Source organism: Vicia villosa, linkage group LG5 (assembly GCF_029867415.1).
Source record: "Vicia villosa cultivar HV-30 ecotype Madison, WI linkage group LG5, Vvil1.0, whole genome shotgun sequence".
NCBI classification, from domain to species: Eukaryota; Viridiplantae; Streptophyta; class Magnoliopsida; order Fabales; family Fabaceae; genus Vicia; species Vicia villosa.
Window position 1 is genome coordinate 93,397,414 of NC_081184.1, and position 72,089 is coordinate 93,469,502.

The 72,089-nt window shown below is 36.9% G+C and overlaps 4 protein-coding genes across 4 annotated transcripts; 1 reads left to right on the top strand and 3 right to left on the bottom strand.

Annotated features, from left to right (window-relative positions):
• Positions 1-23,298: 23,298 nt before the first annotated feature.
• Positions 23,299-25,164, bottom strand: LOC131605016 (uncharacterized). The gene is made up of 2 exons (XM_058877421.1): positions 24,532-25,164; positions 23,299-24,348 (listed from the first exon to the last, which is right to left on the bottom strand). Exons 1-2 carry the CDS (start codon positions 25,162-25,164, stop codon positions 23,299-23,301), a joined length of 1,683 nt encoding a protein of 560 aa, XP_058733404.1.
• Positions 25,165-39,047: 13,883 nt separating this feature from the next.
• LOC131605017 (uncharacterized) lies at positions 39,048-41,163 on the bottom strand. The gene is made up of 3 exons (XM_058877422.1): positions 40,842-41,163; positions 40,444-40,635; positions 39,048-40,324 (listed from the first exon to the last, which is right to left on the bottom strand). Exons 1-3 carry the CDS (start codon positions 41,161-41,163, stop codon positions 39,048-39,050), a joined length of 1,791 nt encoding a protein of 596 aa, XP_058733405.1.
• Positions 41,164-44,498: 3,335 nt separating this feature from the next.
• On the bottom strand, positions 44,499-56,975 carry LOC131601856 (nucleobase-ascorbate transporter 12-like). Its single transcript, XM_058873763.1, has 10 exons — positions 56,185-56,975; positions 55,985-56,082; positions 55,709-55,879; positions 55,465-55,565; positions 54,117-54,252; positions 53,814-53,864; positions 53,428-53,715; positions 52,291-52,525; positions 45,748-46,034; positions 44,499-45,135 (listed from the first exon to the last, which is right to left on the bottom strand). The coding sequence occupies exons 1-10, from the start codon at positions 56,684-56,686 to the stop codon at positions 44,914-44,916; spliced, it is 2,091 nt and encodes a 696-aa protein (XP_058729746.1). The 5' UTR covers positions 56,687-56,975; the 3' UTR covers positions 44,499-44,913.
• A 10,823-nt stretch (positions 56,976-67,798) lies between these two features.
• LOC131606876 (probable ribosome biogenesis protein RLP24) lies at positions 67,799-69,837 on the top strand. The gene is made up of 5 exons (XM_058878971.1): positions 67,799-67,910; positions 68,106-68,215; positions 69,028-69,141; positions 69,247-69,383; positions 69,481-69,837. The coding sequence occupies exons 2-5, from the start codon at positions 68,135-68,137 to the stop codon at positions 69,641-69,643; spliced, it is 495 nt and encodes a 164-aa protein (XP_058734954.1). The 5' UTR covers positions 67,799-67,910; positions 68,106-68,134; the 3' UTR covers positions 69,644-69,837.
• The last annotated feature ends 2,252 nt before the right edge of the window (positions 69,838-72,089 follow it).

The window sequence follows — 72,089 nt, forward strand, 5'->3', positions numbered from 1 at the left end:
AACTGACTTTATCGAAATGTCGCGGTAAGCAAGAGTCGCCACCGACTTTTATTTTATCCAAATATTAGAAAGGCTAAAAGAACAGGAAAAACCTTTTAAATAAAAAACAGGGTTCGGGGGGTAATTATGCAAATGGAAGGTGTAAGGCACCCTTTGCATCCATGGTTTTCCATGGGCTCTTAATTGCTTTGCTCTTTTTCGTTCAGAAATGTAGAAGAAGTGAATATGGACTTTAGCTCGTAAATGAGCGTAGCCATTTTGAAGGTTTATGAGAAAGAATATGAAAAAAAAGTTTTTAGCCAGAGCAAGGCAATTAGGGGTAATTACCTTAATAATGTAGAAAGTAGTTCTTTTAGCCTTTCAGGGTGAAAGGGTTTATCCACGCCATAAGAGGGCAGGAAGCCTTTCATTTGAGGTTGAAGGGTCATCGAGAGTTCGTTCGCCATAAGACTGTCCCATGCCATAGAGAGGCAGGTAGTCTAAGGGAAGAACCAGAATAGCCTTTCGTAGGCAGCCAGAGGATACCACAGCCTTTTCGTAGGCAACTTCCGAGGGTCGAGGTCATATTAATGTATCGAAGGCAGAATCATTAGGGTCTTATGACCTTTTCATTTATCGAGGCAACATGGCTGAGGTATCCTCGTATTTGAGGGACATGGATATTCTGCAAAAAAACACAAGGCAACAGGCCACAGGCAACAAGGCAACAAGAGGGGTTACCACAAAAGTGTGCGTGTGTGCAACAATCACGTGATTAGTTCAGAATATATTATCTTATAATAATTAAGTGATTCTAATTTAATTCAGGGTTGCACTCCCTAAAATTACTAACCACATCAATCAATAAACAAATATAATTAAAGCAATACGGGGAAGGGGAAAAAGAAACCAGCGGAGGAAAGGGGAGATGAAACCAGCGGGTAATAATAAATAAATAAATAAAAGCAGAAGAATAAAGGAGATTAACATTTAGGGTTACCGACTATTCGAGCTTTGACGGTTGGCAAACCCTGAAAAGGTGGGAAAAATAGCAAGCAAAAATAGGGTGAGTGCATTATCAGTTCAGAGGCAGACATAGCTAACCCTAATCAAAAATAAAAGGATAAAAGAAATTAAAATAAATAGATAAACACTTAGCTTTAAATTTGATCTGGTATGGTTCGTAGTCGGAGTGTATTGGAAGAGCAACCCTGAAAAAGGCACAGAAAAACAAATATTTCAGTGTATGGAATGATCTTTGTAAACCCTAATTAGGGTACGAATTGAATAAAATAACATAGACGATTTAATTAATTATTGGTCTCGCGACCTAATTAATTAAATCGAGAAGAGAAAATAAAATCAGACACAAAGGTATTTTTTATGATTTTTTATGGATTAAAATAAAGTGAATATGATTTTCATAAAGATATATAAATAAAACATCTAAAAATAAATAAATATAAAATATTTTAAATAAAATAAATATATTAAAATGAATAAAAGAAAAAAAGATAAATATTAAATATTAATAAATAAGTGTATAATATAAAATAAATAAAATAAGAAAAAGATAAATAGTAAATATGTTAATACATTAGAAGAAAATAATTAAAATAAAATAATTATTATTATATATAAAGAAAAAGTTTTTTAGAAAAAAGGTTTGTGAAAAGAAATTGTTATTTAAACATATAAACACAACCAGATAATCATGAATATGCAAACAAAAAATGTTTATATGGCGTGAATCAGCGGGATCAAAGAAATTTAAAAATCCTTGCCCTTGGACTTGTTGTGTACTTATATGGATGGATTAGGGTTGATAATTTTGGATCAAATCTCTTTGAATCTTAAGATTGAATTTTAAGAAATTTGATTGAAATATGCATCCAAATCTTTCTAAAATTTGATTTTCTTGGGCTCCAAGCATCATGAACGAAATTGGCATTATTTGTGGGTGAGATCTGATATATTTCTTGGCTTAAAATTGAAGCACAATCAAATCTTGCATTATTTTTATATATTATATATTTTATGTAATTAAATCATGATTTAAATGAATTAAAACCATAAAATAATTAATAAAATTGTAAAAATAAAAAGCCTTTGTCTTCAACACGTGGATGGGCATATAATAAGGGTAGAACAAAAAAAATGCAAGCCCATTTAGAAATATTTTGAGTTTTAGGCTTTTTTCCTCTTGTACACCCTTAAAAATAGGTGAACTTGTACACCATGCCATTTCTTCATATCTCAATATTTTTTCAAGCTTGTGGACTTTTTAGAAACCTTAGAGAGTTCTTTAACCAGTGTCTTTGGTCTCATATCAAAATGTTTTTCCATGCTCCTTATACATCCTTTTGAAAAAAGTGACTTTTTCTTGACTTTTGAAAAGGACCTATAATGTTTTGGTCCATTTCTCCCAAATGAAGCATTTTTAGACTTGGCGTGTGAGATACAAAGTTGTAGAGAATCAAATTTCCTTCAAAATAAGCTTTGGATGGAAATTTTCTGATGTTCCATGTGAGAGTTATGGCTAGTCAAAGTTCAGTTGACTTTCTCATACACAAACCCTAATTTAGAAACATTTTAAATTGTTGATTTTTTATCTTTCCTTGATGAACCATAATCAATTCTTCATCAAATGGTGAATGATACTTCAATGGAAGGATGTTGACAAAAAATCAGGAGTTTTGACTTTACTTTGACCACAGTTGACTTTTAGGTTAACCCAGTCGACTGTTGACCTTTTGAATAATTGAGTGACCAATCCTTTAAGCTGAGGCTTGATACTTGTCATGGGGGGTAATGTGAGATATCATAGACCATATGGAATTCCTTAGAGCTATTGATTCATTGATTTTCCTTCAGAACAACAAAAAAACCCTAATTCTCTGATCTTTGCTTAGGAGGGTATGTTTTAGAGCTTTGCATCTTGATTTGACTTTTGAATAGGAGAAATAGTATGGGCAAATTTTGGGGTATGACAGCTGCCCCTGTTCAATTGTCTTAAACCTGAAGACGTAGAGTGGTTTGTACGTCAGTCGGTATCTTAAGGTGGAAGATGATTGAACACTAGAATACCAAGAAATTTGCCTTTGTCGAAGATGGGCTTGAAGATGCCATCCAGGTGTTTGGAGAAGATGTATGATTGAGATGGGCTCGAAGATGCCATCCAACTTGATAGACTTGAGAGTCAGAATACGTCGTATGTTAGATCATTTATGGAGAATAGATTGAATCATGTGTTTGACTGAGTTTAGTTCACATCGTTAGGCTGGGGGATATGTCGTACGTTAGATCAAATCCAATTTGCATCCTTAGATGTCTGGAAGACCGTGCGTTAGGTCGAAGAATAAGTCATGCGTTAGACTAACTTCAATTGCATCCTCAGATGTCTGGAAAACCGTGCGTTAGGTTGAAGAATAAGTCGTGCGTTAGACTAATCTCAATTGCATCCTCAGATGTCTGGAAAACCGTGCGTTAGGTTGAAGAATAAGTCGTGCATTAGACTAATCTCAATTGCATCCTCAGATGTCTGGAAAACCGTGCGTTAGGTTGAAGAATAAGTCGTGCGTTAGACTAATCTCAATTGCATCCTCAGATGTCTGGAAAACCGTGCGTTAGGTTGAAGAATAAGTCGTGCGTTAGACTAATCTTGATTGCATCCTCAGATGTCTGGACTGCCATGCGTTAGGCGTTGCTTTGAATAGGATTCGAATCTTCGTAATGTACCTGTCCAATATTGTCAGTATCTATGCAATGTTATGATGTATGAGCTACGTGTCTCTCAAAATAAATGAGGAACGTGCATGTGATTATGTATGCGATGTATGATTATGTTCATGATTTATGATGTATGACTATGATTGTGCTTCTTTGATTATCTTGATTGGGAGGATAGATCTTTCTGTTGTTGATCTTATCTTAGAAGCACCTGACTGGGGATTTATGATTTTTGCTTGGGGATGATCAGTAACTTGATGTGCCCTGATTGAGGATGAGAGATGTCGGAGAGACTCTGTTGGGGAACCATGTCCTTTGTTGAGAGTATTTGAAGGTGTCTTCTTAATGAGTACTCTGTGGGGATTCCTTCAGATTGTTGACCTTGAAGGAGGGCTTCTGGATTACTTTAGACATTGTCTCTTCGCCTTTCCTATCTAATGAACTAATAGATATTTTTACGAAAGAAAAGATAAATGATAATCATGTTCATATGCATATGTTCATTCAAAATTATCATTGGACGTTTGCGTAAAATGAAAACTTGAAAGAGAGAAGATAACTTGTATTAAGAAAGCCATGAATAGGCAAAAATAAAGCACATATTGTGTGTTTTTGAAAAAAAGGTACAGAATAAAACAAAAGAAAAGAAAAATAGCTATGTGGAAACAATCCTATTGAGTTTCCATTCTGCTATTGCTATTATGTCTTCGAGCATCTCATCCCTTGCTTGTTGGAGAAAGATGATTGAATCGATCTGAGCCCTTTGAACTTGATGTTGTAGATATATCTGATTGATGAGTTACTTAAACGAGACATAGTCGTACGCTTTATCCCTAACTTTTGCCTAGGCCGCCCTTTCAGGTTTTCAGCCTAACAGGATACCCTTTTTTGCCCAAGTCGCCCTTTCGGGTTTTCAACTTGCCGGGTGTACATTTTTTTATATATATCCCTAATTTTTGCCCAAACCCTTTTGGTTTGCCGGGATGCCCTTACTTTTGCCTAGGTACGTCGACCTAGCGGGTCGTATTTATGCGTAGTATTTTTTGACTATGTCTGCGTTCATAGGCTGTGGAAAGTCTTCTCCGTCCATAGTAGTGAGTATCATTGCTCCTCCAGAGAAAATTTTCTTGATTACAAATGGTCCCTCATAGGTGGGAGTCCACTTGCCCCTAGGATCACCTTGTGGTAGAATAATCCTCTTTATGACCAAGTCCCCAGTCTGATAAACTTGTTGTTTGACTCTTTTGTTGAACGCTTTGATCATACGCTTCTGATACAATTGTCCATGACAAACAACCGCAAGCCTCTTTTCGTCAATCAAATTTATCTGGTCTAGCCGAGTCTGAATCCATTCGTCTTCATCTAACTCTGCCTCTTTCATGATCCTCAAGGATGGAATCTGGACTTCGATTGGTAACACAGCTTCCATACCATAGACTAGTGAGAACGGGGTTGCCCCAGTTGATGTACGTGCGGAAGTACGATAACCATGAAGAGCAAACGGTAACATCTCATGCCAATCCTTATAAGTCACAGTCATCTTCTGTACAATCTTCTTTATGTTCTTGTTGGCGGCTTCCACAGCGCCATTCATCTTTGGTCTATATGGAGAAGAGTTGTGGTGCTTGATGTTGAACTATGTGTAGAGCTCAGTAATCATCTTGTTATTCAAATTAGTGCCATTGTCTGTGATAATCCTTTCGGGGATGCCATACCGACAAATGAGGTTATGCTTAATGAATCGAGCCACCACGTTCTTGGTAACGGAGGCAAATGAAGCAGCTTCTACCCATTTGGTGAAGTAATCAATAGCCACCAGGATGAAGCGGTGTCCATTGGAAGCGGTCGGTTTGATCTCTCCGATCATATCAATGCCCCACATTGCAAAAGGCCAAGGAGCAGTCAGAACATTTAGAGGAACGGGAGGCACGTGTACTTTATCGGCGTATATTTGGCATTTGTGACATGTTCTAGAATGTTGGTGACAGTCGGTTTCCATAGTGGACCAGTAGTAACCCGCTCTCAGGATCTTTTTAGCCATAGTATGTCCACTAGAATGGGTTCCAAAAGTGCCATCGTGCATGTCTTCCATGATCTCTTCAGCTTCCTTCTTGTTCACACAACGAAGCAAGGTCGAGTCATGATTACGTTTGTATAAGGTTCCATTGCTCAGAAAGAACTTGGATGCGAACCTTCTTAAGAATTTCTTGTCATTGACGGATGCCCCTTCAGGGTACTCTTGGGTCTCGAGGTATCTTTTTACTTCGTGAAACCATGGTTTTTCTTCAACCTCGTCAGTAACTATCTCGTAACAGTATGCTGGTTCGTCATATCTTTCAATAATAACTATAGGAGCCTCGTTGTCCCATCTGACCTTGAACATGGATAACATGGTAGCTAACGCGTCTGCCAGTTGATTCTCTTCTCGGGGAATATGTTCAAAAGTAATCTCTTCGAAATGTGGAATTAAAGATATCACCAAATCTTTATAAGCCATGAGATTAGGATGCTTCGTGTCCCATTCTCCTTTGATCTGACTGATTACTAGGGCTGAATCCCCGTATACTTCCAAGAACTTGATTCTTAAGTCGATAGCAGCTCTGAGTCCCAAGATACATGCTTCATACTCAGCCATATTGTTGGTGTAGTCGAAACATAGTCTTGCTGTGAACGGGGTGTGTCCACCTGCGGGAGAGATAATTATAGCGCCAATACCATTACCAAGTGCATTCGAAGCTCCATCAAAAACCATAGTCCATCGGGATCCTGGTTCAGGTCCTTCATCCGGGCCAGGTTGTTCATAATCAGTAACAAGCATAACATCTTCATCTGGGAATTCAAAACTCATAGATTGATAGTCGTCCACAGCTTGTTGAGCCAAATGATCTGCCACTACACTTCCTTTGATTGCTTTCTGTGTTGTGTATTGGATGTCATATTCTGTTAATATCATTTGCCATCTTGCTATTCGTCCAGAGAGAGCGGGTTTTTCGAACACGTACTTGATAGGATCCATTCTAGAAATCAACAAAGTGGTATGGTTCAACATATACTGTCTCAGTCGGTGAGCAGCCCATGCCAAAGCACAGCAAGTTTTCTCGAGCAGTGAGTATCTTGTTTCACAGTCGGTAAACTTTTTGCTAAGGTAGTATATTGCATGCTCTTTTCGACCAGACTCGTCATGTTGCCCCAGTACGCACCCCATTGAATTCTCTAGTATAGTTAAATACATGATTAGAGGTCTTCCTTCAACAGGTGGTATCATGATCGGAGGTTCTTGCAGGTACTCCTTTATTTTGTCAAAGACTTCTTGACATTGGTCGTTCCATTTTACTACTTGATCTTTCCTCAGCAACTTGAAGATTGGCTCACAAGTAGCGGTCAGATGGGAGATAAATCTAGAAATGTAGTTCAGACGTCCCAAGAATCCTCTAACTTCTTTCTCGTTTCGTGGAGCCGGCATCTCTTGTATAGCTTTTACCTTTGCAGGATCGACTTCAATACCTTTACTACTAACAACAAAACCCAGCAGCTTGCCAGACCTTACGCCAAAGGTACACTTGTTCGGATTCAGTCTCAGCTTGTATTTCTTCAACCTATCAAACAACTTCTGCAAATGGACCAGATGTTCTTCTTCAGTGTTGGACTTTGCAATCATATCGTCAATGTAGACCTCTATTTCTTTATGAATCATGTCATGGAACAGAGCCACCATCGTACGCTGATACGTTGCCCCTGCATTCTTCAACCCAAACGGCATGACCTTGTGACAGAAGGTGCCCCAAGGTGTAGTAAAGGTTGTCTTCTCCATGTCTTCGGGTGCCATCTTGATCTGATTATATCCTGAGAAACCATCCATGAAAGAAAACACCTTGCATTGCGCAGTACTATCAACTAGAATGTCAATATGCGGTAATGGAAAATCATCTTTAGGGCTTGCTCGATTCAAATCTCTATAGTCTACACACATTCTAACTTTTCCATCCTTCTTAGGCACGGGCACTATATTGGCGATCCATGATGGATAGCTCACCACTTTTAGGAAACCGGCATTGAATTGCTTTTCAACTTCTTCTTTGATCTTTTGAGCCATGTCAGGTCTGCTTCTTTGTAACTTCTGTTTAACCGGAGGACTGTTTTCTTTGATAGGTAGACGATGAACCACAATATCAGTATCGAGCCCAGGCATATCTTCGTAGGACCAGGCAAAGATCTCGACATTGTCTCGTAACATCTGGATCAATCTCTGTTTGACAGCATCCTCTAATTCAGCCCCTATCTTGATCTCTTTCTTTTCTTCGTCAGTACCTATGTTCACAATCTCGATTGGCTCTTCGTGCGGCTGTATAGTCTTCTCTTCTTGCTCTAGTAATCTGGCAAGTTCTCTAGGCACCTCACAATCTTCCTCACCTTCATCCTCAGCTTGATAACTCGGATTTTCAAAGTCATATTTAGCAATAGCAGAGTCGTTATCAATAGGATCTAGAGTGGATATGGATCTGCAGTGCATTATGTGGGTGTGTGTAAGAACACATAGCTATAGCAGTAAAGAAAAATAAAAGCGAACACACAATTTGAATACGAAACATCCAATGTTTTATTGAATGAAAATATGCTTATGAAATGACAAGCCCTAACAATGGACCATTGTGCCTCGGGCGGGACACACGGCTTTAGAGTTTATTGTTTATTGAAATACAGAATTTCAAATTGGGAACAAAAAGGAAAGCAAGAAATAAAACTAAGAACGGCAATTACTCCTGACTATAGGAGATAGAAACAATGTCTTCGGTTTTCCAGTTGTCCAGCCCTTTGTCTGATGTAGGGGAGATCCACTTGTCCAGGTTGTAATTATCTTCATCTTCTCCAATGGCATTGACTCCCTTGCTGATGAAATGATGCTTCAAACCTTCTGGACGAGGATGTTGTGCTCCACTCTGATCCTTAACAGTGCAGCCTAGACCCCATTTGTTGGGCTTGTACGGGATATCAGGAAGTTGCCCCCAGATAGTGCAGCCACCTTCTTCTACCACAGCCCTAGCGTCTTTCAGAGAAGCCATTGTAGGAGGAACCCTAGTGACTTTAGGAGGAGTGTAGACATGCTTAGTCTCAAGAACCACTTGAGGGACCAATTCGAACGCTTGGCGGGGAGATTCAAAAGCTTCTCCAGTGAATTCAACATACTTGGTCTCATCTATGAAGCTCACCACATATTCTTCTTCACCATACATGGTAACAATCTTTCCTTTTGCTGGATATTTTAGTTTCTGATGGAGAGTTGAAGTCACAGCATTTGCCCCATGTATCCAAGGACGTCCAAGTAGACAGGAATAGGCGGGACGGATATCCATCACATAGAACACAATATTGAAAGTCCGGGAACCTACTCTGATCGGGAACTCAACTTCGCCATACACAGTACTCATTGTGCCATCGAAAGCTTTTACTATCACATCACTGGATTTCAACTCAATTCCGCCAACCTTGAGTTTGTCCAGCACCAACTTGGGTAGCACATTCAGAGACGAGCCATTGTCAACCAGTACATGAGCCAGAGTGGTGCCACCATATTCAATGGAGATATGCAGTGCCTTGTTATGATTCTTTCCACTAGGACTCAGATCAGCATCAGAAAACCCAAGGTAATTCTCTGTCGTCAGGTTTGCAATACAATTCTCGAGTTGTGTGACAGAAATCTCTTGTGGCACATGTGTGGCCTCTAGAAACTTCATCATAGCTTTGGCGTGAGTCTTGGAACAACTCAGGAGTGATAGCATAGAGATCTTAGAAGGAGTATGCCCCATTTGTTCAACAATGTCATAATCACTCTTGCGGATGATCTTCAGGAACTCATTCGTTTCTTCAGATGGAGGATTTTCAGTGACGGTCTCAGGTTCATGCAACGGTTTTTTACCACGAGCATCAGCATTTGGAGTGATAGTAACAGCAGGTGAAGCAGTGTTCGGAGAGATCTCTGGAGAAAACACCCTTCCACTTCTCGTCACTTTACTAGTTCCAGCAATATTACCCACATCAGGATTGGCATCTTCAGAAACTTTATCAGATTCGAGTTCTTGCTTAACTCCTTGAACATAGACCTCGGCACCGTAATTCCAAGGGATAGCTTTATCAGAAGAGTATGGCATCGGACCAGGTTTAGTAATAATAATCAGAGCCACGCGTGGTTCAGCAGAAATTTTGAAAGGAGCCTTAGTAGGGATCTTTAGCGGGGCTTTGGAAATTACAGATACATCTTCGAACTTCAAACCACGGGAGAAACCTTCGCACAAATCCTCAATGGAAGGTGTCTTCTCAAATCTGATAGTGCCACGATCCATCCAGCCTTGGATACCTCTTTTCAGGTTCTCGCAGCCATTAGGTAGGGATGCACAGTAATAACAACCTGGGTCGCAACCTAGAAATAAACCAGCTTGCAGCAGCTTTCTCTTGATGTCAGGGAGAGGTGTTGACAGATCTCTCACGTCATAGACATGGATTGTGTCCATGATAGCATTAACAGTCTTGTCATGCTTTGGCATAGGAGTAGTGATGACATTAGGAGTCTCTGGGGCGTCAAACTTGATTTCGCCAGCTTCTATCATGTCTTGGACTTTGTTTCTCAAGGCCCAACAATTGTCTGCATGGTGTCCAGTAGCATTGGAATGGTAAGCACATGTAGCCTTGGGATCATAAGTTGGACTAGCTGTGTTGACAAACTTCGGAGGATCCTTCAGGGTGACCAGTTTAGCCTTCAGTAGATGTTGTAAGGCTTGAGACAAAGGCATGTTGATCGGGGTGAATTGTCTCCTTGGTCTATCAGTTTTGCGTTGATACTCTTGTCTAGGAGCTTGTTGAGATGTTGGAGTAGAGATGAGGACGGCGCCAACGGACTGATTCTGATCATTCTTACCACGGCCCCTCTGACTATGAACAGCATTAGACTCATTTCTTCCATGATAGGGTTTCTTTGCAGTACCAGAAGATGTGCCTACTTGAATCTTCCCACTTCGAATACCATTCTCAACATGTTCTCCAGTCAAGATAAGATCAGTAAACCCAGACGAGGAACTACCCAGCAATTGAATATAGAACGGCCTAGTTAGCGTGCCCATGAACATGTCCACCAACTCCCTATCAGTCAAGGAAGGTTGGACTCTTCCAGCTAAATCTCTCCACTTTTGCGCATACTCCTTGAAACTTTCCTTAGGTCCCATAGACATGCTTTGTAGTTGCATGCGAGTTGGTGCGAGATCGGAATTATATTGGTATTGCTTGTAGAAAGCAACAACCAAATCTTCCCAAGTACGGATGATGGTACCCTCCAGTTGATAGTACCATTCGAGTTGAGTTCCAGATAAGCTTTCTTGAAAGAAATGGATCCAGAGCCTCTTATCAGCAGTGTGAGGCTGAATCTTCCTTACATAAGACCTCAAGTGCATCTTGGGACAGGAGACTCCATCATACTTAGCAAAGGCGGGAGTTTTGAATTTTGGAGGAATAACGACCCCAGGAATGAGTCCCAACTCTTCAAAATCCAGTCCAGGTACCTTCTGAATTTCCACGCTTCTCAGACGCTCTTCTAGTAGCCTATACTTCTCATCAGGATAATCCTCGTCTTGAGGATACTCTTCTTCTTCCTCTTCTTGACCATCAGAACCTACATGGCTTCCATGGTTGTTCTTGACACTGAAATCATCTTCTTCCTCTTCCTCTTCCTCGTCTTTAGGAATCCCAGTTTCTTCGGCCTTATTGGGGCGACCCTTGAATCTTCTTCCCAAGTTGATCACTCCTTTGGTTTTCTTAGTCTTCGTCTTCTTAGTCAGAAGAGCTTTCAGTTCATCTTGCCCCTTGGACAAGTTCAGGATCAAGGCTTGAAATTCAGCGTTCTGAGCTTGGAGATTCTTGACAGATTGTTCGAGATCCATCTTTCTTACTGAAATAAATAGCGTAAAGATGAGGCATTTGATTTTATGAAACCTGTGATGTAATGTTTATGAATGATATGTTTATGTATATGCAATGTTTTCAAGGAATTAAAGGGACTTTTAACATATATTGAAAAAAAAAAGAAAAAAAACATTACTATTAATTAAATTACGAGCTCATAAGGTCATAATTCTTTAGTTACATCAGACTGAAAAAGAAATAAATAATAACAAATAAAAATAATAAAAGTCTAAGCTCCGGTAATCTTGTCTTCTTGACGACGCCTCCTTTTCAGAACTCTAATTTCTTGATCATATCTTCTCTTTCTTGAACAAGCCTTGAAATTTCATTTTCCCATGAGTTAATCTGATTCGGGGAAACAAAATCTTCAATCTTCCATTTACGAGAAAAGTAATCCAGTAAAGTCTCTCGCTCTTTAGCATCTTGTGTCATCACCTCCTTTTCAGCTTCAGCTTTTAGCAAGCGTCTCTCAAAGTCATCCCTTTCTCTCTTTAGTTGGTTAACGGTTGCAACAAGATCTTCATTTGGAGCAGGAACATATGGCTCAAATGCAACTGGGACAGCAGGAGGAGCTACCCTTGGTACTATGGGCGTATCAGAAGGGTAAGGCATCCCAAACTCCATAACTCGATCATAAACCCATTGGAAGTACGGGTCCCATGGCATGTAGTTTCTTCTTCCTATATCTTTTGCACCAACTTTCTTTACTTTCGACCAAGCTTTGATGAAGAGATCTATTTTCTTTGATTCATCTGAATCATAGCTGAAATATTCTGAACTGAGATACAAGGAACGTGGCTTATCCTTCAAAGCAAAACCAAACTGATGTCGATCTAGAATAGGATTATACGTTATTCCCCCACGAACGCCAAGAAGCGGTATATTAGGGAATTCCCCACAACTATCAAATAGTAAAGTTCTTTCAAACTCCTTTTGGTACCAAATGACGTCGTCAAAAGAAAGCTTCATAATTCTTTGTGCCCAAGTTAAGCCTTCTTCATTCTTTCTTACGGAGAGAGGTAAGTGCGAAATAAACCACTTATGCAATAGCGGAGCACATCCAAGGACACAACCTTTCCTTTTTGATACTCGGAAGTGAATAGAATGTAACAAATCGCCAAGTAAAGTAGGAACGGGATTCTTACTGAGAAATATCTTGATAGCAGCCACATCAACAATTTTGTCATAATGAAAAAATAAGACTTGTCCATAAATCAAAGAGACAAAACAGCTTCCAAAGCATCCATACTCGAAGCTTTAGCAAAAATCTCCGCTTTTTCATAAAGGAAATCAAGGGGTAATCTAGAATATTCTTTCTTACTAATCCAAACCTTCTCAATCTCTGATCTTGGCAAGTGTAGGGCAGCAGCGATGACTTCCCACTTAGGATCTTCTTCTTTACCACTATAAGGAATTTGATTGAGCACAGGGAGCCTCAGCAAGTATGAGAATTCTTCCAAAGATGGTACCAACTGAAAATCTCTATAAGTGAAGCAATGTAGTAACGGATCATAGAATTGAATCATGGTGTTGAGAAGAACTTCATCCACATTAGTTCGTACCAAACTGATAAGCATGTTGAGAGACTAACTGAATCTGAGAGAACCAGAAATGTTGTCGCAGAAAACCTTCAATGGCGTAGGTACTTTCTTGAAATTGAGGAAGAACGGTTTACGGCCTTTGGTTTCCATATCTCAAACAATCTACAAAACAACATACGGTTAAAAATCCCCAATTCCTTGAAATGGGTTAGTCATGCCATGTATGAATGATGCATGTATGCATGATGCACAAACACAAATAAGTCCACACAAATCACACAATTTCCTTAGGCTTGGCTTGCATGGAGTTTAAATCATGTGAGATACCCTTCCCAAAGGTATTTCTAAGGATAAAGATGATATCAGCAACGGGTTCTACCGAGTTACCCAGAATTGTCAGCCCTCCTAAAGCACCCTCGAACATGATACATACATACCATGCAATGATACTTTGAGAAAGAACCTATCCGAGTTGTAGTATCGGGTAGCGACTATGCTCTCAACATACATCAAGAGTAGTCCCCCCACTACGTTCCTAAAAGTCAAGATGGGTTAAAGGTAACTAAAGGTCCTTAAGCTCCGACTCACCCACGGCTATCCGCACGAACCTCCCTCATACAAGAGAAGCATGCAAACACCCATAGAGGCCTAACTTAAGCGTGAACTCTCATATTGACCAATCCTCCACATACATGAAGGAGGTTTCCATGACTATGCCACTTCCTATCTTAGATGTACTTGAATCCGGATGTAGGATTCGTCCTTCAGTTAATTCCTAAAACGCCCCTGAAAAGTAAAACAAACAAAGCAAGCAATAGAAAACATTTAAAGTGTTCCTAAACTTTTAAGGTAACCCCTCTTTTATAAGAAAAAAATCCCCAGCAGATTCGCTAGTTCTGTAATACGGTGAACTGACTTTATCGAAATATCGCGGTAAGCAAGAGTCGCCACCGACTTTTATTTTATCCAAATATTAGAAAGGCTAAAAGAACAGGAAAAACCTTTTAAATAAAAAAACAGGGTTCGGGGGGTAATTATGCAAGGGGAAGGTGTAAGGCACCCTTTGCATCCATGGTTTTCCATGGGCTCTTAATTGCTTTGCTCTTTTTCGTTCAGAAATGTAGAAGAAGTGAATATGGACTTTAGCTCGTAAATGAGCGTAGCTATTTTGAAGGTTTATGAGAAAGAATATGAAAAAAAAAGTTTTTAGCCAGAGCAAGGCAATTAGGGGCAATTACCTTAATAATGTAGAAAGTAGTTCTTTTGGCCTTTCAGGGTGAAAGGGTCTATCCACGCCATAAGAGGGCAGGAAGCCTTTCATTTGGAGGTTGAAGGGTCATCGAGAGTTCGTTCGCCATAAGACTGTCCCATGCCATAGAGAGGCAGGTAGTCTAAGGGAAGAACCAGAATAGCCTTTCGTAGGCAGCCAGAGGATACCACAGCCTTTTCGTAGGCAACTTCCGAGGGTCGAGGTCATATTGGTGTATCGAAGGCAGCATCATTAGGGTCTTATGACCTTTGCATTTATCGAGGCAACATGGCTGAGGTATCCTCGTATTCGAGGGACATGGCTATTCTGCAAAAAACACAAGGCAACAGGCCACAGGCAACAGGGCAACAAGAGGGGTTACCACAAAAGTGTGCGTGTGTGCAACAATCACGTGATTAGTTCAGAATATATTATCTTATAATAATTAAGTGATTCTAATTTAATTCAGGGTTGCACTCCCTAAAATTACTAACCACATCAATCAATAAACAAATATAATTAAAGCAATACGGGGAAGGGGAAAAAGAAACCAGCGGAGGAAAGGGGAGATGAAACCAGCGGGTAATAATAAATAAATTAATTAAAGCAGAAGAATAAAGGAGATTAACGTTTAGGGTTACCGACTATTCGAGCTTTGACGGTTGGCAAACCCTGAAAAGGTGGGAAAAATAGCAAGCAAAAATAGGGTGAGTGCATTATCAGTTCAGAGGCAGACATAGCTAACCCTAATCAAAAATAAAAGGATAAAAGAAATTAAAATAAATAGATAAACACTTAGCTTTGAATTTGATCTGGTATGGTTCGTAGTCGGAGTGTATTGGAAGAGCAACCCTTAAAAAGGCACAGAAAAACAAATATTTCAGTGTATGGAATGATCTTCGTAAACCCTAATTAGGGTACGAATTGAATAAAATAACATAGATGATTTAATTAATTATTGGTCTCGCGACCTAATTAATTAAATCGAGAAGAGAAAATAAAATCAGACACAAAGGTATTTTTTATGATTTTTTATGGATTAAAATAAAGTGAATATGATTTTCATAAAGATATATAAATAAAACATCTAAAAATAAATAAATATAAAATATTTTAAATAAAATAAATATATTAAAATGAATAAAAGAAAAAAGATAAATATTAAATATTGATAAATAAGTGTATAATATAAAATAAATAAAATAAGAAAAATATAAATAGTAAATATGTTAATACATTAGAAGAAAATAATTAAAATAAAATAATTATTATTATATATAAAGAAAAAGTTTTTTAGAAAAAAGGTTTGTGAAAAGAAATTGTTATTAAAACATATAAACATTATATATATATATATATATATATATATATATATATATATATATATATATATATATATATATATATATATATATATAAATAAATAAAAATAAAAAATAATATGGGATCATGTAATAAAAAATAAAAAAATTTAAAAAAATCTTAACTTTTAATCCTGTGTGGTATTCGCTGCGGGTCTATGATGGTCTCGCATACTGGGTGCTGTTGGATCCATTGGAATGTTAATCTGATGGCAACAGTAACGAGGGCCTATCGCATCCACATGAACCATGATGCACCAGATCCCAAATCCACTCGTCCACGCGCACGCGCCTTTTCCATTCAAACCAGCCAATGAAGTGATGACAACACATCATCTCCTTCCTTGGAAAGTTGCAGAAATGTTTTTACAACGCGTTTAGTTGAAGCGTTGTAAAAAGTTCAGGTCTTTTACACCTGCGAAGATAAAAACAACCAAAAACTACACAAAAATATTTCGCGACTATATGATTGCGATCGTCCAGTGTCCCTGAGTCCGATTGTGGTCCTGATTTGGCCTAACGTTGGCTATATCGTAAAGCCCCAAATCAAAACCTCGAAACCCTAATAATGGCTTTAAGCTTAAACGTGCACAGAAACGTAATTAAGCATCCAGAAACCATAAACACAACCAGATAATCATGAATATGCAAACAAAAAATGTTTATATGGCGTGAATCAGCGGGATCGAAGAAATTTAAAACCGATGCAAACCTTGAATTCTGGGCACGTGTTCTTGATGATTCAAACCTTGGAAAGGATTGAGACAGCTTCAGGGAAGGTCGTAGGAGATGTTTGGATGCTTAATTCTTCTTGAATCTTCTTGCAACACAGAATTGAGGTTTGAAATTTTTGTGAACTTTTGAACTCGGGTAGGGTTCTCTTTTGCTGCAGATTTTTTGTGAACCCTTGCCCTTGGACTGTTTGTGTACTTATATGGATGGATTAGGGTTGATAATTTTGGATCAAATCTCTTTGAATCTTGAGATTGAATTTTAAGAAATTTGATTGAAATATGCATCCAAATCTTTCTAAAATTTGATTTTCTTGGGCTCCAAGCATCATGAACGAAATTGGCATTATTTGTGGGTGAGATCTGATATATTTCTTGGCTTAAAATTGAAGCACAATCAAATCTTGCATTATTTTTATATATTATATATTTTATGTAATTAAATCATGATTTAAATGAATTAAAACCATAAAATAATTAATAAAATTGTAAAAATAAAAAGCCTTTGTCTTCAACACGTGGATGGTCCTATAATAAGGGTAGAACAAAAAGAATGCAAGCCCATTTAGAAATATTTTGAGTTTTAGGCTTTTTTCCTCTTGTACACCCTTAAAAATAGGTGAACTTGTACACCATGCCATTTCTTCATATCTCAATATTTTTTCAAGCTTGTGGACTTTTTAGAAACCTTAGAGAGTTCTTTAAACAGTGTCTTTGGTCTCATATCAAAATGTTTTTCCATGCTCCTTATACATCCTTTTGAAAAAAGTGACTTTTTGTTGACTTTTGAAAAGGACCTATAATGTTTTGGTCCATTTCTCCCAAATGAAGCATTTTTAGACTTGGCATGTGAGAGACAAAGTTGTAGAGAATCAAATTTCCTTCAAAATAAGTTTTGGATGGAAATTTTCTGATGTTCCATGTGAGAGTTATGTTTGGTCAAATTTCAGTTGACTTTCTCCTACAGAAACCCTAATTTAGAAACTTTTTGAATTGTTGATTTTTTTATCTTTCCTTGATGAAACATGATCAATTCTTGATCAAATGGTGAATGATACTTCAATGGAAGGATGTTGACAAAAAATTAGGAGTTTTGACTTTACTTTGACCACTGTTGACTTTTAGGTTAACCCAGTCGACTGTTGACCTTCTGAATAATTGAGTGACCAATCCTTTAAGCTGAGGCTTGATACTTGTCATGGGGGTAATGTGAGATATCATAGACCATATGGAATGCCTTAGAGCTATTGATTCATTGATTTTCCTTCAGAACAACAAAAAACCCTAATTCTCTGATCTTTGCTTAGGAGGGTATGTTTTAGAGCTTTGCATCTTGATTTGACTTTTGAATAGGAGAAATAGTATGGCCAAATTTTGGGGTATGACAACCATCATGATACTTTTTCACTTTTTCTTTGTAAATTTTATTCGAGTGGTAAGCCGCGTCTCTCAATTCTTCAACTCTATGAAGTTGGTCTTTCCGCTTCAATCCGGCCAAATTGGAATCAAAGTTTAAAAATTTGAGAACCCAAAGTGCTCTATGTTCCAATTCAACCGGCAAATGGCAAGTCTTACCATAGACCATTTGGAACGGTGTCAAACCTATTGGAGCCTTAAGTGCGGTGCGATATGACCACAAGGCTTCATCCAACTTCAAAGACCAATCTTTCCTTGCACTTGAAACGGTTTTCTCAAGAATCCGCTTAATTTCCCTATTGGAGACCTCGGTTTTACCATTAGCTTGAGGATGGTAAGGAGTAGTGATTTTGTGCTTGACACCATAATGTTCTAACACTTTTTCCAGTGGTGCATTACAAAAAAGAGAGCCACCATCACTTACCAAAACTCTAGGCGCACCAAAATGGGAAAATATGTTTTTCTTTAAAAATTTGATCATTGTTTTGGAGTCGTCCTTAGGTGAAGCACTTGCTTCAACCCATTTGGACACATAGTCAACCGCAACTAGAATATACTCATTACCAAGAGACGGAGGAAACGGGCCAACAAAATCAATACCCTAACAATCAAATACTTCAACTTCTAGCATGTTGGTTAGTGGCATTTCATCTCGTTTGCCTATTCCCCCACTTCTTTGACATTGATCACAACTTTTAGCGTGTTCATGAGCATCTCTAAACAATGACGGCCAATAAAATCCCGATTGTAGGACTTTAGTGGCTGTACGTAATCCGCTATTGTCATACCCCAAAATTTGCCGTCTCATTTCATCTTCAGGGGTTCGAGGCTCAATGGCTAAACTCAAGTCACTCTCTTCAAATCAAAGGTTCGAATTAGGGTTTTTAAAAGGAGAAAGTCAACGCAACTTCGATCGGTCATAACTCTCGCATGGTTTGTCAGAAATTCCCCAACCAAAGCCTATTCTCAAGGAAATTTCATCCTCTACAACTTTTATGTTGGGCCCGAGATCAAGAAAGGTACCATTTAGGAGATATGGACAAAAACATCACAGGTCCTTTTAAAAGGTCAATAAAAACACCTTTTGGGTCAAAGCTCATAACTTGAGAATGGAAGCTTCAATTGAGATGAAACTAAATAGGTCATTTAGAGGACTCTTTGGGCTTTCCAGAAAGTCCCAGATCATGTCCATGCGATAAAAATTGAAAGAGTTACAGCTTGCACAAGTTGGGCAAAAATCGGAAATTTGCTTGAAACCCTAAGTGAATAAAATCCAATTTCTTAGTAGTGGGCCTATAATTTTGAATTGTCCACACGGTAACAAGCCCAAGAGAGGTCCATTGGTCCCATATAATTATTCTTGCAATATTATTTTATTTTTATTTGATTTTATTCATTTATTTTCAAATAAAAATCAAATAAAATCTTTAAAATAATTATATCATGATCATTCTTTTTACTAATTCAAGATAAATCCAAATATGATCCAAGGGTCAAGATTAAATGGAAAAATGCATGGAATAGCATGGTGTTTTAAAATAGAAAGATTTTATACAAAATCTTATTTCAATGTGAATAATTGCTTGATTATTTTCCAAAAAGAGAAACCCTAAAAAAGATTCATATATATTCTAAAAGTGATGGAGAACAGGGGGGGACGAAATTGGGAGGGCAGCCAAGAATAGGGTTTCCAAAGTTCAAAAAATATCACAAGAAAGACAATTTTTGTTTTCTTAGAAGCAGCCTCTTTCAATCTATTCCAACCATCTCATCGTCTTCTGAGGATAGCATGTGGTAAGTTTGGAACAGGTAAGATAGTCCATGAACGTTAGAACACCTCATGCACACATCTCCGTTTCCTATTTCTTTCAATCATTGAATCGCCTATTTACTGTGCTTTGAATGAAACTAACGATACTAATCAGTTCATGAGAGTTTTTGGGATGTGATAGAACCATTGTTTGAAGGTTTTGACGTATGAACGAGGATCTGCCATGATAGGGCTCAGAGAAACGCAAGGTTTCGGATCCACGATGGAGATGGCTTTAGGGCATGAAATCCGGTCCATGGAATTCGTGATAGGGTGTACATCCGATCTGGACAATTTTTCCGTGCGTTTTCCATTGTTTTCGCAGGTTCTGAGGATGTTAGCATTGAGGAAGATGACCGGAAATACTATTCCGGCGGTGGCTAGGGCTGTCCCAAGGAAGAAGAGACACGCTGGCACGAGGGAGCAACTTGATTGGCTGGTCAAAACGTCAATCCTCTCTCCAAGACGCGTGCGAGCTGTCGATTAGCCAGTCAATATTTGGCAATCCTCTCTCTCTTTCCCATTGGCTCTAACGTGCACGTTGGGTCCCACTATTGACTGGGTTTTGATTTTTCCAATTAGTTACATATTTAAAATTTCTGAATTGTATTTACATCAGCGAATTATTCCAGCATGAATGGCAAGACTAACAGGCGCGTCACCCAAAGGACCTGGGATCGATTCCCAGCGTCCTACTTCTTATTATTATTTTGCATTGCTTTCAGATCTAGCGTTTCACGCAGGCAGGTGCGTATGATACTCCCTCAGTTCTCCACCGTACGATCTTCTCCCTTCCAGATCTAACGTACCAAGGACTGGAGGCTTACCATAGACACTCCTAGGTGCGCAACACAGGATCGAAGCCATGTTTTCATATTCTTTTTTTTATTTATTATTTATTGTATTTATCTAATTATTGATATTAGGTTTAAATAATTATATTTTAATTCAATTAGTTTATTTTATTTTTAAGGATAGAATATAAATTAGGATTTGGGTTATGATTAATATTAGAACTATTTTCCCAATTATTTGATTATTTCGATTAATTTAGTTAATTTGTTTTAACTATTAAATCACTCTAGAGGTTTGTCAATGCGTTAGGGTCTGCCCGATCCCATTGCCATTTGGCAAGACATTAACCCTTAATTATTTCTCTCCTCGACCCGACTAAATCTATTAGTCGCATTAGATGAGAGATAAAAATAATAAAAAACAATCAATTATAACTTCCCCTTTAACGGATAAATGGCGGATGAATATCTATTTCATCCCGCCTTCGAATTAGTCGACTCTCTAGGTCGTACTGATCAAATATCTGAATAAAGCAATTTAATTAAAATCCAAAACACATTTAATTTGCTGCCCGCGATGATCGAATCTATCGATCTGAGTAACCAGCAATGCCCCTTAATCCGTTAGCTATACTGATCAAATCTATTGATCACTGCAACTAACGGTGCCATATCAAATCAGGGTTGTACGCCCAAAACATCTTAAAGCACATCAAACCACAAACCACAGATTTTCATCTCTTCGATACTGCGAAACTACGATAGGCCACTCAAAAAGCCTTCAAACCATATCAATTCAAATTCAAAGGCGTACAACCCTGTGCCCGAACTACGTTGACTCTGATTCTCCATAAGGAGATACGTAGGCACTTGGTAACAAGGCGAGTCTCCCCCCTTAAAATTTCAATTCATTCTTAAATTGTATTTTTTACCCTTTTCAATTCATTAGCTATAAATCTCATAATGCCATAAACCTTATCTTTACAATGTTAGCCTTTAGGAAAGGGTTGAGGGTGCCTAACACCTTCCCTCAACCTGATTATAATAACTTACCCTGAATCTCATATATGCGTAGGGTTTCCTATTCGCCCTTCAGAATAGGTGGCGACTCTAAAAGTCTATTTTTAGGGCAGGTTGCTACAGCTATAATGCCCTTCGTAAGGAGAGTTGTGACAATGCCAAAGAATGTCTTTGGACTCTTCACTCGTGACACACCTTCTCAAAATGCTGTCCACTCCTACTTTGAACAAGTATGGATCATCCCACACATATTGCTTGACATCGGACAAGAACTTCTTCTTTTGATTACTAGTGAGGTCTTCCGGTATCAACCCGGTTGCCTTAAAATTTGCGAAATCAGCAAACCAAGGCCTCACTTGTATCACATAGATTTTCTCGTCCGGAAACTCCTCTCTCACTTCACTTTCTTTCATCGTTACATCTACATTGACCAAACGAGACAAATGGTCCGCTACCAAATTTTCGGACCCCTTTTTATCCCAGATTTCTAAGTCAAATTCTTGCAACAAAAGAATCCATCGGATTAATCTTTGCTTAGAATCCGGTTTGGTCAACAAAAATTTAATAGCCGAATGGTCCGTGTAGACAACAACTTTTGAACCAATCAAGTAAGCTCTAAATTTTTCCAATGCGTACACTATGGCTAGTAATTCTTTTTCCGTTGTTGCATAATTGATTTGTGCTTCATTCAAAACCTTACTAGCGTAGTGAATAGCATGAAAAACTTTAGACCTTTGACCCAAAACAGCCCCAACCGCGTAATCGCTAGCATAACACATAAGTTCAAAATCAAGTTTCCAATTAGGTGCAACGATTACGGGTGAGGTGACCAACTTTTCTTTTAACTCTTGAAAAGCTTCTAAACATGACTCATCAAAGTTAAATGGCATACCTTTGTTGAGCAAGTTGCTCAATGGCTTGTCTATTTTTGAAAAATCTTTAATGAACCTCCTATAGAAACCCGCATGACCAAGGAAGCTTCGTACTCCCTTGATGTTGACTGGAGGGGGCAGCTTTTCGATCACCTCTACTTTGGCCTTGTCAACTTCCAAACCCCTTGATGAGATTTTATGACCAAGAACCACTCCCTCGGTAACTATGAAGTGGCATTTCTCCCAATTAAGCACAAGGTTGGTTTCCACACATCTTCCTAACACCACATCTAGATTTTTCAAGCATAGATCAAAAGAAGCACCATAAACGGAAAAATTATCCATAAAAACTTTAATGCATTCCTCAATCAAATACGAGAAAATAGCTTGCATACACCGTTGAAATGTTGCCAGTGCATTACATAAACCAAATGGCATCCTTCGATAAGAAAAAACACCAAATGGGCATGTAAAAGCCGTTTTCTCATGGTCCGTCGGGTTCACCGTAATTTGGTTGTATCCCGAATAACCATCCAAGAAGCAATAAAAGTTTTTACCAGCCAATCGCTCTAGCATTTGATCCATAAACGGTAGATGAAAATGATCTTTTCTTGTGGCTTGGTTCAACCGCCTATAGTCAATATACATTCTCCACCCGGTCACCGTTCTTGTAGGAATCAACTCGTTCTTATCATTCCGAATAACCGTCATCCCACCTTTCTTTGGAACCACTTGAACCGGACTCACCCATGCGCTATCGGAAATGGGATAAATCATCCCGACTTCCAATAGTTTAATCACCTTTTTCCTAACTACCTCCTTCATAGACGGATTCAAACTCCTTTGTGGTTATGCTACGGGCTTGAAATCGTCTTCCATCATGATGTTATGCATACAATAAGCTGGGCTAATCCCCTTCAAGTCGGACAGCACCCAACCTAAAGCTCCCTCATTTCTCTTCAACACCTCAATTAACCTATTTTCCTCCTTTGGTGATAGAGCACTACTAATTATCACCGGTTTGGTGAAATTTTCGCCAAGGAACACATACTTCAAATGAGTGGGCAGCAACTTTAATTCAACTTTGGTTTCTTCCACTTTCTTTTCCGCATCTAATTCCTCTATCTTTTCCTCCTTTTGATCAATTTCTCCACAAGACTCCAATCTTCCCAAAATAGCCTCAATTTCCTCTTCTTCATCTTTGAAAGAATTGTGGTAATCACCTATGAGACATTTCTCTAATGGACTAGAGATATGAACATGATTGGCAACTCCCACGACTTCCTCTTCAATGACATCCATACGGAAAACATCGTGTTTTTCTTTGGGGTGCTTCATCGCTTCGAAGAGATTAAAAGTGACCTCCTCATCTTGCACTCTCACTTTCATGAGTCCATCATCAATGTCTATCATCATCCGGGCTGTTTTCATAAATGGCCTTTCAAGAATCAACGGAACATCTCTATCTTCTTCCATATCCACCACCACAAAATCTACCGGAAACAAGAATTTGTCAACTTTTACCAATATGTCTTGAGCAACTCCATAGGGTGAGGTTGTAGACTTATCGGCTAGTTGTAGTGTCATCCGGGTAGACTTCATCTCAATATTCCCCAATCTCTTTATGATAGACAAAGGAATGAGATTAATGCTAGAACCCAAATCAATTAGACCATTGCCAATATAAGTACCTCCAATGGTGACCGGTAGGATGACTCGTCCCGGATCGGTTTCTTTTCTTGGAAGGGTTCTTTGAATGATAGCACTACATTGAACATCAAGCATGATGGTTTCGTTATCCGGATATCGCTTCTTTTTGGTGAGGATGTCCTTCAAGAATTTTGCATATTTTGGCATGTGTTCTAATGCTTCGACAAATGGAATATTTATTTGAAGTTGCTTAAATATATCCATGAACCTAGCATAGTGTCTTGCATTCTCCTTCCTTGATGGTGCATGTGGGTAAGGTAAGTTTTGAACGGGGTTTGTACTCACTCCTTTTCCTTCTCTTTTATTCTTCTTCACATTTTTCTCTTTTTTGCTACTTTCACTTTTTTCTTTTTCTTTTTCTTTTTCGACTACTTCCTCCTCTTCTTTTTCTTTTTCTTTTTCCACCACTATCCCATCCTCCTCATCTTCAACAACAACAAATCCATCATCCTCCACTATTACTTCCTCATTAGCTTCATTGTTCACCTCTCTTCCGCTCCTTGTGACAATTGCTTTGCAATACTCTTTTGGATTAGGTTGAGTGTTTGCGGAAAAAGAAGATCCCGTTTGTTGTTCGGCCAATTGTTTTGCAAGCTTCCCCACTTGATTCTCTAAATTCTTTATGGCAGCCACATTAGTCTTTTGATTCTCCATAGAAACTTGCATGAATTGGTTGAGAGTATCTTCCAATTTTGAGCTTCCGCCTTGAGGTTGTTGACTTTGACCTTGTGGAATTGGACTTTGATAGGGACTTTGCTGTTGATTGTGTTGGTTGTTGAATCTTGATGGTTGAAATCCTTGGCTGTTCCTTTGATAAGAGTTGTTGTGGTATGGAGGTTGCCTTTGATAGCCTTGATGTTGGTTGTTCACATTATTAACTTCCTCTCCTTCGGGTGGTGGACAAAAGCCGGTAGGGTGGTCACCTTTGCAAAGTTCACAGCTTGCTACTTGAGAATTCATCTGCATTCCATGAATTTCCTTCATTTGTTGTGGGAGCTTCGACATTTTCTTGGTGAGTAACTCAACTTGTTGAGAGAGAATCTTGTTTTGAGCAAGGATGGCATCATTGGTGTTTAATTCAAGAACACCCGGCTTCCTTTGTTATGGACTCCTATCATGTTGAGTTTGGAGATCATTGAGTTCCATACGATCAATTCATTGTTGCATCCTCCGCGCTTTTTGACATTAAGGATCCACCCGTGGTAGCATCAAAAAGTGTTTTGTGCACCGGTTGAAGCCCATTGCGGAAGATGTGAATTTGTGTGAGATCATCAAAACCATGACCCTTGCATTTTCTACGCATGGATTTGAATCTTTCCCAAGCCTCATTTAAGGATTCGTTGCTTCCTTGAGTGAATACCGCAATTGCCGTTTTGGCTTCCATGAATCGGGATTGAGGAAAATATGTTTCTAAAAATTTTTCTTCCAATAAATTCCAATCTGTCATCACGTTTGGTAATTGATCAAGATACCATTCTTTGGCTTTCCCCATTAATGAACGTGGAAATAGCCTCTTGAACAATGATTCTTCATTCGCCGCATCAACTCCCGTTGAACCCGCAATCTCATAAAATTTGGTGAGGTGTGCGAAGGGATCCTCGTGATCCATTCCGGTGAATGGATTTGCATAAACAAGTTGAAGGATTTCGGTCTTCATTTCCGTATTTGCTCCACCTTGAGCATTGCATTCAAATTGAGCGGTGCGTCTTGGACTATTGGCGGACATTTAGGTTGGAACAACACCCGCCATGTCTCCTTCGAAAGTGTCTACAACTACTTCTTCAATTTGATTGTTAGAAGAAGTAGATGCCTGACCCAAAGTCGATAATGTTTGTATTTAAGACTATTTGAGATCTTTCTTGATTCATAAATGAAATTTCACATGAATATTAGATAATTTGGTCTTTCTCCTAAATCAATTCATTCTTACAAGTCTCATACAACCAATATGGACAAATCAATCATAGAGCATTTAGATATATTAATAGTCATAATTAATTAGTCTAATATATGAAAACAGAGGACATGATATCAATTAATTGGCCTATATGGTGTATATTCAGGGAGTGCATGGATCCCCACTTTATTCGGAGGATTGGAGGTGAAGGAGCCCTACAAGGATAGGGGTCCTCGGCAACAGAGGTGCTCGTCGAGAGCACCTTCTCGAGGTCTGATAAATGGACCTCTCGGAAGAGATTCCAACCGACAGAGGGTTACGGGATTCGCTCGGCTGGAGGTCCAGATTCTTATGCTCGTCGGACGGGGATGTGTTGATGGGGAGGCTTCTCCCTTGGGCTAAGAAAGGTTTTGGCCTTTCAGTCTGGTTGGGCTAGGCGTCGGCCCAATCCAGAACAGGAGTCCCCTAAGTCATAATTTCCGGACACGAAGCTGTGACTTTATATCTGTCCGGTGACATTTTCTTCGGTGTCCGTCGGGGAGTCCCAAACGGGACATGCTCACGAGAAAAGGAGAACGGTCGCGTGTGGTAGGAACTTGCTAACGTGGTAGTCTATTAAAGAGTTATGATGGCCTAGGGACTAGGGTATGATGATGGTTGTTGAAAAGTATACTTTCGGCAAATATTTTTTTTGTATCGTATCCACAGAGATTGGGTGATATAACCGCCGTTCTATAGTTGCAATCATTTTAAGTTGATAAATAAAAATTGGTTTGGTTTGTGTTTGGAATTTATCTTGAATTTTAGAAATAAACTAAGATAGTAAAATATGATTTTCTCAAATAAAAAGTGCTTTGCCAAGATTAGTGTTCACTATTCCAAACTCATGTATTTCCTCAAACCATGTATATGAATTCTAATTTCATGAATACAATCTAGTATTGCCTCAATATTATTTATTCCTAAATAATATTGTAATAATTGTTAAATAAAACTTTAGGTAATTTCTTCACCTAAACATGCATCTAACCATCATTATCTAGCAATACAAGTGATAAACAATCCATAGATCTATTTCTACGATTCATGAATTGTTTGAATAAACCTCTAAAACAGTATTTATATTATCTTTTTCAACAATAATATAAATCAAAGATAAGATTTCAAAACAAGAGATTCATACTATATTTAATCAATGAGAGATTCACATACATAAGTGTTTAAGAGAAATACATAGAGTTATGAGGAATAGCTACCTCTAATCTTAGCAAAGAAAATGATTTAGCTCCTCATCACCATGGTTGCAATCTCACAAGAATGGTGAAATTCGTTTTTGCTTTCTTCCCTATTTTCTCTCTATTCAGTCTTTTTAATAATGCAAATATCTAAATCTCTAAGTTATGGGGATATATCAAAATTACACAAAGTTTTTCTTTCTAATAAGACAAAAAGAAATGATTGTTATTCCTCTTGCCTCCTTAAGTGACCAATAGAAATTAATAACTCCAAAAAGTGCCTTTTTGCTGTCTTTCAGGTCACCTTGCGCACATGCCTCTCAAAAGTCAGAAATGGAACTAAAACACGCTGGCAGGATTTTCTTCAGTTCGCGGCGCCAACATGAGGACACGGCGCGAACAGAGTGGATTTTCACTTCTTGGCTTGATTTCTTGGTTCTCTTGCTCGGCTCATTCTTTGTCATTCAAATCCACAACTTCTTGAAGCAGAATTCTACAAAACTAGCAAAAAGAGTGAAATACCTACTCAAATAGAATTAAAACAAGAATAATTACATATTTTCCTATTGTGTGATTAAAAACATATGATTTGAATAGAAATTGGTTAAAAGGGACAAATAAAAAGATGTGAAATTTACTACTATTTGGTCCCTAACAATGGCGGCGCTTAGGGGGGAGGTGTGTCAGCCGACGCGACGTGTCGTGTCCCGTGCAGTCCCTATAAAAAGAGGTAAAACCCCTCATTTTGGGTTTTACACTTCTTTGAACTCCCTCATCTTTTCTCTGTTCTCTCTCTCTCTGTCCGCAGTACCCAAACCCAACTATATCAATGTACACTCATCATTCTCCACAGTTCAACCAACAGGTATGTCCCTTAGATCTTCTTTCTAGTTACATTTCTTGATTTAGGGCATTTTTGTGTCTGGGGAGGCATGTCCCCAACTCCTCCATTGCCTGTAATTATGATTCAGAATGGTGCTAGTGATAGTTTTTTAGAGAGGTTGCATGAGATCTCGCACAAGAGGATATCCTCCTCGAGGGATTGATGAAATCTTTGTGTTTTTCCCACGGGTCCTTTATGTTTTTACCTGGGAGATTCGTGTTTTTCCTCGGGTCCTTCATGCTTTTGCCCGGGAAATTCATGTTTTTCCTCAGGCCCTTCATGCTTTTTCCCAGGAAATTCATGTTTTCCCTGTATTGCCCACGGGAGATGCATCTTGTTGCTAGGGATGTGCATCCTGTCTCCGTCCGCTACTACTACCACAGCAAACATCAAGGCACATAACATGGCTATACTACCACTACAACCACATGAACAACTGTCAAGTATAACAGAAATAAACTGCTAAACTACACACATTCAAATAGATACTACCACTACAACCACATGAACAGCTGTCAAGTATAACAAAAATAAACTGCTATACTACACACATTCAAACATATCAACACAAAATAAGCTATCAGAATTGTTGATCACACACACTCTTGTTGTTCTGGGGTGACATGTTACTACTCCCCCTGTTTGGCCAGAAAAGTTTCCAAACCCCTTATCTCTCTTTTTTTTAAAGAGATCTATGGTTCCTCATAGATGCAGATTTCTAACTTGCTTCGCAAGTTTTCAAATTGTGTTGCATCAAGAGCTTTGGTGAATATGTCAGCTAGCTGAAGTTCAGTGGATACATGTCCCAAGAAGATCACTTTGTCTTCTACAAGTTCTCTAATAAAGTGTTGTCTGATATCAATATGTTTGGTTCTGCTATGCTGAATAGGATTCTTGGAAATGTTGATAGCACTAAGATTGTCACAGTATAAAGTCATAAGATTCTGTGTAACATTGTATTCAGTCAGCATTTGTTTCATCTAAACCAGTTGAGAACAGCTATTACCAACTGCTATGTATTCTGCTTCAGCAGTTGATAACAAGACACAATTCTGCTTCTTGCTAAACCATGATATGAGATTGTTTCCTAAGAAAAAACATCATCCAGATGTGCTTTTTCTATCATCAGCACTTCCAGCCCGGTCAGCATCACAGTACCCAGACAGGATATGGTCACACCTGTGAGTGTACAATATGCCATAGTCACAAGTTCCATTTACATATTTGAAGATTCTCTTGACTTGGTTTATGTGACACGCCTTGGGTTCTGCTTGATATCTAGCACATACTCCTACTGCGAATGCAATATCCGGTCTGCTGGCTGTTAGATATAGTAAACTTCCAATCATGCTCTTGTACAAACTCTGTCAACACTTGTGCCACCTTCATCTTTAGATAACTTTAAGTGTGTTGGTGCTGGAGTTCTTTTGTGACTGGCATTGTCCATTCCAAACTTTTTGACAATGTTCTTGGCATATTTGCTTTGAGATAAAAAGATACAGTCTTCCATTTGCTTAATTTGTAGTCCAAGAAAGTATGTCAATTCTCCAACCATACTCATTTCAAACTCAGTCTGCATTTGATTGACAAAGTTTTTTACCATTCCATCTAACATTCCACCAAACACTATGTCATCCACATATATCTGAGCAATCATGATTCTTCCATCTTCATTCTTTACAAAAAGAGTTTTGTCTATTCCTCCTTTCCTATATCCATTTGTGGTCAGAAATTCAGTCAATCTCTCATACCAAGCTCTAGGAGCTTGTTTCAAACCATAGAGAGCCTTTCTTAGTTTGTAGACATGGTTAGGCAGATTTGGATCAGCAAAGCCTTTAGGTTGTTCCACATACACTTCCTCATTCAAGTATCCATTCAAAAAGGCACTTTTTACATCCATCTGAAATAACTTCAATTTCAAGATACATGTTACTCCTAGAAGTAATCTGATTGACTCAAATCTTGCCACAGGGGCAAAGGTCTCATCAAAATCTACTCCTTCTACTTGAGTGTATCCTTGAGCTACCAGTCTTACTTTGTTTCTAGTTATGACTCCTTGTTCATCAGACTTGTTCTTGTATATCCACTTGGTACCAATAATATTGGTTCCTTCCGGTCTAGACACCAGTTCCCATACTTCATTTCTTTTGAACTGTTCAAGTTCATCTTGCATGGCACTGATCCAAAATTCATTTGTCAAGGATTCCTTCACATTCTTTGGTTCAATTTTGGATACAAAGCATGAGTTAGCAATGGTTCCTTTTGATCTGGTCATTATGCCATTGTTGGGATCACCTATGATAAGTTCCTTGGGATGATCTTTTTGAATCCTGATAGATGGATCTTTGTTGATTGCTTCAGGTTCAGGTTCTGAGGGAGAATCATTATTGTCTTCAGGTTGGTCTGACTTCTTAGCTTGAATTTCAAGGAATGTTCCAACATTCTCCGTGACATCGAATTCTTCATGTCAGTCATCAACAATAACATTGATGGATTCCATCAATACTTGTGTTCTGGAGTTGAATACTCTATACGCTCTATTGTTTATGGAGTATCCCAGGAATATGCCTTCATCACTTTTGGAATCCATTTTCCTTCTTTGTTCACGATCTGTCAAGATATAGCACTTGCTTCCAAATACATGAAAGTACTTAACAGTTGGTTTCTTTCCTCTCCACAGTTCATACAGAGTGGAGGAAGTTGCTTTCCTCAATGTGACTCTGTTATGGACATAGCAGGCTGTGTTCATTGCTTCAGCCCAAAAGTACATAGGAAACTTCTTTGCATGGATCATAGCTCTGGATGATTCTTGTATGGTCCTATTTTTTCTTTCTACTACTCCATTTTGTTCAGGTGTGATAAGTGAGGAAAATTTATGGCTAATTCCTTCAGAAGAGCAGAATTCAGCAAATTTGGCATTCTCAAACTCCTTTCCATGATCACTCCTTATCTTGAACACTTCAAACACATCTTATTTTTCTCTGATGAAGCTTATCCATGTGTATCTGGAGTAATCATCAACCACTACATAGGCAACCCTTTTTCCTCCAAGACTTTCTACCTGCATTGGTCCCATTAGATCCATGTGTAATAGTTCCAGAGTTTTGGAAGTAGTGAGTTGATTAATCTTTGGATGAGACATCTTGGTTTGTTTGTCGGCATGACATTCTCTACATACTTTACCTTCATCAATTTGTAGCTTTGGAATTCCTCTCACAGCTTCCTTGTTTATGATTTTCTTCATTCCTCTCATATGTAGATGACCTAGTTTTTGATGCCACAGTCTTTCTTCTTTTGCTAAGGAACATAAAGATGAGTGACTTGTGGTTTTAGGTTCCCATAAGTAACAGTTGTATTTGGATTTGACTCCTTTCATGACCTCCACATTTTCTTCATTAGTGACTACACATTCATCCTTGGTAAATCTGACTTTTAGACCTTGATCGCACAGTTGACTGATGCTGATTAAATTTGCAGCTAGTCTTTTTACCAGCAGAACACTGTCCAGTTGGGGAGCTCCAGAACACCCTAGTTTTCCTACCCCTTTGATCTCTCCTCTGGCTCCATCACCAAAAGTCACATAGCTAGTGGAATGAGGCTTGATATCTTCTAACATGTTCTTCATTCCAGTCATGTGTTTTGAACATCCACTATCAAAATATCAATCTTCTTTGGTTGACACCCTCAAGGAGGTGTGTGCAATTAAGGCAGAAGCTTTAGCAACCCATTGTTGTTTCTTGATAGGATCATGCTGCTCGGGCTTGTCTTGAGCTGTTTGAAAAGGGTATACCCATACATTTTGAAGCAGAAAGGTTTTTAGGTGACCAAACCTTCCATAGTAATGGCATCTCCATTTTTGAAATTTCTTCTTTCCATGATGTCGTGACATCGGTCCTGACATCTGGTTTATCAGGTGAGCTTCAGGTTTTGACTTTTTGAATCCTAACTTGGATTCAGACTTTCCCATAAATCCTAATCCAGACATGTTTCCTACTTCCTGTCCAAGCTCCAGAATCTTTTCCAAGGAGTCAGTTCCATTGTTCAGCATTCTGATCGATCTTGACATCTGATTTAGTTTGAAGTTTAGTATGCTAACTTCATCACTGAGATGGACTATGGTTACCATATGTTCTTTCTTCTCAGCTTCCAACTCTTCTATAAGTTTCCTTTTCTCCTCCCTTATTTTACATGCTTCAGTACTCTTGACACATAGCTCATTGTATGAGGCTGCAAGTTCTTCAAAGGTAGGCTCATCTTTACTGGATTTGTGATCAGAGCTAAACTCCCCCGTTTACAACTCATCACTTAAGACCTACCCAATGCAATTTCAATCTAGTTCTAGACCTAAGTATCTCCACTCACTCCCCATCAATCACAGCAGTGATTACAAACAGACTTTAATCAAAAGAGAGAAGACACACTTCAAAAACACGCCTTGATCTTGCTTAAAAGCTTCAATCAATAGACACACACTCGTGCTTAAAAGCTTAGAGTGACAACTTATCAAAAGACAATTGCTTGGAGTACAGAAGACTAAACACATAGACACAGAACTATGGTTCTTCACAAACAAAAACCTCTGCGCTCCAAATTAGGATTGCAGTCTTCTTATATGTAGCTCTTGGGCCTCGGGCTTTCCAAGAGAGCAAATGAGGGTTAACCAAGTTAACCTAATTCACACGTCATCAGGTTGTTACAGAATATGATGTATACGAGATCTTCTAGGAGAAATATTCAACACACAATAAAATGTTTCCTAAACTGTAAATTGAGAGAAATCAGGAAACATAATAGTAAAACATAACAGCTCCTGCTGTCAAACATGGATGTCATGACATCGATCATGACATTCACTAAAAACTTGTATTAGCTTAAACATATGCAACCTGTATAACATCATATAAAGCATGTCATGACATTTGTCAAGATATTAAACACCCATGTATGTTTTACTACAAATGCATCCAACTTGAAAACATCTACAAATACTACCATACCAAAATCATTCTTGAGCCCCACACCCCAAAGGATGTTATTACATGGGTAGGGATCCATATAAATGGATCATGTATCACAAGACATGGGAAATTAATACCTAAGACTTCCACCATCTGAAGCATGATATTGAAAAGCTAATTCAAGGAGGTCGCCAATAGAGATATCTACACAAAAATTCACAAGGTTAAAAAAGATGAACCCCACAACAAAAAGTGCCCTTCCAAATAATTCCCTATCCATGAACGATATTGAGTACTAAATAGGTTCATGAGCCTATCCAAACACACCACATGTTGAATACAATTGTTGGAGGCTTCACGGGAGATGGAGAAACTAGTATGTCCATGAAGAAGTTATTGGACATGTGACTTCATACACAAGAGGGGGTGAATTACGGAGGTTTGAAAATTGTTGATTTAAAAAAAAATCATTTTTTAAATCAAAGTTTGAAAATATTTTATCAAAAACAACGTTTGAATATGCAGCGCAAATTTGAAGTAAAGAAAATAAGCGGAAAAGATATAATCCGACTTTTCTTTCCATTTTTGGTTGTTGGAAAAGATAACATGTATAGTAAGTATATAAATATGAATTATGAAGCTTGATATAGTTAATTAAGTTTTAAGTTTAAATGATAAAAATATGAAGTTTGATATATAGTATATAATCTCTGTGTTGAAATTTGAGGTTTTGGACCTTTGTTTATAGTTGATTACAATTGGTCTCATTTAGAATTAGTTTATACTTTTTTTCTCAAGTAAACTACAATTGGTCTCATTTAGTTTATAATATTTTTCTCTTTTAATTTATATATGTTCTCTAAATTTATTTTTGAATTGATATTATAGGAAAATTAAAGATGAATAATAGAAAAATTGATTCTTTTTTCAAGAGGAAAGCATGTGAAATTGAAAGAGAAGAGAGAGATGAAGAAATTATAATCCCGACAATTGAAGAGCATTATGGTTTTGAGAATCCAACAACTGAAGAGTATTATGGTTTGGAAAATTCTTTGGAACGCGATCCTGGAAAACGTCCTCCGATTTGGCAATATCCACCAAATCAAGTGGATTCAATACAAAGAGCTTATCTAAAATGAGGTCCATATCAAATACACTTAGAAATCTATCCTTTGTCCGGTAGCGAGGATCATCCAAGAAGGTTTCATCACACTTGGTTTAGCATATTTCCCCCATGGTTAAAATATTCACCATCCGAAGATGCTGTATATTGCTTACCATGTTACCTATTTAGTAAAAACCAAATGGACGTCCCAGGTCACATGTCTTCATTTCTACAGGTTTTAAAACTTGGAAGAAAGTGAGTAATGGAAAAAATTGTTCCTTTCTTAAACTCATAATGAAGGATCCTTGCTCACACACAACATTTCAAGAAATCAAGGAAACTTTCTTGAGTTGTTAAAACTTTTAGCATCTTATAATGATGAAATTGCAAAAGTTGTGTTGAAAAGTGCTCCACAAAATTGCAAGTATACTTCACATCAAACTTAAAAAGATCTCTTGCAAATTCTTTCTAGTAGCGTGAAAAGGCATATTAGTGAGGAAATTGGTGATTTCAAATTCTGTATCGTTGTCGATGAAGCTCGTGACGTGTCAAAAAATGAACAAATGACTCTTGTATTAAGATTTGTTGATAAAGATGGTTTAATACAAGAGAGGTTTTTTGATGTGGCACATGTTAAAGACACCACATCTTTAACTCTTAAGGAAGCAATATGTGATACTTCTCCGACATAACCTTGATGTTTCTAACATCCTCGGCCCAGGGCCGGTCCTTTGAATTTGAGTGCCCTGGACGAATCAAAAGAGTGGTGCCCCAATTTTTTTTAACAATAAATACATAAGGATAAAAAAAATAATTAGATAAAAACATATTTTTATTTGACATTGTGCAAAAAGAATACAAGTATGGATCTTTGAATCGATGTTTATACTACATCAAAAAATAAATCACTATAAAAAGACTTATTCTTCTTTTTCTTCTTCTTCTTCTTCTTACTCTTCTTCTTCTTCTTGATCCGATATTTTTTCCTATAAAAAAATTGACCAAACCTTTAAAATTATTTAAATATCATTCTCTTAGCATTTTTTGTTGCAAAATCATTAATAATTTATTCATAATCAAGGTTTTTCAAAAAATTATTTTCAATTGAAATCAACGCAAGACTATTTAATATATCTGGTGACATAGTAGATCTCAAATAAGATTTTAATAATTTTAATTTAGAAAAAATTCTTTCAGCAGATGCAACGCTAATAAGAATAGTCAATATTATTCTACAAACTATGTGTGCATTAGGAAAACAATTAAAACTATTTAAAAAACTCAATATCATATAGCTTGATTTTGATTCAACTAGACTTCTCTAATAAATTTCAATTCTTCAAACAAAATTTCACCATGAAAATCAAGAGAAACGTCATGTTTTAAACAAGTTTCAAGATGTTTACAACATGCTTTCAAGTCCCTATCAGATAATGATCTAAGTCTTTCAAAACTAAACAAGAATCCAAAAATATTTTCATATGTGCTATACTGCTCAAATCTCCTATCAAGTGAGTCAATTGTTTGATCTACAATATATAAGAAATAGTGATTTTGGAAAGACTCTTCAGCAGACTCAAGATTGAGTTGTGTGGGTTGAGATGGATTTTCATCATAGTGTTGTTTTCTAAGAATTTTACATTTTTGAATAAAAACACATTCAATCTCCATTTCATTCCCAATCTTTTCAGCACTAGCCTTAGCATTTACAAATCCAAATTCTCTATATTTTTTTCAAATACTTGATCAAACCTTTTACTAGTTTTATAGCCACATCAATATGCATGTCTTTTTTTATAAACTTTTGCTAATTTCATTAACAGCCGTTAACAATTCAAACTAAATAATCATAGCTACTAAAAATTCAAAGTTTCCAATTCCATGAGTTGCTAAATATTCGGCTTCACTCTTAATTTTGGGATCATTATCTTGTTCAGCTAGTTGAAGTAGGGCTTCTCTTACATATGGGGTTTGAGATTTAATTGCATATATACTATTCATTCACATGACTTTTCCAACGTGTTTGTCACAATAGTTTAATAGTTAAACCTTTCACATTGTCTCTAAGAATTTTCCAATGTTTTGTCGAATGAGAAAATACAATATAAATATGTTGGAACACTCCAAAAAATATAGTATAAATACACTATAAACATGTTAGCAGTTTGAATTAATACGTTGCATATACTACTTATCTCATTTAATTGCCCTAAAAAATATTTAATAAAAATTTTCCAAAATTTATTAATACAGCTTGAATCCAAAATTGACATGGTTAGAAAATTACTATCCTATCAAATAACATTATCAATAATATAAAAATTCTCTATATCATTATTTTAATTTTAGTGTCTCAATTAAAATCTTTAGTTGCTAAAATTATAGATATAATATTAATTGATTTTATTTTAGGAGAATTAATTGATTTTATTCTATTCTATATATTATTTATGGAAAATTATATTCTTTTATTAATTTTGACTTTGTAGTGTCTCTATAACTTTGTTAGTTAGTATTTTTCAAAAATAAAATTCTAACAATTATTTTTATATTAGAAAATTTTATTTTAATATATATAAGGGTAAAAAAAATTTTGGTGCCCCTAAAATTATGGGGCCCTGGGCTCCCGCCCCGCGAGCCCGTGCTCAGGGCCACCCCTGCCTCGGCCAAGGGTATGATGGTGCTAGCAACATGAGAGGAGAATGGAAACACATTATAGTATTTATAAGAGATAATATAGTACTTAATAATGTATTATGTTTAAAATAACATAATTTTTAATTTTATTTATAATAAATATTATAGAGTTTTTATTTTAATTTTTTAAATAAAAAATCTCATTTAGGGTTGGGTAGTCCGAAGCTCATCTAGGACCGGACTCGGGTAGTAAATCTCGAGTCTATATTATACAAGGTCTTTTTGGCCCAGCCATAAAAAATCCAGGACCCGTTAGGGCCGGCCCGTTTAGAACCGGGTAACCCATATTGTCACTACATATGTCATGCGCCGTGCACCCAATTTCTTAATACCACAATGCTCGAAAGAAAATATAGTTTACTCTAATATAATACTGAATGATGATAAATTATACAATAAGTTTTTTGTTGGTGTGTGATTAGGATATCTTGAATTGACAATGAAAGTTCTTGTTTAGATTTTTTTTATAAATAAAATCTAAGACATTAAATGCATAAAAGTTTCCAAACTTGACAGTGATATACATGCATATTCGTGGCATAGGTTTCATATATAAGCATCGAGTATGATTCACTTGCTTCCATTTGTATAATAGTAGTAACAAGTATACTGGCCATGCTACTATACATAGTATATGTTCGGAAGATTGCTATTTATTAACTTTAATTAAATAAAAACTAGTTTGTAAATTAACTTGCATATGATAAAGATAACCACTTATTGTGCTTTATTTTAGAGGTATTTTGCAGATATGATTAGCAATGTTTATATTTGTTGGGAAAAAAAATCATTTTAACTGTATTTGAAGTCTGTGTCAAAACACGGTTGTGGTTGTGGCCATTATCACAAGTGGTTGTGTGTATAGCTAGCTAATTGTTGTGGAACTTCAAAACTAATTGATAACTGATTAATATTTTGAATGGTGATTCTCTTTTTTTTTCTTTAAATATTGTCATGGAAAAAACTATATCTTGGAATTATAGTTTTCTTTTAACTTCTTGAATATAGATAAGAATTTTATAAAACTAGTAATCTATGACAGTAATTATAGACTACGACTCTCTCTCTCTCTCTCTGGTAAAAATAATTGATAATTGATAGTTATTGATTTTTTTTTTATAAGTCAAGTGAAATGTATTAAATTGAGTACAAGGGGTACTCAACCCATTACAAAGAAAACAAACAGCACTAAGACAAAGCTAATATCGGACAAGAATTTCACTCATCAAGAGTTAACGAACATTGTCCTTGCTTAACCGCACAAAACCACTCTCAAGCTAACGATTTAGCAACAACGACAATCTCCCTACTCCCTTGCAACCCTCCATTAAATAGAATATCATTCCTAATTAACCATATAGCCCTTACAACCAATAACCAAATGAGAATTTTACAATTGTTTCTAATGCCACCCGACATGACAGAAACAAACCATATAACGTGATCAGAGACCGAAACAGAAGAGAAATTACCCGCCACCCGAACCCACTCAAAGATGGATTGCCATACCTCCTTCGCGACTCGACAAGAAAGAAACAGATGGAAATGAGATTCATTCTGATGTAAGCATAAAGGGCATCCAAGATTGTGCTGACCAGAAATAACGCGTCTTTTAAAAAGCTCATCTCGAGTTTGCAGTCTAGAATGAAGCAATCTCCACGCAAAGACTTGGATGTTTCCCGGAGCAGTCGATTTCCACACATACTTCAAAGAAGACAAAAATTCTGGTGTAAAAACAGTATTTCTTTCCCCATATGTACTCAGTTTGTCATAAGCTTATTTCACCGAAAACCCTCCCAGAGCACATCGCCAATTAAAGCTATCCTTCATATTTGGCCAAGGTTGATAATTCATCAGAATGATGCACAAAGCTTGCCTTTCTTCATCTTGCTGCGACAGAATTGGGTCATGAATGGTGGACAGAGACCATTCCCATGAATCAAGCATCACCGAACCAGCATCACAAATACGGACCGTCGGTTCATGCAAGCCCTGGAACAGAAGGGGGAATTGGATGCACAGCGCATCCTGCCCCAACCAACAGTCCCACCAAAAATCAATATCTTCTCCGTTTCCCACCTTACACGAAACACTCGTACGAAACCAAGTAGGATCAGCCCCCCACGTATTCAGCAAAAGACGCAAATCCCTCCACCACTTCCTTGATATCCTGCATCGTAAAAGGCTCCTCTAAGCTTGCAGCTTCCATAGGCAAGAGTTCATTGAAGGTCACCCCGTCAAGAACGGGCCTGTTTATGAGTTTTTCCTGAAAACGATCTTTAAAATGCTCCACCGCCACGCTCTTTACCCCCACCACATCCTCAACCATTTCGGCTCCTTGTTTAAAACCAATAATCGCATTACGACGAAACCTTAATTTCATGAATGAATGAAAGAATTTTGAGTTCCGATCTCCTTCCTTTAGCCAACGACACCGAGATTTCTGTCTAATGAAGGATTCCCTCTCTAGCAGCCTATCCCAAACCCGAGTATACACCTCCTTACGATTCTCCTGAAAATTAGAAACGGTAACATCATCCAGGACTGCTGCAGCCAACAAATCAGAATCAGATAGCTCCTTAAATGCCAAATCAATTTGAAAATCCTGCATCCCAAACACTTCAGCATTCCACACTCTCAGCCTTGCCTTTAGGATTTTGAGTTTTTCTTTAAAACAGAAAATTTTACGACCTTGAATAACCGAAGAAGACCACACTTCTTTAACCAATGGTAGAAAACTCGGATGTTTAGTCCAAGCCGTAAAGAATTTAAACGACTTCGGACCCCAATTAAGAACACTTGCCCTGATAGCAATAGGACAGTGGTCCATAATACTACGATTCTCAACAAATTGTCCCTTAATTCCCCACAAATCAATCAGCCCTTCAGATAGTATGAAACGGTCTAACCTGCTCATAGAGTCTCTCGCACAACTGAAACACGTGAACTTATTCCCAAACGCTGGTGGATCCACCAAATCCATGTCGCAGATGAATTTATCAAATTCCTGCATTTCTGAGTGAATAAAACGAGCCCTGTTCCCTTTCCTTTCCGAAGACCTCTTTATGGCGTTGAAATCACCTCCAACGCACCAGTAGCCCGAAGGGAAAGAAGATTTAAGATTTACCAAATCAGACCATAACTTCCTTTTACTATGTATCGTACACGCTGAATAAATGTTGACAAAATAAATACAAGTGCCTCTCCACAACGCCTGAATCCCCACAAAACCATCCCCTTCAAAACTAACCTGAGCCTCAATAATTGCGGGATTCCACAATAGCAGCATACCACCTGACATCCCTATAGAGTTCTTTGCACTCCACATAACCTCACCATTGCCCAGTAACTCTGAGCCAAAGAATTGTTCATCTATTGCATCTTGGTTTCCTATAACATACACAAATCCACCTTCCCAGAACTAATCGAATTTCTAATCACCTTTCTCTTAGCTGAACAACCCCCCCCCCCCCCCTCTAATGTTATAAGACATCAAATTCATGATGAACCCAATTTAGATCCTTCCTTCTGATAATAAAATGCAGCCTCCCTAGATTCCGCATGACGGATTACTTCAATAATAGTCGCTTCATCGCCACCACCTCGTATACCCATGTCTGCCGCTTTATTCCATATCTTAGATGCCCCACCTGTGCCTTGATCATACCAAAATCTGGAATTCCCTTGATGAAAATCCCCATCTGAAGTTGATTTACAGCATAAGTCAATCCCTCCCGAAAAATTACGCCAGGAGTTATTAGAGGATTCCGAAATAGAGCTTGATTTTGAGAGAGGGGAAAAAACAACGGTTTAAATAGATTTGCAGATCTGGAATTCCCAGCAAAGAGCAATTTTTGAGTGGCTTTTGGAACCTTCCCTGAGTCTTTCAATTTAGATAACAACTTACATTTATGCTGAGGCTGAGTGATATGCAGAGGAGATAAATGTGCTTGCAAAGAGGATAATTGGGCTTCATTAAAAACCTCTTTAAGCCCAGATCCAATACCCTTAGACATACAAACTGGGCCTGCTGAAATAGATCCAAGATCACACTCTTGGCCCAAAAGAGGTGGGCCCACCTGTTGAACCACACCAACTGAAACAGATGCATTGGGTAAAACTACGGTATGCTCAGATGGAACTTTCTGAATAGGGCTTGACACAGTGCCCGAAATGCCTGGCACCTGATTAGTAGTACCTACAATGTCAACCTGCGATACCTCAATCATAGGGCCTTTCACTGCTGACCTTTCACCTTTTTGGGTAGAAGCCAATGCCTGCTGTACCTTAGACCTGCCACCCTAACCATATCATCAAAAGTGCCTTCTATGTTACAGGCAATTTCTCCTTCTTCCAATAGGACATCGTCTTCTTCCTCCAACCTTTCATCCTCATCAGTATCAGAAATGTAGTTGGAGCTGCCATCTGAGTCCTCTCCCTCATCACCAGACTTATGATCGAATTCCCTTAACAGACTTTGAGCATCCTCCACAAGCCTTATGTTATAACTTTCCCCATTAATACATATCTGGACCTCCTCATTAATGGCTTTAACCTCCTTGGTTCTAATTAAAACACACGCAACATCCATTTTCCTTCCACTCCTAGTGATATCATCCGCGGAGAGGAATACTCCTATTGGCGAAACAACAGCTTTGAAAATATCTTGCAACCATGCATGGCAAGGAATACCATAACACCGAATCCAGGACACCCTCTCATTATCAACTTCTAGAGGACTCCGGGGACGAACCTCCAAGAACCGCATCTTGATCCAAACATCCTCTTCCAATAGCCACTTCTGAACGGACCCCTCCTGCCTATCCTCCAAAAGACATAAATTCTCCCCTAAAGGTGTAGCCTGAATCGAGAAAAAGCCTTCCTTGTTGAGCGTTTCCTGCATGTTGTAAGTTGACCCTGGGTTTTTCACTTGGCCGACGAAAGCCCCAAAGAATCTCTTTATATCTTCATTATTCACAAAAACAAGAAACACTAGCGATGTGATTATCTCTCTCTATTAAGATAGGTCCCTTTGATTTCAAGACTTCAGCAAAGGAACTGGCAGAACTAACTGGGATACTCCTAACAACCTCCTTCACTACCCTCCTCTGCCCATATGGCTCCTCCTCCTCCTCCTTCTTCTTCCCTAACCTCTTCTGCACTTCCATATCTCCGCCCTCTTGTATCATACGAGGCTGCCTTCCTCTTGAGAACCTAGGTAGATTAACGAATAATTTTCCGGTTTTAATGAATATATTATCTAGCTTAGTATCAAATAACCCTTCATCATTCACATCAAAGAAACGAACAAAACCATAACAACCACCCCTGACATCTCTTTTCGCTGGGATAAACACTTCATCAATATCCCCATGTACTTTAAAAATCTCATACAAATCCTTGGCATTCATAAAGTCTGGAAATGAAGAAAAGAAAAGGAAGAACTCATCTTGTTATCTAAAGCCACGTCGTTTCCAATCCCCTTCTTAGCGCCCCATTGCGATTTTACGATCCATTTCCGATTCATCACCTTCGTCCATGCTCCCCTCCCACCTCTATCACCCATAGAAAGAAGAATACAAAATACAAGATGAAAAAAAGGCTGTAGTTAGAGAGATGTTGGACTTTCTCTCTCTAGCATGTTAATTATTGATACTTGAAGAACATTTTAATTTATAAATTAGTGTTCTAATTATCTTATTATACATATATATATATATATATATATATATATATATATATATATATATATATATATATATATATATATATATATATATATATATATAGCATATCAAGTGGAAGCATTTTATAATGAGAGATGAGAGGAATAAATATCAACCATTGGATTCATCAAGAGAGAGAAATTAATAGCCACATTAATGCATTAACTTTCTCTCTCTTGATGAATCCAATAGTAGATATTTATTCCTCTCATCTCTCATTTTAAAATGCTCTCACTTGATATGCTCCCATATATATATATATATATATATATATATATATATATATATATATATATATATATATATATATATATATATATATATATATATATATATATATATATATATATATATATATATATATATATATATATATATATAAGACAATATTAAATATTTATATATAAAATTTATAATAAAAATTAGAGAAAAATTATATCGACGGGATATCTAACACCTACACCGTGTATGTATCCATCCAATGTACTCGTTTTAGTTTTTTAAAATTATTTAACCAACTTTGATTTATGTGCAATACATTTTGCTTTGTTATTATGCATGGTGAAGAATACAGTATAGGAAAAGTGGTGTCAAAATAGCACACCTCTAAATAATGAGATACACGAAATACTATTATTGGAATTTTGAATTCAAATACATTAATACGAAATAATAATAAAAATTAGTTTATTAATCATTGTTATAAATAACATATTTTATGACGAAATTTTCACCTCGGACAATTAAAAATTGAGGGTATAAATCCTAAGAGCTTCTATCAGTATCGTCTGCAGACATCTTGATGACATACTGGCGAATTACGAGCTATTTGGTACTAGAGGAGTATCAGAGTGGCATTACATGACTTGGTTCTATTTTGTGTCACACCCTATCATGACAACAAACGCTCCTACACGTCATTCTGGGTCTGCTCGTGAGGAGATCCTGGAGAATGAGTAGGTCAGGGAAGACCATGTCATTGATGCGTTGTCGATCTGTCAGAATATTATGTGAATTACGAGAAAGGATCTAGAGACTGGGTTGTTTAAGAGAGGTGGTGATGTTGTGGTTGCCCTAGCACATTTCATTCTTACTGAAGCACAAAGTGCATTGGGTTACCAGAGGCAAAGAAGGAGTCAGAGATTAGGATTAGGCATATGCAGTAGGTTATGCCTTTTATGTATTTTAGGGTGTTTTCCAACATTTTTCATACTTTAAGAACTATGTTTGTAATATTATGACATGTTTTTTAATTATTAATGCATTATCCTATTTTGAGATTTTATTGGTTGAATTAAATTATGGATTATGGCGTTGTTAGTCACATTAAAATGACTTCAGATTAAAAAAATATATATAAACTTAGACAATGTTTCTGCTCACACTTCATTCATAAATGTTTTCGGATATGCATATCCAAAATAACCTCATAAATATTCGAAGATGTATATCCGAAAATTTTCTAAGTGAATAAATGATAATACTCATTAAAAAACGCTTGAAAATGAGTTCAGAGATATTTTCGAATATGCATGTCTGAATACATCCTAAATATTTTTAAAGATGCAACTTCAAATCATTATTTGACAAAAATAATTCATAGTGCATTTGAAAATGCACATCCGAAAATTTATGAAAGCATTTTTAGATTTTCAGAGGTAGTTTTAGATTTTCAGAGGTGTATTGGGTGGGAAAAGAAATTCCCTAAATTCATTTGCACCCAAAGACTCTAATTGACAAGAATGACTTTAGTGGATAGCTTAAATTCGTACAATTAATTTGATAATAATTATCAGCTAGTTCAACCATATCTAAATATTTTAATCAGTAGGTTTTTACTAGTTTCAAGTAGGTTATAGATTAAACTAGTATCTTGTCATTTTTAATTTATCAACTAATTCAGTCACTGATTTCAGCAAACACTACATATTCAGCTATTAGATAGAGTTAAAATGGAGCTGCATAAAACTGATTAAAGAAAAATATATATATGTACATTCAAAATGTTAAACCTAGCCTTAGAGGTAGAGAGAAAATTCAGCTGGAGATTTTGAATGAATTGGAACTAGATACATGATTAATCTAACTAAATAAATTACAGCACATGTAGACTCCTACGAATCTCCCTCACCCACCACTTCCCCCTAAAATGTATACAAATTTACTATGTAACATGACCTGTGAATTACATGGTGTCCTGTCCCATGAACATTGAATAAATATGAAAAATGTAACCATCAAAACTCCAATCTTTCACAGGCCAACCCACTTCACCCACCTGAAAATCCGACCAACTCTCCAGGGCAACTCATAATCTTTGGCGACAGCAGGCTCCCTTCTGGCCACCTCTGGTTCGGACCAAACATATACCCCTCGCTCCTGCTGACTGCCAGGTACAGTATTATCCAGGATAACAGCAACAAGAAATGCAATCACCATGTGTAGTGAACAAAGAGTATTCAGGACATAGTTCAACTGCAAAAGAAACAGATTCATAAGTGCTTTTTCAGAAAAACCAGACATGTTAGCTGAATTTATAAACAAATACAAGCTGACACTCATTTCAACACACATTCTCATATTGGTTTGAATATATCGATCCCACCAAATTTATGAGACTTGCATAATTTAGTGAGACTCGTTTGAAGGTCAACCTGTAAAAGGGAGTGTGTAGGAAAGTGTGTGTTAGACAGTGTTATCAACCAATTCCTCACATTCAAAACATCTCTACTAGTGTTTTTAACCATCATTCAAGGATTAATATAACAAGGGAATCGCTTATCTAAAGCTAACTCTGCATATTCATTTTAGTTAGCTCACTGCACAAATTCTAGATGACATAATTTGACTTTAAAACATATGGAATCAACAAACTATTCCCTATTGAATGAGGGTAGCTTCAGCTTCCAATCACAAGATCATGGAGATAAATATTGCAATAACAGCACATCCTCGAGTATAAAGTGGCATTTGGATTACTTATTAACTTTTCCAAAAATTTCACAATGGTTAACAAATTTAAATCACAAAAATTGACCAAGCAAATTTAGGGCGTCATAAGAGTGAAAAACATGACAAATGGCATACCCCTCCATATTTGAGGTGGAAAGGCCCGTGGGAAGCAACAATGTAGGGCTGAAAATAACTTGGCACAGACACGTTGGAATTCGGAGATATGCCGTATTGCTGAAAGTAGGCCGGTACGGAAAGAGAGAAAAACAATGATAACCCAACTATGATGATATTACGAGAGCTTCCAGCCTCACTATAGCGTAGATTTGACAAGCCCCAAGCTGCGAGCATTGCCCACATAAAGCAGAGCAGACCAGCAACCATAACTTCAGGAATTGAAGCAATGAACCCTCCAACCTTACCTGTTGTACAGAATAAGAATAATTAAACTTGGATAAATTTGCATGAAATATTTTCTATAAACGAGTTGTATATTCGGTTTGTCTTTGTCCTATGGCTTGTGCGGCCACAAAAAGGGATAGGATGAGCATAAGAATCAGCAGCTTTTCTCCCCTGAACCATTTTGCAACAAAGAGGGATGAAACAAAGATGCCTCAGAAACAATTGAGTAATTCAAAGTTTTTAGATTTTACATGTCTGTCTATTTATGATTCTTAAGTAAAGAGTTTATGAATTGGTGTTAAGATAACATACTACTGACTGACTGCAACTTCAAAATAACATGGGCTGATAAATTGGCAATATGCAGCATAAGATGCAAAGCATTTGTAAATATTTTGGATGAAATTACTAAATATCATGGTGGCAATATTATGTAATCAAATTTTCTCTGATAGTGCCAACCAACTGCAGAATCACAAAATGTTACCATACAGAATACATTAAGCAGCAAGTCAAAGAAGTGGCCAATATATTCTACAGGCATGTTCAGCAATTGATAGAATAAAATCTGTTAAGAAGTGTGGTTAGGCCTAACTCAACCCTACAAAACCGGCTTGTAGGGTGAGGATTGCCCCCACTTATAAGGACATGTTCATGCCATATATTGTCCGATGTGGGACTCTTAACACACCCCCTCACGCCCAGGACCTAGACAACTGGAGCGTGGAAATAAATGGTGGGTGGTCCGATAGCGGAAACCATAGAAGGTGGCCCACCGGATCTTAAACGAGGCTCTGATACCATGTTAAGAAGTGTGGTTAGGCCTAACTCAACCCTACAAAACCGGCTTGTAGGGTGAGGTTTGCCCCCACTTATAAGGACATGTTCATGCCATATATTGTCCGATGTGGGACTCTTAACAGTGTGAAAAATAGAAATCAGAGTGTTCTGAATGTGCTTGAGTGAGTAAAGCACTCAGCATCCATAATATTTATACACTATATAATTAATTACATATTATGTTTACAAGGAGAAATAAATAATAGTCCAACTTCCTAAATGCATGAATCTAAATATACATGAACCTAAAACTTAAATGCTCTTTTTAATGGAAAACATACAATGTATTTTTTCTATTTCCAACACTCCCCCTCAAGCTGGTGAATAAGTATTCTCCATTCCCAGCTTGAATATAATTCGTTCAAAATTTGAGCAACTCAATCCTTTAGTGAGAATATCCGCAAGTTGCCCATGTGAGGACACATATGGGGTGCAAATCAGCCCACTGTCAAGCTTCTCCTTAATGAAGTGTCTATCAACCTCAATATGCTTAGTTCGATCATGTTGAACTGGATTATGTGCTATACTGATAGCTGACTTATTATCACAGTAGAGCTTCATGGGTCCTTCCCATTTGATTTTCAAATCTTCTAAAATAATTTTAAGCCAAAGTAATTCACAAATGCCTTGTGCCATGGCTCGAAATTCAGCTTCAGCACTAGAACGTGCTACTACATTTTGCTTCTTACTCCTCCAAGTCACAAGATTTCCTCCAAGAAAGGTGCAATACCCTGTAGTGGATCTTCTATCAACAATTGATCCTGCATAGTCTGCATCAGTGTAGGCCTCAAGTGTTGTATTTCCATTTCTTTTGAACAAAATTCCTCTTCCTGGAGTTCCCTTGAGATACTGCAGGATTCTATGAACTGCTTGTAAATGGATCTCTTTAGGACAATGCATGAACTGACTAACCATACTTACAGCATATGCAATATCAGGTCTAGTGTGAGACAAGTAAATTAATCTCCCAACTAGACGTTGATACATTTCTTTATCTACTGCAACATCTTCTTCTGTATTACCCAATTTAAGATTTGGATCCATAGGAACGCTCGCTGGTTTACACGCTGTTTTTCCTGTCTCTTTGAGTAAATCTGTAATGTATTTTTGTTGTGATATAAAAATGCCTTTTCGGGAATGTGCCACCTCGATTCCCAAGAAGTACTTCAGCTTTCCAAGAGCTTTTATTTCAAACTCCTTAGCCAAACAATGACTCAAGATCTGTTGCTCCTTCCAATCATCTCCAGTCATTATAATGTCATCCACATATACTAACAAAATTGTTACTCCCCCTTGTGGCGAGTGTTTGATGAACAAGGTGTGATCCCCTTGACTTTGCTTTTACCCCAAGGATGTCATAACCTTAGTGAATCTTCCAAACCATGCTCGAGGTGATTGCTTTAGGCCATATAACGCTTTTTTCAACCTGCAAACTGTATTGTCAGACACATTTTTTTCATACCCCGGTGGTACCTGCATATAAATCTCCTCCTCAAGTTCCCCATGTAGGAAAGCATTCTTCACATCAAATTGTTGTAAATTCCAACCATAATTGGCAGCAAGTGACAAAATTACTCTCACTGTATTCATCTTCGCAACCGGTGCAAATGTTTCTGAGTAGTCAATTCCATAGGTTTGTGTAAACCCTTTGGCAACCAACCTGGCTTTATATCTTTCGATTGATCCATCAGCCTTATATTTTACCGTGTACACCCATTTGCATCCAACTGGCCTCTTTCCTTCTGGTAAAGTCACTATCTCCCACGTTCCATTCTTCTTCAGTGCGTCCATCTCAATATTCATGGCTTGCTTCCATTTTTCATCAGACAATGCCTCAGAAACATTAGTAGGTATGGAAGTAGCGTTAAGGTTTGTAAGGAAGGCTCTATGGGTAGGTGAGAATTTTTGAAAAGAAAGATAGTTTGAAAGGGGATATAAAGGCTGTTTGGTGCATTTTCTAGTACCTTTCCTAATAGCAATTGGAAGGTCTAGGTCATCATCTGTTGTTTGGGTCATAATTTTATCCTGCAATTCAGAAGAATTAATTACCTCATTTGAAGGAGTCGAGTCAGGCTCTTGAACTTGTGTCGATTCAGGAACGGCCTTTGACTTTCTCATGTAAACCAGATTCTTTCCATATCTCACATCCACTTCAGGTTCACGTTCAACTACTGGTATATTTGATTGATTTGACTCAACCCCTAATTCTTTAGGCTCAGATGGGTTTGGTACAAGTGTGTTTAACTCAAGACCAGAAAGATCGGGTCTATTTGACTCAAAACTGGAAGAATTAGGTGGATTTGACTCGAGACCAGAGAGATTGAGTGTATTTGAGTCATGACCAGATGTATTTGACTTAATACTAGACAAATTGAGTGTATTTGACTCGAGACCAGAAAGATCAAGACTTTCAAGCTTATCTTCCTTAAAACTCTCCCCCTGAAGATAAGGTTGAGTGAAGTACGGTTCCTCTTCATGGAAGGTTACATCCCGCGACACAAAGAATCTTTTAGATGGAGGATGAAAACACTTATATCCCTTTTGAGTAGAGGAATAACCGACAAAAACACATCTTAGGGCTCTAGGATCGAGTTTTTTCCTGTCTTGACTATGCACATGGACAAATGAGACACACCCAAAGATTCGAGGTTTGAGATTACTACTTGTTGACAAATTTGGATAGAAGGAAGAAAGAACATCCATAGGACTCTTGAACCCTAATACTCTAGAGGGTAATCGATTAATAAGATATGTGCTAGTGAGAACGGCCTCCCCCCATAAATATTTGGGAACATTTTTATGAAACAATAGTGCTCGGGTTTGGTCTAATAGATGCCCATTTTTTCTTTCTGCGATTCCATTTTGTTGTGGTGTTTTAACACAAGAAGACTCATGGACAACTCCCTCTTTTTGACAGAAAGAAATAAGAACATGATTGAAGTACTCTTTTCCATTATCAGACCTAAGTCTTTTAATGTTTACTCCAAATTGATTTTTAATCATGTAGAAAAACTTTGGAAAAACAGTACTGACGTCAGACTTGTTTTGGAGTAAAAATACCCAAGTAACCCGGGTACAATCATCTATAAAAGTCACAAACCACCTAGCACCTGTTACATTTGGATTAGTAGAGGGACCCCAAACATCTGAATGAATAAGATAGAAAGGGGAAAGACTTCTTTTGTTGTTTAATGGAAATGGTAGACGCTTATGTTTAGCAAACTCGCACACATCACAATGAAGACTTTCAATATCTACCTTATTGAATAAAGACGGAAACAAAACTTTAATGACTCCAAAAGAAGGATGACCTAATCGACAATGAAAAAGAAAGATTTTTTCCTTTTTGGAGAGTATTGACTCTGACATAGATGAGTGAGACAAGTGGACATTTGTACAGTGACCTGGTTCTTCAAGATAGTAAAGGCCATTCCTTTCTCTAGCACGTCCAATCGTCTTTCCCGAGTCCTTATCCTGAAATATACAACAATCATTAAAAAAAGTCACACTACAGGATAAATCATTTGTAAGTTTTTGTATGGAGACAAGGTTCATGGATAGCTTCGGAACATGGAGAACCCTTTTTAAGGTTATAGAATGATTTAATTGAATATCTCCACAGCCAGCTACAGTTACAAGAGTACCATCAGCAGTAGAAATTTTTTTATTACTGGGACAAGGGGAATATGTGGAGAACTGTTTTGAAGAGGGTGTCATGTGGTCTGTGGCTCCTGAATCTAATATCCAAAATAAATGAGAAGGTGTTTCTGAGACATGAAATCCAAATGAGAGTGGAAGCTTACTAGAATACGCCACACTACAATTACTTGATGATTTTTCCATACCAGAAAATGCAGGGACAGTGGCTGGAACAGTGCAGACAGCGGCTGAAACTTGCAAACAGTGGCTGGAACTTGCAGACAGTGGCTGGAACTTGCAGACAGTTGCTGGAACTGTGCAGACAACGGCTGAAACGGTGTAGACAGCGGCTGGAACGGTGTAAACAGCGGCTGAAAAATGTGCAGAGTTGTACCAACGGCTGCAGAAAACTGTATGAAACAGTATGGACGGCTGCCGGAAAAGTATAGATAGCGTTTAATTGAAAAAACTTGACAGCACGTGTTGCCCAGTCAAGATTTAAGGGTTCTGACAGCATAAAAATGCCCGGTCAGATTTCTAAATACTGATATTAGCGGAAGTAGAGTCCCCTAGATTAGGAGCTCTGATGCCATGTGAAAAATAGAAATCAGAGTGTTCTGAATGTGCTTGAGTGAGTAAAGCACTCAGCATCCATAATATTTATACACTATATAATTAATTACATATTATGTTTACAAGGAGAAATAAATAATAGTCCAACTTCCTAAATGCATGAATCTAAATATACATGAACCTAAAACTTAAATGCTCTTTTTAATGGAAAACATACAATGTATTTTTTTCTATTTCCAACAAAATCGTTGCTCAGTAACCCATAATAAATGTTGACTTTAAAATTTCAGCTGCAAACTTTGGTAAATTGACTGTTAGGTTATAAACATTATGTACGGTTAGAATCTCAAAAACCAGCTTCTCTCAGAATCATTTAGGGCTTCTCTCAGAATCATTTAGGGCACAGGTAAATGCATATAAAACAGACAGACTTAAGACCTACCATAAATGACATGAAAAATGTATATTAAAAACTCATGTGTTATCTAATATCAAGAATCAGAAGCCTTTAAATGTCTAATGCTTATTGCATCTATTTTCTACTACAGTTTATTATAATCTACTTCCACTCTCAACTGTGGTTATACCAGTCTAAGACATTCTACATCAGATGTGACTTCATAAAGCCTTATGCTTTATCAATACTTAATGAATGTGTTACATAAAGGCTAAATATTCACAATATACTATAAATTTTAACATCACTGGCTAATTTAAAAGCAGTAAGCAACTTGGGCCACAAAAACAATACCACTTTGTTCATTTGTTAGAAATTTTTTATCAAGTAAAAATTGCAGTAATCATCTGTTAGGAAAAACATTGGCATGAGATTAGAAACTAAAGTTTCACTAAATTGTCATAATAGATGAAACTAATGAAGAATTTGCTATTAATTTTACTCCCACAAATTTTTCTACAAGAAGTCCTGAAGTGAAAAGATCATAGTTGCAAACATCATGTTCTTTTTAACACACAAATTTGCCTAATTGCCATGGACCAGCAAAATGTAAACTTGGTGTCTTCTGACAAGGAAACTAAAGAAATTGAATGGTGGATAATTTCACAAACAGCTTGACTGCATGAATTTTTTCTGACAAATATCAAATAAGCATAGCCCAAATCGCTTTTCAGTTTTCATCTTTATAACCCATTGCTCATAAATAAGTGTACTTCCAATAAATGTTAAAATTAAGAACAGAACAGGATGGTAAGAGAATCTCTTACCAATGACAGACAACAATATCAGAAAGCATGCACCCAGTTGAACAGCCATACGGCTTCCCATTTTAGTCACAGCAATTGTATGAACATTTTCAGTTAAAGTTGTAGACCCAGTTCCAGTTCCCCAGAGACCAGCCAAGACACTAGAGAGACCTTCCAAACAAATTCCTCGACTAAGAACTCCAGGAGTTGGAGGTCTCGATGCTACCAATAGAGAAGATGCATGGTATGAGCCAACCTGCAATGTAAATGAATATCAACAACAAAATTCAGTGATTTGTTAATCCAGCATATAGAAAAAAATAGAAAGACCATTTTGTCTTAATTTTAAGATCGTATATTGTTAGAAGGGGAGCCTTGGCACAAAAAAGGTTGGAGTTACTGTCACGTGATTGGAGATCATAGGTTTGAGTCATCAGTCATGGAACCAATTTGTTGCAAATACAACATAATATTGCCTACAACAGGTTCATAAATAGTTGCTAATCTCTTAAAATACGACATAACATTTCCTTGGATGCTCTTTCCTAAATAGCTATTAATCTCATAAAAATTAGTACATATTAATATATGACTAATCACAAGGATATAAGTAGAATCAGATTGGTTTAAGAAACATCTTCTATTTGTATTTCCTATTTTCACATTAAATTACAAAATGCCACTTTTTTTAGTTTTCAAATATTTGTATAAAATACAGGGAACAATTTATATTGTTTTCACTGTTTCATTTGAAAATCTTCAAAAACAAGAAACAAACTGGTTAAAAATGTGACACTGCTTTAATTATTAGTGAGAACAGATTACAAACCAAACAGGCTATTTCCACTGATCCAGTCACTTCCCAGGTAGATAGAACCTGAACTCAATTACTCGCCTATGCAGCTGATATGTACTTGAAAAGGAATTGAAAAGTGGCAAGGAAAGATCTTAATTAACCATGTAGAAACATGGCAAACTGACATCTATTGTTTTTATGTTTGGATCAAATTTAAGAAAATAACAATCTATAAAAATGACATGAGGGCCAAGTACAAAACCAGTTTATAATAACACAAAAAACACAAAATATTAAATATTCAGAAAGAACTAAGATAAATACCGCCCAGGAACAAAAACAGAAAAGGACATGAAACTAACCGAATCCACGGATGTGATTAAAGAAACCACACACATTACAAGAGCCATGTTCCAGTGAAAGACAGGAGTACCCCATTGTAATGGATAGGGAAATCTAAACCATGGAGAGGATTTCAAAGCCTGAGAAGTATCAACCCGACAATGCTTCATCCTAGAAAAATGCTTTCTGCAATGCTCTGAAAGCATATTTGATGCGGGTATATTTACATCACACCCTTGGTAGCTGTAAAATCCTGATTCAGTAAGCAAGAAAGCATATGCCCATGTAATTGCTAGACCAAGAGGAATCTGGCAGTTAGGTGAAGAAAACAGATCGTTTATTACACCATCGGGTTTTATTTCAACTACTGTTGAAACTTTAAAAGATAACATAAAATTCAACTTACTGCATAGATTAGAAATATGCGATGTCCAAGAACAGATATCTTACGAAGATACTGTACAGAGCAAGAAACAACAGAAAACAAATTTTAGCACAGTGAGCAATACAATATGCACAGATGATATTTCAAAAAAAGAAAATATTTTATAGAAAATTTAATATTTCAATTTTCGAGGCATTAAATACGCAGATTACTGAGATAAATTTACTATTTTTAAAGTCTTAACCATTGCCCTGAGGACACTGGTTAGCATTTCCCTTTAAATAAATAATTTAGGAAAGGAATAGGACAGATAAACAAACTTACAAGAGAAAAAACAATAACCACTAATATCTGTACTGCCCCGATCTCAAGACATGTACCAACTAATGGGAATCCATAACTGAAAAATGAAAGTCCAACTGCAGCAATAGTTGGGGATACAACTACAGGATTGATCAACCTGAAACAAAACTCATGAAACATGAGGGTCGTTATCAACTAAATTGAACAGAAATGGCATAAAAGTTATCATTTTGAAAAGCACAAGCGCTCAAGTGATTTGAATCAGGAGGAGGGGAAGGAGAAAGTTCCTAATTGCACCCAAAGGGAGGGGAATGATGCATAGGACATAGGAGCCATATTGAAATACTATTCAAACAAGCAATGTGCAACCTTTTCCATGGAAGAATGATCCCAATATCTTAGTTATTAAGACAGAAAATTAGAATTTCTAAACCAACAAATCATCAAAATTAGATAACAGCCTAAATTATTGAACAGCCAAATAATATATATCATTTCTTTTTAAAAGTATTTATATCATTGCACAAGCTGCAATGTTCCTCCTGCAGCGTGCTGTTTATGTGTAGGGTCACGCATGGTATATGGAAGGATATTCTCAAGTGGCTAGAGATAGAGCACTCCCCTCTGCAGTGGCATGAAGAGGTTGAATGGATAATAAGGCACACTAAAGGAAAAGGTTTTATTCCAAACATGTTGAAGATAGTCATAGCTGAAACAGTCTATGGGATTTGGATGTATAGAAATTCCAAGATATTTGGCACAAATACGATAGTTGATAATAAGAAAATAGCTAGTAACATCATAGACATTATTTTGTATTGATGGTGGATGAGGCCCAAATATAGAAGTAAACTTGCTCTACTTATGATGTAATTGTTTTTGCATCTATCTTTGTCAGTTTAGGAGCTGGATCGTTTCGATCGCTTGCTTGTAATTGATACTTTTGAAATATATATATAGTACTCCAAAAATACATTTCTTATCCCGCTAAAGTAAATATATTTAGAGCAACTTCCCCAACACAGTTTGTGGGAGGCAAGGAGGGAGTTTTTTTTATAAACCTGTCACATGGGATCCTTGTTCAAAATACATTCTATGAGCTTACTATTATTATAGTCTTTATGTTTAATTTTATAGGTCCTCTGTTGTCATTGTATTATTTAACTAATTTTTATCACAATGCTAATAAGAGTTATCTCAACTATTAAAATTGAATTGTGTCAATACTAAGGTGTTAAGAGTGACTTGCACATTCCCTCAGTCCACAGCAATAGTCAATTATGTTTGGTGAAACAATGAAGCATTGAAGCATGTACTGATAAAAACGAGTAAGAAAAATAAACAAGCAGGGAAAATCACAATATTATACCTTATTAAGAGTGACATAAGTCCAGTATATCCGAGAAAAGCTTGAAAAGCAGATCCAATAATTATAGCCCCCTGAAGCTCCCTCATTATATGCTGGAATTTCTGCAAATTGAGTAAGAAGACTCATCAGCTGCCTTTGTCTCAATTATGCCACCAAATAATTTATAATCCCTCAAGACCTTATGAATAAAAAGATTATTTTTTAACATTGTTGGATGAAGCTTGATATAGACAAACATACATACGTTTCCGTTTAATGCTTGCAACTCTGGGGAGTTTATTATCGCCAGAGCCGGTGCCAAGTAAACAAAAGAAGGGCCTTGTATCAAGGGCAACCTAGACCCAAAATTAATATGCAACAGAGTAGTCAACCCCGAAACAAAGAGCACGGTTGATACCACCTTAGAAGTTTCCTCCTGCATACTCTCACTAACACATTAGATAACAACAGTACATACAACAACAACTTAGCCGTTAATATAGCAAGAAAGAAACAACTAAAGAAGTGGAAAATTACTCACATGAGAACCTCCCATTGCAGGAACAATGACAAGTGGAATGAGAATCAATGAACCTAACATCGAAACATAATGCTGGATACCATACACGCTAATAGGAACTACAAAAACACAACAAATTTTCAAAATTAGAAAGAAATATAAAAAGAGGGAAAATCATCAAAATCAAAATTCCAAATTTCCAAAACAGCTCCAACTAATACCTAAACCAGGAGAATCTCTAAGCTCATACTTCATATGAGGATGCCTAGACGCTAATCCTTCATCATCCACAACCAAACCATCAACCATTTCTTCATGCCTCGACACTCTCCGCACCTGCGGAGGCTGCTCTGTTACCGGCGCAGGATTCGCCTGACCGTTAGTACTCGGAACACCATCAGAATCCCTCCGTTTCTTCACCGTTTGTTCTTTAACAACCGGAACTGATACCGGAATACTAACATTGTTGCTCTGTGCTACACCGTTTACCGGTGGACGAACACGACCGGCTTCAAGATCCAGTTCCGGTTGCGGTTGTGGTTCAGATTGTCTAGCCTTATGAGGGAGAATGTTTATTATCTGACCGGAATCACTAGCATTAGTCTCGCCAGAGAATTTAGGCTTAAAACCAGTTTTCTTTGCCCAAGAAGAAGGCGGAATTGGTTTAGCATCAGCCGGCGGTGGCCAAGAACCGTGACGGAGATCGGAATCGGAGTTGGACATATTAGCGAAGAAGCTAGTTCTCACACATGGCTTGAAACAGTTGGTTATAGATCTGGTGAGTGGTGGCGCGTGACGTGTCAACAATGTGGAAGTGTGAAGGTGTTAGGGTTTTGGGTTTTCCAACGGCGAAAAATGGAACAGAAAAAGAGAGTGTTGAAGTGAGTGAAACTGGAAAATGTGGAGTTAGAAGTGGGAAGTGTGAAATGAAGCCAATGGTTGAAGGAACGAGTTAAGTTGAGTCTAACTTGGGAGTGTGGACTTAAACATGGTTATTAATTAATTAATTGACTAATTAAGTGTGTTAATTAATGGGTTTTTCTTGTTTTCTTTGAATGTTGTTGTTTCCCGGGACAATCGGTGGAGGCAAAGGATATGTATGTTTGGATTAAGAAAGCAAACAGGTGGGAGGATTTGTAGTACCCGGTCAAACGGAGTGGTAATAGGAATGATTTAATAATTTCACTTTTGTAGAGGTAAATAATTCAAAATTAAATTTATTTAAAAATTGTAATAAAATTAAAGATGGGATATTATTTAGCTAGGAATCACAAGCATATGGTGAAATGGTGAGATGACATCTACTATCAAGCATCTACTATCTACTATTCTACTATCTACTGTCTACTTCTACTATCTACTATATACTATCAAGCATTTACTCATCTATTGCCCAAAACACCATTAATGCCCTTATTTCAAAAATTTAAATTGCACTGCTAAAAGGTCAAGCAAGTAATTAACAAATTGTGTCTTTCATACTTACTGCTCTCTTCTAACGACGTCGCAAGTGTCTCTATTTGATTGGTCCCACACAATTATTTCAACTTCCTTCCAACAAAAGCATTGTCCAACACTTGCAGCTCATAACCCAAGCATTCTCCAAAGAAGTTGTCTTCCATACCTTTAGTTCTCTGTGTAGCAACCTGCCCTAAAATTGAAGGTTTAGAGTCGCCACCTATTCTACCAAGGCGAATAGGAAACCTACGCAGTTAAGAGATCAGGGTAAGATACTATATTCAGGTCGAGGGAAGGTGTTAGGCACCCTCAACCCTTTCCTAAAGGCTAACATCTCAAAGATAAAGGTTTATGGCAAGGCTTATAAAGAAAGGTGACAGAGAGTATTAAGAGTGAAAGGCTAATTATTTGAACATGATTAGAGTTTGGAAGAGGGGGACTCGCCTTGTTGCCAAGTGCCTACATACCTCCTTATGGAGGATCAGAGTCTACGTAGTTCGGGGAAGGGTTGTACGCCCTTAGAGTTGAAATTTGATTTGAGATGGTTTGAATGCTTTTTGAATGGCCTACCGTAGTTTTGAATAAGGATGAAAACCCATAGTTTGAAATTTGTGGTTTGAAAAAGACAAGTGTTTTAAGAGTGGGCGTACAACCCTGATTTTAGTATGTCACCATTAACCGCAATAATCGATTGATTCAATTACCATAGTTAAAAGATTAATAATTGTATCGTTACCAATTTTAATTGATAGGTTCAATTATCACTGATAACGAATAAAAGTATTTTTTAGGAATTTTAATAGTTTAATTTGTATCGTTACCCCTCGTAATCGATTGATTCGATTAAAAAGAATAACGAATTAGAATAAGAAAAATAGAAAGATTAATCATCGCGACTAATAAGATAGTCGAAACCATTTAACCAAATAGAAATTAATTATATTTTAATTAAATAACATTTTAATTAAAATTCATTATTGCCCATAGCGATTAATTGATTTAATCGGAACGAACAACAAATTAGAATTTTTAATATAAATATCACATATTAATTTTATTTATAAAAATGATTGTTGACAAATATATTAAAAAGGTTTAATTAAAAACAAATAAATTAATTAAAGTTTATTTAATTCATTAGGGTTATGATTCAGTGTGATTGGTTTGAGGGTCTATGGTATAGAGAACCAAATCCGGGCATTAGATCTGAGTTAGTGGAGACTTAATGGTCAGATCTAGAGGGACTATGGTAAGGCCTGAGACTGCAAGCGCATAGGATGAAGAACTGGAAATTTTAGAAAAATAAATGTTGAAGGGGGGTCTCGAACCCACACCCTGTCATACACCCAACGCTTTTAACCACCCCGTCCAAACGTTTTACGCGTTTAAAACACGCATTCATTAAATAATATATATCATGCAAATAATGGAACCAGAACGCGCACGAATTTCAAATGAACTAGTGGCCAGTTGCCACGTTACCTTCTTCTTCCCCAGACCTGCAAATTTCAGAGTGAAATAGCTACGAAATAGCTATGGTTTTCGTTCGTAGCAATAAAATCTAAAAATAGCGAATAGAACATGGGAGCATGAAAATGTTTCGCGACACCCCTAATCCACCCGTCTCAGTCATACGAATCCAACCCTGCCCTTGGTTTACTCTAATTTTGACCCTAGCAAAAAGCCCTAATTAAAAGCTCCTAAAACCCTAAGCGGCCAACAATGGTGATTCTTGATTCAGCCACACAAATCCCAAATTACCAAACCAGAAACGTTCACAGCATTGAGGACAATCAAAATATACAATCAATTTGCAATAGATATGCATGAATTACCCTAACCGATCAAAACTTTAAAACAACATACCTTGGCTCGATGGAGAATAATCTAGGGGTGTTGGGGTCAAGTGATGATCCAGATAGACTCAGAATACTCCTAGGAACGTGTGGTTATGCTCAGAATCCTTTAAAACCTCTTGATCCTCTGAAACCGAATCCAAGTTTCTTGATGAATTTTGGTGTTCTTGAGTATGCCTCTTTGCCCAGAATTTCGTCCCATAGTCTATTGCTCTCCATCAACTACTTATAGAGGTTCAATTAGGTCTATGATAAGTGCCAAAATGTATTTATTTTGTGTATGTAAATAGTGGCACTTATCGGTACTTTTGTTAATATTGTTTGAATAATTCTCCGTTTTGTGTATAAATACGTATACTTTGTGAGTAGTTGTATTTTCATATACTTTTATACCATTTAATAGTTTTTCCTTTGTTTTTATAGGTATTCATGCTTATTGGAGCCTTGAGGAATAAAGTGTCAGAGGCACGACTTCGATTTCGCAGTTTTGGTGCACGCACGCTTAGCCACCGTCAAGCGGACTTCCATAGGCTCAAATTAAGGATGACCAAAATCATCATTTTGGTTTCCATTCATTCATTATTGGATAGAGCATTGAATAAGCTTTCCAACGCTTCGAACCGGGCGCAATTCGGAGTTACGGTTCTCAATTTATGGCGAAAACAAGATTTCACTTTTGCTGTCAGCCGCTAAGCGGGAGTACCTCCGCTGAGCGACCATGACAGATATCAGCTCGTTAAATAGGGGTAAAAATCACATTTTTAGGTTAGGGTTTTGGGTTATTTGTTCCCAACTCCATCAACCTTCATTTTTTGGATAGAATAGCTTAGAAAACAACTTCGGAGGTTGCATTTGGATGATTGGGGGTGGATTGAGCGTCGAACGGAGCTGACAAACCGGGAGATTTTCGGTTCATTTCTCTTCTTCTTTGTGTACTTATCTGTGGTTGGGTTTTGTTTGTATATTTACTTGAATCTTATGTATATTTACCGATTATAATGTTATGTTTAACTTGCTTTACAAATCTGTGTTGATGTTGTTCTGGATTTTTGCTCTATGTTGGGGATTTGGGTTGCTTTAGAGATAAACTTCTTGAATCCTTATCTGGGATGATAATCTGTTGGTTCTGAACTCTAGAGATAGATTTAGAGCTAGCATTCACTGTGGGTATCTGTACTTAATGCTTTCGTGTTTGAGCGGCGCGCGAGAGATCGCCGACGCGAGAACACGGATGTTCTCGTAGCTTCGCGTTAGAGATAACCTTAGTTGTGAGATGATCTCGTTTGTGCTCCAGAGATGGACGCTTATGTGAGAGATACGTGATGACATAGATGAGTATCGTAGGTTGAGTATAACGGGTTGGTAAGTGTATGTTTGTGAAGAGTGAATATATTTACATTCCTGATAAGTTATTTCTCTTCTAAGAATGTGTTATTCTTTCCTGTCTATATCTTTGTTTACTTTTTGCTAATTCAAATCCAAGCTCGAAACTATATAAACTATTGAATGGCATCTCTCCATCTCTGAGGACGATAATTCCCGGATCAATATTTCCAAATCTTTTTTGTTACTTGCCCTATACAGCATTCAACAGTCTACAACAAGGGCCCAAAACTCCTTAAATCCATTCTTGCCGTGTTTTCTGAAAATTGATTTTATTCTTGAATAATAAGCTACTATATTTGGCAAATATTGTGTTAATCTTTCTCAATCCCATTATCACGAAAATTGTGTTATATTTTGCCATTAATATTGATTGGAATCAATCAAAATATCTCCCTTACAAAAATATTTGATTTTTATCTTAATTAAATCATTAAAAAATGAAATAAAAAAAATCATATTAGATCAAATAAAAATGTTTAATTTCGTGGCATATGATTTTGGGCATGCTAATGACTTGTGGACCAAGATTGCATCATAATACCATAGGCCCATTTGCAAAATTTTCCAATTTGAACCTTCTTATTTCACATTTTGCCTCCAAATATTACCCAACTTTGATCGAGCATATCTCACTCAATTTTTAAGCTATGAGGGAGTTCTAGGACTTTTTGGAAACCTCAGGATGTCCTCTACAAGCCACTTTGGAACATATTTTCCATTTGGAGCTTTTATCTTGATCATATCTTCTTTGCCAAAAAACTGCTTTTGAAGGATGCTTGAAAATGACCTGTAATCTTTTGCACCATACCTCTCAAATGAAGCATTTCTAGCCCTGGCTTGTGAGAGACAAAGTTGTAGGGAATCCAATTTCCTTCAAAATAGGCTTTGAGTGGGGAATTTTTGATGTTCCATGTGAAAGTTATGCCCAGTCAAAGTTGGGTTGACTTTCTCCTAGAGAAACCCTAATTTGAACCTTTTTGTATTTGTTCATCTCTGAGTTTCTACTGATAAATCATGATCAAATTTTGATCAAATGATGGATATACACTTCTATACTTGATGTTTGATCAATGATCAGAGGCTTGGACCATGCTTTGATTGTGATTGACTTTTAGGTCAAACCAGTTGACTGTGGATCATCTGAGCTTTTGAATGAGTAATATCTGGATTTGGGTCTTGAATTTTGAATCAGTGTGAATGGAATATGGAAGGCAAATTTTAGGGTATGACACTCTGCAATTGCTTTTCATTCTTCATCTAAGAACCAGGTTCCTTTCTTCCTCATCTTTGCATCTAACAACACTTTCTTCCCCATCTTGTCTTTGGCCTGATAGCTTCTTTGTAAAAGCATCATTTTTTATTTGTTCTAATATGTGAATCCCATTACACTTTCTCAACCATCTTTGTTCCTCATGTAACTACCATTACTTTCTCTTTTTTATGGAACTTTTATATTTATGTGTTATAATCATGTCTTCCGTAAAAATCATGTGTTTTGAACATGTTTGTTCCGTAAAAATCATTCATTTTCACCATTGTTCTGTAAAGTTGTTCAATGGTTACATTGTTTTTTTGTAACCGTAATGTTGCTTTATTTACCGAGTTTATATTTTTTCTGTAATGTTGTATGCCTCGTGGTTGGTTTTGGACCGTTTTCCCCGCAGCTTATACCTTATGAGACCGTGTTTGTTAAGTAAAGGTTAACACTTTACGTGTTTTTAGGGCATTTTGTTAACGTGTTTTTTCTGTGAACATTTTTCAGCTTTGAAAATCTAACAATGTTTAGGGCTCCCATTCTCATCAAGGACCTGGTAAAAGGAAACCAGGTGTGGAAAATGCATATAAGGGTGGTTGACCTGTGGGTGGTTAAGGAGAAATCGGGGCAACAACACCTAGAAATGGTCATACAAGATGGAAAGGTATGCATGTAGTATACACGTTTAGAGCTATACTTGCTTTTGCTAATTTTTTCTTCTTTGAAATATCAGGCCGACCAAATCCATGTCACCCCTAGGAGTCGGGACTATAAAGATTGGATTGATCAAATAAAGGAACATGAAACTTATTATCTTTATAATGGTGAGCCTGTGGTTAATGACGGCCCTTTCAAAGTTTGGTCCAACCAGCTCAAGCTTCTCTTTAATGGAGGGACTACCATCACCAATGTTGAGATACCAGAAAATTCCAACACACAAATTCAACTTTCATGCAATTGAAAACTTTCTCAATGGATGTTACAAAGCTGATATGTTATATGGTTGCTTATTCAATGTCATTTATTATCTGTTTGGTTGTTTTTCATTACAATTTGTTTGGTTTATCATCTATGTGCTATTTATAACATTTGCCTTTATGTTTGTCTTGATTTTTAATAGATGTGATTGGTGTCTTACGAGAAGTTGTTAAAACACAAATGGGAGGTAGCGGTAAGAAGTCCTGTACCAATATCACTTTACGTGATGTTAAAGGAAATGTCGTTGAGGTTGCTTGGTGGGAAGATTATGGCAAACAAATCATGAACTACAATCCTCCTAACAAAGTAAGTCATTTCCTTTCTAACTTCTTAATGATCCATACACGAAATGTCATTGTATGTAGCCTGCAGTAACTTTCTCACGTTTCTATTATAGATTCAAAATAGAAGTTGAAGTTGAATATGATGGCTTTAAGGGAACCTTTGTCTTTTGGATAAGGATTGTATACCATATACTAAATTGTCCGCTAAGGAGATAAGGCAACTCATGAAAGCGGTGAGAATTTAATGTCCTTTTATGAATCTTGTATTTTATATATCACTCTATTATAGGTATTGCTAAAACCAACTAACTTTATTGAAAAAAATAGAATGGAGAGGACAACCCAAAAATTTGGCCGGCTCATGTCGACGTTTTGTTGAATTGAGATATGGCATTCCGTATCAAGTACCAATCCTCTTACCAACAGTTTTCTATTGTGACAATACTTAATTAGGATAATGTATACAATAAACTTAAGAACTACCTAACCCCATATAAGGTAATACATGTTTGTTTGACTTTTGATACGCTACTTTTCTTATACATGTTTCGGTTGTGACTCTCATGTACTATTTCATTGTCGCATACCTCGAATACTTTTGTTATTGACATGTCAACTTCTGACCCAAACGATCATCCCAAAGAACCAATTGTGAGAATCAAATATCACATACTCAATTATTTTCGTTCATAGAATTACTCACTATGATATTGACTTTCTAATATCACTTTTATCTCATCCTTAGATGACAATTGAGCCTGAACCGTCAATGTCTACTCAACCATCGGCTGCGGAAAACCATGCTTGGAGTCCTTCTGCAAAATCCAGCAGCACTCTTGACAAGAGGGTTTCCATTTCAACATCAGTCAATGACCTTATTGAGGCTGAAGAGCTTATTCCAATACAGTCTGCCACTAAGGTCAAGCCTGGAAGAAAGATCAAGCATATAAAAAAGCAGTAATTAGGGGTCCTATGTCAAAACCCCACTTTTTTTTATGCATAATTTGGCTCACACCCGTTTTGTACTAAATGATTCCACAATGTTAGGAATTCTAAATGTTTAAGGGTTAGAATTTGCATTTTTGTGATGTCTGATGCAATCTTGTACTACTAAACTCATCAGCTATGTATTCTATAATGAATCTATTATGTCAACTTCATTTATGATGTTCACTATATTTTCCATTCATATTCCAATCTATTCATGCCAAATTATAAATGGCACAGACATATCAGCTTTATTGGTTCAATGTATTTTCTAGAATTGTGTAAATAGTTCATCCAGCAATTATTTTCAATCTATGTTGTGTGATAATCATTCAAATAACGTATTTAAACACATTCTCCCCATAAAACTTTATTGACAATCAAGACCCTATAATATATAACACGTTCTACCGTAATTGGCAGTTTCAACACAGTCCTTTGTGAAGCACTGTGTGCTCACTAATGGTTCAACAAAACGTCATTAAATTTCCATTGGCTAATGCTAAATGACAGCTTTATAATCGTTGATAAAATGTGCAGCAAACCCATGCCCTTATTTGCTTTTCAAACAACATATTTTCATGTAAATTGTGTATAATCGTTGATTGTGCAGCTAAATGCTATATGGCAGCTTTATCATCTTGATCATTGTGTATTTGTCTGCATCGACTGAGCTGTATTTTTAGACAGCTTGCAGTAGTTTTGGCAACTTCTCAAACTCCATGTCTAATCATCCTTAAATGCAAAAGTTTTTACTCTAATCTCTTGCCATGTTATACTACTTTATTGCAGTAATATCCTCTAAACTATTTGACATGTCTATTTCCAAAAAAATATACTTTATGGTGTAAAGTCAAATTAAATACTAAAATAATCATTCTTTAACCACAAATCATGGTTGACTGGTTTGCTGTACCTTGTGCTTTTACTGGCTTTTGGAAAGTTGATAATTAGGATACTCAAAATAGTCTAAGATCCCTATACACACATTTTAGTTGTATGCTAACCAAGTTAGTCACATTCTATTGAACAAGGCTAACTATTTTAAAACTATTTAGCTTGATATATATGATAAAACAAATTAATTAAAAATGACTACTTTCACGTAATTACACCATTCCTTTTATATTATTTTTTTTCCAAAATAATATGGATATAGGCTTCAATATGGATATAGGATTCAATTTAATTTAGTTATCTAGTTTTGGATTATCCTGGTATGCATATTGTTGCCATTGATTAATCAAGTGTCCCTTGCAACTTAGTCCCATATCCACCCATAATTTTACAGTTTCTTGCCATGCTCTCAACCAACTGATAAATGATATCTGCAAGACAGGTATTGCTACTAAGTTGTATATTTTTTAATGTTTCATGAGTGTAGCCACACACTACTATATTTATTTGTAAGAAAAGATTGTTTCTACATCCTATCTTTTAAAATGTGCATCATTATTATAATGCCATACTTATGTGCAAAATGCAAGTTTGAAGATGTCCATCTTCCTTGGTTACGTACTTATGTTAATCTTAATTAACTTCCCATTTTATTCTCCATGTCTGCCAAATTCTGACAAGTTATTGATATGTGCATATGTGATACTTTAGTTTAGTTGCCACGTCAAAAATATAAAAGGCTATGCAAAGGTTATTGCCAATATTGTTGTCTCTTAAACACATTCTATGTGACATTCTAGCTTTTCATATTGTAATTCTGTTAGCATAACTTTTAGGAATATCACATTTGTTTTTTATATATGGTTGCACTATGGTTTAAATACTAACATCAAAGTCCAATACACCTTTGTTTATAGACTCTGTCAGATCATATATTTCCTTCGAAAATCATGGACATTAATGACCCAGATATCTTTGGGAAAAAGGCAAGAGCAAGAAGATCACTTATTCTGAAAGAAAATCATTCGAAGCGTCAGAGACATAGTCCTCACCAACATGTGGCAATAAATCCATGTCTTAATTCTCCTAATTGCTTCACACTAAGGTAACCTTTGTCTGAGTTGACTCCCTCCGTTCAAAACCAAAAGACTGTCGCATAAATCGTGGAAGAAGGTATTATGCTAAGTGCACGATTTCAAGGTTCTGAACCTAGCATAAGCAGACATGCTTTTCGAACAAACTTAAAGTCAGCCCATTTAGATTCCTTAGGAACAAATTTGTTGTCTAAGTTTTCTACGGATTCTACGACTCAAAATGGTGATCCTTCTAATATGGAAAATGACCAACATCGTTATTCTTTGGAACACAACAAATTCAATGAGTCGGGAAGTTTTTCCAGTGATCCCAAGTAAGGTTCATAAGCTGACTGGTTTTTAAATTATAAAGCTTTATATGTTGTCATTTACGTCTTCCCATTATTTCATTGGAAAGGAAAATTGCATGTCTCAAAAGCTGCCTTATGTGATTTATATTATTATGCATTTCGCATGGATATCTTAAAACAAACATGCGGCGAGTCGCAAGTCAGTTCGTGGGAGGCCTAAAAAACCGTTGGGAGTACCAAATCTCGCCATCAATTTGAATCGAAATTTCCCTGCTAAAGCTGCTAATATATCAACGACCAATGGTAACTTGATGGCAAACATAGTAGAGCCAACTAGGTACAAATTCTTATTTTCTTAAAATGTCATTCTTCTAATTTAATGACCAGGGCTTTTGTTTTATCATAACTAACTCATATATAATTTTGGTTTGTATTCAACCATTTCTAAACACTACATTTATCAAGTTCCAAGTTTACAAGGGAAAATAAAACCCCTGCTCAACATGTTCCAATAGTGAACACACGTCCGGTTTCCTCTATTGCAGAACCTGTCATAGATAGAACACCTATTACAATTCCTACAGAAGATTCACCATGTCCTGTTTTTATGCCCATAGTCAATCCAGATTTTAACAGCGACTCAGATGAAGATAGCGATTACGATCCTTTTGCGAGTAAGTCAGTTGTAATCTGAAGTTTTTTAAAAGCAATGACTGGCTGTCCACGAAAAAGTTGGTATATGAATCATTCAGACTTATTAACTTTTAGTTTGGATGCCTTGATAGCATATTTATCCGATGAGGATTTCTATTCCGATCCTGAAGATAACGAAGCACCTTTTACAATTCACGATAACTGCGCTGGTTCTTCTGAAAGTATTTCATTTTAAATCCATATGAGTCAATTGTTTTTATATCTATATAATCTAACGCCATGTCTTACTATGTAGCATATTACGACATTGGGGACCCCCTCCTCGAGTCATTCTTTTTGGGCCATTAAGTTTCGCAAGCCTTTGTCATTGTCAGTCAACTAAGTAGGGCCTGAGGCCCCCTGCTAATCCGTAAATATTAGCGCATTGTGTTACATCATTAAATTCAACCTATTATCTAATCCCATTATATATATACTATGGCCCAAACTACTAAAAATAAATTCTTATATTTTGCACACTTATATTTAGGACATTTACCTCTACAATAATATCTATATTGAATAAAATAACACAGCCACAACGGTAACCGTATGGAGTACGGACGGTGGATATCATACTAGTTTAAAATAAAATAAGAAAAAATCAATTTAAAATAAAATAAAATAAAATAAATCCCTCGTAACCCTCCCCTTGATATTATATTGAATAAGAACTAGAAAAACCCTTTCTGTAACCCTAACAGAAGTGGCGGCCACACCGCCTCTGGGTTTATCGTCTTCCCCACCTTCTTCTTCCATTATTCCTCAGGTTCATCTTCCACCTCAATCTTTTCTATCAACATTCTCAATTTATTACTAGTTTACGATTATACAATTATCGCTTACTTTCTATTCAATCGAATTCGAACTAAGATACAATAATCTGTAAGAAAATCAATGCTACTTTACTTTTTCGTTAGGTCATTCAACTCATACAACACTGTATCGGTTTTTGTTTTTGCAGTGAAACTGTTGAATTAGTTTGGAGGCACAATGAGATTGGAGAAATGCTGGTTCTGTTCTTCTACTGTATATCCTGGACATGGAATCCAGTTTGTTCGCAATGATGCAAAGGTAAGCTATTAATTCTAGAAATCATTATACTCCTAACTCTGGTTGAATCTATTGATTTTGATTGAGGTATCTGAAAACAATGTTGTCAAATAGCAGCAGCAATGGTGGCACTATCTTAATTTCGTTGTTGGGGATTAGCTGCCAATTAGTTTACTTCTGTCTTGACAATGACCTGTTTGGATAAACAGTTTATTTGCAGCTTATAGTAGAAGTGCTTATCAAAATAAGCTTGCACAGGCTATTTTTATAACAAAAGATAAAATAATTTTAAATTGTTTTTATATATGTTATAGGCTATTTTCCTAAGTTTTCGTGGTGAAGTTATATATACTTGACTTGATTCAACTGCGATGTTTCTTTGGCTATTTGTCTGCAATGCTATCCATTATTTCACATAGCAGATTGTTTGTCTTCCACTATTTTCTGTTATCCGATAGTAGTAACACGGTCTAAAGGTGTTTTCTTACTCCAGAGTTTTGAAGTTCTAGTTAGTCAAGTGCACTGTAATTCGAGATTTTATTTTAGTAATGTTACATAGATTTCGATTGGCCCTTTTTAGATATCCCTCTTCAACCTCCAAATCACCTTATCAAACCAATCTAGATGGGTTTACTAACTAGACTTTTGTTGCAGCTTCAAATTGCTTGTACATATCATCTATCTAATTTATCAATTATCACTATTTCACTCTTATATTAAACTGGCTGGCTGATCCCGAAAGTGAAAAAAAAAGCTCTGTGCGTGTGTTTGTTCGTAGCTCCACTTAACATGTTATTTATGGTTACAGTGTCTCACAACTATTCTTGTTGTAGATTTTTCGATTTTGTAGATCTAAGTGCCACAAGAACTTTAAAATGAAGAGGAACCCTCGTAAGGTGAAATGGACCAAGGCATATAGGCGAGTGCATGGAAAGGATATGACACAGGTAAATAAAATTCCATTTCCCTTGTCCTAATCTCTTGTGTATGTGTGTGTTTGTTAATTACTCTCTTGGGTTGGAGAGGCTTCACACTCTTGTTTGTTGTTTTAGGATTCAACCTTTGAGTTTGAGAGGAAGCGTAACAGGCCTGAGAGATACGACAGGAATCTTGCTCAGACTGTCCTCGGTATCATGCCAAAGATTGAAAAGATCAGAGTCGACAGGGAAGCGAGACACCACATGAATAGGTTATTCTTTAACTCATACTTTAATTGATATATCCCAAAGATTATTACAGGCTGTTTTTCTTTCCGTTCTCTTCTGACATTTTGTTAAATCTCATAGGATGAAGGGCAAGAAGCTGAAGATTCAGAAGGAGGGCGTTAAGGAGTTGCTACAGAGCATCCATATGCTTCCTATTCCTAAGGTCAAAGTGGTGGAACCGCCTAAGATCAAAGTGGCTGTTTCCCAACAACAATCAGAGCAAAATCTTGCGATGGAAGAGTGATATAAATTAAAAGTTGATTTGTTGCCCATCAGTAATGTGAATGATGAAATTTTGAAACGAATTTTTGTACTATTTGAGAATATGTTTGTGATGATGTTTTTAGATAATGTTTTAATAGTTTGAGATAGTAGACTAGTAATACCCCTTGGATGTTTTGATTTTATCATGAGTATACTTATTATTCAATTGGATCATTGCATGTTAGAATGTTACACAACTAAGAAACTTTATACTTGCTACTTTATTTTCATTTTTAAGTCATGTTGAAATTAGATAAATAAGAATGAACATCCGAATTTACTCCATTAATGGTGTTCTATCAGAATTCTTGGTTTGATTGAACATAAAAGTAATACAAACAAATTTAGTTTTTGAATGCAAAACAAAGAGAGCATTAACAACCACTAAAAAAATAATTTCTCAATGCATAGATTTCTTACACATCAAGCGGAATTTTAAATATGTCCCTTGATTTCGTAGATGCACTTTCGGAAGCATCCATTTTTTCAAAAAAGTTAATTCATTGCGTAGATACATCTACGGAAGTATACTAAACTAGTGTATATGGGAAAAAATACAAATAAATTCAGTTCAGAGATTGCTCCATAGGTGCATCTACAGAATGACTTAGCGCCACATTATTCCGTAGATGCATCTACAGATCACTCCCCCATTGTTACATTTCTTCAAACTCTCCATATTCCACACCCTAAAAACCCTACATCATTAATACCTTATATCACTCCAAAACTCAAAATTTTTGGTGCAACAAATTAAAGGGAGCAAGGGAAGTCTGAATTTCAGGTAAATATTCATCTTCAACCACTGCATTGCTCACATTATGCATCAATTTTTTGTGAAAAAAGTTACGCTGCTTCCGTAGATTCATTTACGGAACGTGTTGAAGATGAGCACTTCCGTAGGTGCATCTACGGAACAATGTTTGTGTTATTTTTTCCCAGCAGTGTTGTAATTCTGTGTAATTTTGGCAATTATTTGTAAATAGGTATGGTGCACCCCGATAATACCTCAAGAGAATTAACTCCTTTAGTCAATGTTTCTACGAGTGTTGATGGGGTAGTCGCAAATGAGGTAGATGTCTGCGGTGACTTTAATAGCAAGCAAGACTTTGATGATCGTGAAAGCATGCTAACATGGATTTGTAGGAATGCAACTGACATTGGTTTTGGTGTGGTAATAGGAAGATCGGATTATGGTACGGCAAGAAGAAACCCTTTAGTAACAATGTCATGCTAAAGAAGCGGGAAATACCATCCTCCTCTAAAGAATTTTAAAAGAGACGACACATGTACTAGAAAATGCGAGTGTCCATTTAAAATTCGTTGTTACATGTTAGCTAGCAAGAAGTAGAGATTCTCTGTTATTTGTGGTTTGCATAACCATGATTTATGCGCAAAATTACAAGGACATCATAATGTATGTCGGCTCAATTCGGAAGAGAAGACTTGTATTAAAGGCATGTCCTTGAATCTTGTCCAACCGAAAAATATACTTGCCACATTGAAAAGGAAGGAACTCGACAACGTATCGAATATAAGGCAAGTGTATAATCAACGGTACCGCAATAATAAGACGAGTATGGGAGATATAAGTGAGATGCAACATCTGTTGAAAATGTTGGATGATAACAAATACGTGTCGTGGTACAGAACTTGCGATGACGAGGTTACAGTCTGAGATATTTTTTGGACTCATCCGGATTCGATAAAGTTGTTCAACACTTTTCCGACAGTGCTCCTTCTCGATTCTACCTACAAGACCAACAAGTATCGACTTCCATTATTTGAGATGTTCGGTGTTACATCCACCGAAAAGACGTACGTCATTGGCTTTGCTTTTCTGGAGTGTGAAAAAGAGGATAATTTTAGGTGGGCATTGGAGGTGTGTCGGTCATTTTTGAAGAAATAAGTTGAGATGCCTTAAGAGATTGTTACGGACCGCGATACCGCTTTGATGAATGCGATTACAAAGGTATTTCCTTCTTTTAATGCATTACTTTGTCAATATCGTACATCGTGTAATGTGAGAAGTAAAGTTAAACCCACTATGGGGACAAAACAATTAGAGACCGAAGGTGGGAAATCGATGAAGCCCGGAGTGGTTGTTGACCAAATAATGTTGGCATGGGCTCGTATTACAAGTTCTTCGACAAAAGAATTGTACGTCGATGCCGTATTGCAATTTCGGAAAGTATGTGAAAAGTTTCTCGATTTAGTGAAATATACATCAAAGAAAAATTGCGGAAGATTGGATTTCCAGAAACAACCGACATGAAACCGGCGTCTCAACCGGCTAAGACAAAGGGTGCTCCGAAGAAAGTGAAGCCTACGCCGAATGACAACTCGACATCATGGTCTCCTTTATTTTGTGAGCACGTCGAAAAACTCTTTCCCGATTCACTTACTCATAAATCTCAAAAAAGTTC

What these genes read in the sequence shown, in the direction of transcription:
- LOC131605017 (XM_058877422.1), bottom strand. Translation starts at nt 41,163, where the DNA reads ATGATTGAGGTATCGCAGGTTGACATTGTAGGTACTACTAATCAGGTG. An exon ending in CACTCAGCCTCAGCATAAAT is followed by an intron (nt 40,636 to 40,841) that starts GTAAGTTGTTAT and finishes AATCAACTTCAG; the next exon opens with ATGGGGATTTTCATCAAGGG. An exon ending in GAAGGAAGGATCTAAATTGG is followed by an intron (nt 40,325 to 40,443) that starts GTTCATCATGAA and finishes TGTATGTTATAG; the next exon opens with GAAACCAAGATGCAATAGAT.
- LOC131601856 (XM_058873763.1), bottom strand. Translation starts at nt 56,686, where the DNA reads ATGTCCAACTCCGATTCCGATCTCCGTCACGGTTCTTGGCCACCGCCG. An exon ending in CTTATGTCACTCTTAATAAG is followed by an intron (nt 54,253 to 55,464) that starts GTATAATATTGT and finishes GTTTTGTTTCAG; the next exon opens with GTTGATCAATCCTGTAGTTG. An exon ending in GCATATTTCTAATCTATGCA is followed by an intron (nt 53,716 to 53,813) that starts GTAAGTTGAATT and finishes CCTAACTGCCAG; the next exon opens with ATTCCTCTTGGTCTAGCAAT.
- LOC131606876 (XM_058878971.1), top strand. Translation starts at nt 68,135, where the DNA reads ATGAGATTGGAGAAATGCTGGTTCTGTTCTTCTACTGTATATCCTGGA. An exon ending in TTGTTCGCAATGATGCAAAG is followed by an intron (nt 68,216 to 69,027) that starts GTAAGCTATTAA and finishes TTCTTGTTGTAG; the next exon opens with ATTTTTCGATTTTGTAGATC. An exon ending in GCGAGACACCACATGAATAG is followed by an intron (nt 69,384 to 69,480) that starts GTTATTCTTTAA and finishes TAAATCTCATAG; the next exon opens with GATGAAGGGCAAGAAGCTGA.
- LOC131605016 (XM_058877421.1), bottom strand. Translation starts at nt 25,164, where the DNA reads ATGTCGAAGCTCCCACAACAAATGAAGGAAATTCATGGAATGCAGATG. An exon ending in AAGAAAAAGAAGAGGAGGAA is followed by an intron (nt 24,349 to 24,531) that starts GTAGTCGAAAAA and finishes GATATATTTAAG; the next exon opens with CAACTTCAAATAAATATTCC.